This window comes from Panthera uncia, chromosome D2 (genome assembly GCF_023721935.1).
Source record: "Panthera uncia isolate 11264 chromosome D2, Puncia_PCG_1.0, whole genome shotgun sequence".
NCBI lineage: Eukaryota > Metazoa > Chordata > Mammalia > Carnivora > Felidae > Panthera > Panthera uncia.
In genome coordinates, this window is record NC_064818.1 from 85,123,302 (window position 1) to 85,194,035 (window position 70,734).

At 45.5% G+C, this 70,734-nt stretch overlaps 2 protein-coding genes across 8 annotated transcripts; one reads left to right on the plus strand and one right to left on the minus strand.

Annotated features, from left to right (window-relative positions):
- Positions 1–21,839: 21,839 nt before the first annotated feature.
- LOC125933091 (zinc finger protein 883-like) lies at positions 21,840–47,910 on the plus strand. 5 transcript variants are annotated; one of them, XM_049645972.1, is made up of 5 exons: positions 21,840–22,491; positions 36,663–36,819; positions 43,267–43,393; positions 43,628–43,720; positions 45,582–47,910. In XM_049645972.1, exons 2-5 carry the CDS (start codon positions 36,727–36,729, stop codon positions 47,378–47,380), a joined length of 2,112 nt encoding a protein of 703 aa, XP_049501929.1. In that variant the 5' UTR covers positions 21,840–22,491; positions 36,663–36,726; the 3' UTR covers positions 47,381–47,910. The 5 variants fall into 5 exon arrangements, with proteins under 5 accessions (XP_049501929.1, XP_049501928.1, XP_049501930.1 ...); XM_049645971.1 differs by lacking the exon at positions 21,840–22,491 and adding an exon at positions 35,382–35,472; XM_049645973.1 differs by lacking the exon at positions 21,840–22,491 and adding an exon at positions 35,767–35,896.
- A 2,848-nt stretch (positions 47,911–50,758) lies between these two features.
- Positions 50,759–59,589, minus strand: SYCE1 (synaptonemal complex central element protein 1). 3 transcript variants are annotated; one of them, XM_049645974.1, is made up of 13 exons: positions 59,439–59,588; positions 55,853–55,915; positions 55,164–55,223; positions 54,742–54,816; positions 54,062–54,109; positions 53,750–53,804; positions 52,982–53,071; positions 52,652–52,715; positions 51,777–51,864; positions 51,581–51,704; positions 51,395–51,505; positions 51,152–51,239; positions 50,759–50,908 (listed from the first exon to the last, which is right to left on the minus strand). In XM_049645974.1, exons 1-13 carry the CDS (start codon positions 59,506–59,508, stop codon positions 50,828–50,830), a joined length of 1,017 nt encoding a protein of 338 aa, XP_049501931.1. In that variant the 5' UTR covers positions 59,509–59,588; the 3' UTR covers positions 50,759–50,827. The 3 variants fall into 3 exon arrangements, with proteins under 3 accessions (XP_049501931.1, XP_049501932.1, XP_049501933.1); XM_049645975.1 differs by having other exon boundaries at positions 51,777–51,843; positions 59,439–59,585; XM_049645976.1 differs by lacking the exon at positions 55,853–55,915 and having other exon boundaries at positions 59,439–59,589.
- Between the last annotated feature and the right edge of the window lie 11,145 nt (positions 59,590–70,734).

The following is a 70,734-nucleotide window of genomic DNA, read 5'->3' on the forward strand; positions in this document are numbered from 1 at the left end:
AACAGGAGGTAATCCCACCTTGATAATTAGTCTGAGCTTGAGAAACTCTCCAGTGATATGAACCACATTTGGCAAAAATGGAAAGAGCGAGGGTGGAGTGCCTGAGGGAGGGGAGGAATGTCTTCGTCTGTCCTGTGTGCTGTAACAAAGTACCATAGACTGGGGTCTATTCCATATCCTTTTTAAAAAAAGTTTATTTATTTATTTATTTATTTATTATTTATTTATTTATTTTCAGAGAGACAGAGACAGTGCAAGTAGGGGAGGGGCAGAGAGAGGGAGAGAAAAAGAGAGAATCCCAAGCAGGCTCTGTGCTGCCAGCACAGAGCCCGATGTGGGGCCTGAACCCACAAACTGTGAGATCATGACCTGAGCTGAAATCAAATGTTGGACGCTTAATTGACTGAACCAGCTAGGTGCTCCAAGTATTCTATGTCATTTATTTCTGCTCTCATCTTTATTTTTTCCCTTCTTCTGCTGGCTTTGGGCTTTATTTGCAACTCCTTTTCTAACCCCTTTTGGTGTAAGGTTAGACTGTGTATTTGGGACCTTTCTTTCTTCTTGAGATAGGCTTGAATGGCAATGTATTTTCCTGCTAGGACTGCCTTTGCTGCATCCCAACGGGTTTGGACTGTCGTGTTTTCATTTTCATTTGCTCCATGTACTTTTCAAACCTCTTCTTTAATTTCCTGATTAACCCATTCATTCTTTACTAGGATGTTCTTTAACCTCCATGTATGTGAGGGGTTTGCAAAGTTTTTCTTGTGGTTGATTTCAAGTTTCATTGTGTTGTGTTTTGAAAATATGCATGGCACGATCTCAGTCCTTTTGTACCTGTTGAAGGCTGATTTGTGCCCCAATATGTGATCTGTTATGGAGAATGTTCCATTTGCACCCGAGAGGAATGTGTATTCTGCTGCTTTGGGATGAAATGTTCCGAATTTACCTGTAAGTCCATCTGGTCCAATGCATCATTCAGAGTCTTTGTTTCCTTGTTGATTTTCTACCTAGTTGATGTATCTATTTCTGTCAGTGGAGTAGTAAAGTCTCCTACAACTATGGTATTGTCATCAGCGAGTTTGCTTATGTTTGTGATTAATTGATGTATATATTTGGGTGCCCCAATTTTGAGGCACAGATATTTACATTGTTAGCTCTTCTTGATGGATAGACCCCTTGATTATGATATAATGCCTTCTTCATCTCTTGTTACAGTCTTTGGTTTACAATCTAGTTTGCGTGATATAAGTATGGCTACTCCAGCTTTGTTTTGATGTGCATTAGCATGATAGATGGTTCTCCATCCCCTCACTTTCAATCTGCAGGTGTCTTCAGGTCAAAAACGAGTCTCTCATAGGAGTATATAGATAGATCTTGGGTTTTTAAAATCCATTCTGATGCTCTATGCCTTTGATTGGACATTTAGTCTGCTTACATTCCGTGATTATTGAAAGATATGAATTTAGTGTCATTGTGTTATCTGTAGATTTTGTGTTCTGGTGATGTTCTCTGGTCCTTTGGTCTTTGCTCCTTTCTGCTCACAGGGGACCCTTAGAATCACTTGTGGGGCTGGTTTAGTGCTCTTGAACTTCTTTAGTTTTTGTTTGTCTGGGAAAGTCTGTATCTCTCCTTATTTTCCACGTGACAGCCTTGCTGGATGAAGGATTCTTGGCTGCATATTTTTTTAATCCAGAACATTGAATATTTCCTGCCAATCCCTTCCGGTCTGTCAAGTTTCAGTGGACAGGTCTGCTAAACTTATGTGTCTCCCCTTGTAGGATGAAGACCTTTTGTCCCTAGCTGCTTTCAAAAATTCTCTATCTTTGTATTTTGCAAGTGTCACTATGATATGTCATGGTGTTGACCTGTTTGTGTTGACTTTGAAGGGAGTTCTCTGTGCCTCTTGGATTTGCATGCCTGTTTCCTTCCCTGAATTAGGGCAGTTCTCAACTATAATTTGCTCAAATAAACCCTCTGCCTCTTTTTCTTGCTCTTCTTGTCCTGAGACTCCTATGATATGGATATTGTTTTGTTTCATGGCATCATCTAGTTCTCTAATTCTCCCCTCTTGATCTAGTAACTTCCTTTTCCCCTTCTCTCAGCTTCACTCTTTTCCATAATTTTATCTTCTGTGTCACCTATTCTCTCCTCTGCTTCTTCAATCCTCACTGTCATTGCATCTGGCTTATTTTTGCACCTCAGATATAGCATTTTAAAATTCATCTTGACTCGTTTGTAGGTCGTTGATCTCTACAGCAAGGGTTTCTCTGGTGTTTCTATGCTTTTTCCAAGCCCAGCTATTAGTCTTATAACTGTTGTTCTAAATCATTGTTCAGATATATTGCTTATATCTGTTTTGGGCAAGTCTCTGGCTGTTATTTCTCCTTGACCTTTCTCTGCCTTGTCATTTTTGGCTAAATTTCTGTCTTTTGCATGTTTTAAAAGCTTGTTATGTGTCCTGCACCTGAGAGTATTACTCTATTAAAAAGGGGTCATACACTGTCCAGGACCTGGCCCTCCAGGAAGTGTTTTTTTTGTGTATTCTGCATGCACTCTGTGGTTGTGTTTTGGCTGCTCCTTACCACTGGTTATTCTTCTGCAGAGCTCCTCCTTGCTTGCTGTGGTGTTTTTGGACCTTTACGTGGTGTACTTTGGTATGTTTGTTGAAGTAACCCTGAAGAAAAGGTAGGAGAAGCTTGATCTCATAAAAAGAGAAAAAGGGAAGGGAAGAAAAGAAAAGAAAAGAAAACCAAACTGAGACTCAAGAAACTAGGAGGCTAATTCCAGAGAAAGAGAAAGGAAAATAAAGAAGAAGAAAGAGAAAAGATGGAAAAAGCATGGAATAAAGTGTGTATATATATATATATAGAGAGAGAGAGAGAGAGAGACCAAAAAGAAATCAGAAACTATGAGCCTGATTTCAAAAAAGGAAAAGAGGGTGGAAGAAAAGAAACCAAGAAATAGTTGCCGTCTGTTGGTGCCTGGGACCAGAGGCTGTGCTGGTCTGGAGCAGAGGCTGGCTACATTGGGTCAGTCAGTCTTGCTGCAGTAAATAAACAGTTGCCAGACACGGAGGGGTGGGGTTTGGTATAAGCATGTCCTGATTCCCCTGGGGGCCACTGTCAATCTCTCCTTCCTGGACTGGGGCTCTCAACCCACGCTATTCAGCAGCTCTTCACAGAGTTGTGAGGATGGTCAGCTTGCCCTGTGCCACAATTTTCCTGCATCTTCTACTTGGCTCTTGGCTGGGATTCAAAACCTAATGTCTTCAAGAATTGGTACCATGTGGATCCAAGAGTAGAGCTCTCCACCCTGCTGATGAAAGGCCTTTGGCTGACATCTGCAGGGTCTTTTGTCCTTGGGAAGCAATAACCCCTCTTCCCAAAGCACTTTAGGAAGTTCTCTCCCAGTGTGCTCCAGAGATCACTATCCCTTGCTATGCACTCTGGGGCCGGCTCCCTCCATCCCAGAAGCACGGGCCACAGCTCTGCTCTGGAGAAAGTTAAGCACTTTCAAAGCCTCTGAATTTCAGCTCCAAAGGCTGATTACAAAAAGAACCCACACTCTCTGTATTTCTTGCTCCCCATTCCGTAGTCCAGAGAGGTTTTCCTCTTGTGCTAACTGGAAGCTGCCCTTTCACAGCCCCTCTCTCTGCTGGTCCCTTTTGTCTCTGCACAGAAGGGGTTCCCTCCACTCCGTGGCTGTGCCAGCTTATCTCCCCAAATCACATACACGTGCCTCAATCCTGCCAGGCTGTCTCCTTCCAACTGTGGAGATCATTCTGTCGATCCACCGATCGATTTCCTGGGTGTTGTAAGTAATCTGACCTCAACACAGCTGTGTTTGAGAGAAGGAACATCCCAGTCCCCCTACTTCTCCACTATCTTAACTCCTCCTGGATGTAATTCTTAGCTGTGTTCTGCTGTAGGTAGGATGGTTTTTGCCCCTGACCTTCTTTCAGGATTTTGTCTTATTTTTTGATTGTCTGCAGTTTGAATATGATATGCCTAGGTGTAGTGTTTTGGGCATTTATTGAATACTTGGTGTTTTCTGAGATATCTGTTTGGTGTCTGACATTAATTTGGGGAGATCCTCAGTTGTTATTGTTCCCATGTTTCTTCTGGTCCCCTCTCCTTCTGGTCTTCCCATTACATGTATGTTACATGTTTTGTAGTCATCCTACAGAAATGGGTATTCTGATACTTTTTTTTTCAGCCTTTGTTCTCTTTGCTTTTTGTTTTTGATGATTCTGTTGATATATTATCTAGCTTATAGATTCTTTCTTCAGCTGTGTCCAGTCTACCAATGAGTCCATCAAAGACATTTTTCATTTCTGTTATAGTGATGTGTGTATATAGCATTTCTTTTCTGGTTCTTTCTTAGGATTTCTACCTCTTTGCTTACATTGCCCACCTACCCCTGCATGCTGTCTACTTCATCCCTTAGGACCCTTAGCATATTAATTATAGTTGTTGTAAATTCCTGTTCTGACAATTCCAATATCCTTCCCTGTCTGGTTCTGATGTTGCTCTGCATCTTTAGATTGTGTTTTTTGCCTTTTGGTATGCCTTGTAACTTTTCTTGATTGCTGAAAATGATGCATCAGGTAAAAGGAACTGCAGTAAATAGGCCTTTGGGGATGTGGCAGTGAGGTGAGGGGGAGGGGACGTATTCCACAGCCTACTGTCAGGTCTTAGTCATCAGTGGGCCTGTACCTCAGGACTGTGACTGTCACAAGGTTTTCTAAGCTCTCCCCTTTCCCCCAGTTGGGACGGGGTGTCTAAAGGGGGCTGGAGTTGGTTATTTCTCTTCCTGGGTCAGTGAAACTCTGGGTAATGAGGTATCGCTTAGGGCAGGTCCTTTTAAGAAAACAGTGCTCTGGTGTGTTTCACATGATTTTTCCCCCTCCCCTTTTTCCTTTTTTTCTCTGATATTTACTGTGGGAATCTGGCCAAGGCCCTGGAGTCCGACCTCACGACACTTCAGGGACACACCTGTGAGTAGGTGTGTTGCCTGTACTGCCCAGTTCAGGTTTCCTGCCCCTTCAGCTCGTGGGTCTGCTCCTGCAAGCCGGGCTCTGTGTCCGCCTGTCTGCCTCTCGGCCTTGAGGGCACAACTTTCCCTCTGCCCTTCGCTCTCTCAAGGATCAAGAACGGTGCAGAGGCCTTCTGGTTTGAGTTCTGCACGTAAGGGCCTAGGAGGGAACCACTTCCACCCAAAAGCAAGACAAAGCTGCACAGAGTGAAAAAGCAAACGGTTTGTCAATTGTGTTGATCTTTCAAAGACCCAACTTGGTTTTATGGATTTTCCCTATTGTTTTTCTATTCTTTATGCAGTTTATCTTTAATCCATATTATTTCTGTCTTTCTGCTAGCATTGATTTTAGTGTGTTCTTGTTTGTCTAGGTCCTTAAGGTATAAATATAGGTTGCTGATTTGAAGTCCTTTTTTTTATGGAAGTGTTTACAGCTATATATTTCCCTCTGTAAGTAGTGTCCCATAAGTTATGGTATGTGGTTTACTTTATCTATCTATCTATCTAATTATTTATTTACTTATTTTGGTGTCAAGATATTTTCTAATCTCTCAGTGGCTTCTTTGACCCATTGGTGGTTTAATTTCCACATACTTATGGATTTTCTGATTTTCCTTCTGGTATTGATTTCTAGTTTCATCACACATAATCAGAAAAGACACCCTGTATGATTTCAAACTACTTAAGTTGTATGATTTCACTATTTTAAAAATTATTCAGACTTGTTTTGTGATGTAACATGCAGTCTCTCTTCTTGAGAAAAATGGGTATTCTGCTATTGTTGGGCGTGTTCTTGTGTCTGTTCTATCCAACTGGCCCACAGTGTTGTTGAAGGTCCTCTGCTTCCTTATTGATGGACTGTCTGGTTGTTCTTCCCTTTACTGAAAGTGAGGTGTTGGCGATGACTATGACTATTGCTAGATCGGTGCGTTTCTCCCTTGAACTCTGCCAGTGTTTGCTTCATATGTGTAGGAACTCTGATGATAGTGCATATGGCTATGCATAATGTTATATCTTCTTGGCCAGTTGACCCTTGTATCATTCTAGAATGTTCTTCTCTGTCTCTTATAACAATATTTGACATAGTGCCTATGTTGTCACTTATTAGTATAGCCGCACTTGCTCTCCCTGGGGCACTATTTGCCCCAGGTGTCTTTTCGCCATGCTTTCACTGTCAGTCTGTATGTCCTTAGATCTGATGTGAGTTTCTTGCGGACAACGTGGAGCTGGATCCTTTAGATTGTGAAGTTTCACCCATTTACACTGAAGTGATCCCTGATAGGGAGGACTTACCACAGCTGCTTTGTTCATTGTGTTTCTGTATGTCTTCTCGCTTTTCTGGCCTTTCCTTCCTGTCTTACTGCTCTCCTTTGTATTTACTTGACATTTTTTGTAGTGACATGCTTTGATGCCCTTTTGTTTCCTTTTGTGTTGATCCTACACACAATTATTGTGTGTGTGCTTACCACGGGTATTACATAAAATATCTTAAAGTTATAACAACCAAAACAATATCAGCTCCAGTTGGCCATCCATGGGGAAAAATGCTCTGGCACCTGCTTTAATTCTCAGACCTGCAGTTTCCTCATCATTTTTGTGGGTGACTCCCATGCCTTGGGTTATGGAAGTTTCAAGGAAGTATACATGTATACATCAGTCAATGGTATTATCCTCCTGCATATCAAAAGGTTTTGAAAGTGGTATCCTCGAGACATGGAAGGAAAACGAGCTCCTGGAGTATAGTGAGGAAAAGTGAATGCCTGAGGGTGGTACTGAGGAAGGACTATTCACAGAGAAGAGCACCACCCACGGGGAGCACTGGCCCTGGGGCATGGTCTGCTCAGGCAGCTAGAATTAGACAAGGCATGCATGGGGCAGGGCATCAACATGGCTTGGGAGCTGCTGCAAATTAGCACAGGTACTAGAGAGTTACTTTACAAGAAGCATACAAGTTGCTCTCAGGACAGATTTAGTAACACCTAAAATATATCGTTAATTGGAGAGGAGGGCTGTGAGGTTGTGCAAGGGTGAACTAAGAGGAAGCAGATGATCTGTGTCCTCACTGGCCCAGAGCAGAGCCGACCCACTTCAAGGTGCTACAGCCCCACTGGGGAAGGAGTCCCGTTATCCCCAAGAAACTGGGGGAAAGTGACTGGACAGGCCCGATTCAGAAATCACAAGTGTTCCCACTGGGAGTGAGGCCATCCGCTGGGGGGATTTCCTGCCTCACAGATGATCATGTACGAAAACGAAGGGTTTTGATTAGACGTAGCTTGCGCCATCAAAGGACCAGGGAAGAGTGAGAGTGAGAAAGACTCTGTGTGTGTTGTAAGTGCACAAGCATTTGCGTGTGTGTGTGTGTGTGTGTGTGGGATGAACCAGGCATGTACGTGTGTAGGACATGAAGCACACACTGTGTGGCATGCAGGCGTCTGTACAGATGTTGTGATGGGAAGCAGGGGTGTGTGCAGGTGGGAGTGTGGGGCCAGGCTGATGGGCCAGGTGCTGTCTAAAGCCTCCTGACAATTGGACCCAGGTGGAGTCTTGAGCCTTTGGCTCTTACTTGCATGGCCTTGGAGACCCGAGCTGCAGTGTGGTAGAAGTCGATTGGTGACCCCGGAGAGCCCTGATGGGAGTGGGTCACAGAAGACCGCCACATGGGAGGTGGACCCACCAGGCCATTGTGGCCCAAGGACCCATTGGGGCCACCTGACCCTGGGCCCTCATGCAATCCCCGGCTTACCTGCCAACCTACGCATGTGAATTTTCTGCTGACACTTTCCCAAGGGAAGGGCCTATGGACTTTCCACACCTAGTAGTGATTTCTCTCAGGGACTGTGGTCTGAAATGAGGCTAACTGGCTGGCATTGTGCTGTCCACGCTGGGCACACCAGGCATTCTTGGCACACATGCTTCGCTTTGACTGGGGTCAGTTATGACCCGATGTGATTTCTCAGGAGTCCAGACATCCTGGCTCAGGACTCCCATTGAAGGAAGCTTTCCGCAGCTGAAGCAGAACCGCCGGGTGCTCCAGCCGCTGGGTGAGCCAAGACAAGAATCCTGCTACTTAGGTGGTGGGGACTTGAGTGTTTGGGGCCGGAGCAGTGGGGGAGCCTGGTTTGGGAGGGAACTCCCTCCGGGTTTTGGGACAGAGAAACAGACTCCCTCCATAGCTCCTTGGGCGCTGGAAGATAAAGGCCAGGACTGGGCTGGGTGAGGACGTTTCCTGTGGCCCGAGCCTGGGGGCAAGAGCGCCTGAGCCCGGGGGCAAGCCAGAGCGCCTGGGGCTTTAGGTTGGTGCCTGGCCCTTAGACGCCAAGGAACTGGGGATTGCCGCTGGGGCATCGGCCTGGGGTTGTGACAGTTCCCTGTTTGAGCAGCGGAAGGTCTGGGACGGGGCTCTGGGGACCGGGACCGCGCAGACGGAGCGGGCTTCATCTCCTCCTCCGACCCAGGGACGTGCCCACGACGGAGCGCTCTCAGCCAGCTTGCCGGGTCCTCCAACCCGGTCGTCGTGCAGAGCGGGGCGGGGCGCTCGAGGTCAGCCTGCCACCGCCTGTGGGCGGTCCCCGGGCGCCCTCCCGGTCCGGGCGGGGCCTCCTGCGCCCCCGTCGAGAGTCGCGGTTCATCCATGTCGTGTGGGAGAGAAAAGGAGACGCGCTCAAAGTCGTCCGCAGCAGGCTGTGGAGACAGATGCTAAGTGTCCCGCCGCTTAAATTCCCGGGCTCCGGACCACTTACTAGCACAGCAACGTGTTGGTGCAAGTGAGAGCGGGTTAGGAAACCACCGACCGCGCCGCTTTAGTCAACAGAGGTACACGCACCCCTCCGAATTCCCTCGCACCCTCGACACTGGACGCCGAGCACCCCGGGCCCCCGTGGACCCCTGTCCCATTCTGCCGGCACCTCCCGCGGCAGGAGCCGCGCTGCGCACCTGCACCTGCCAGGCTCGCCTCAGCTTCCAGCACACGCCAGCGGATGGTGCCGTCAGCCGCGGTTTTGCAAACCCTCTCAGAGTCCTTGACAGTTCTTTCTGCCAAGCGCAAATATTGATCTATAGTCCACTTGTATTTGCAGAGTGCGCACGGGTCAGGGCAGAGCACGCCCCCACCGCGGCCTTGAGAGAGCAGCCGTGTCCACGTGCCCAGGTCCCAGGCGCAGAAACACGGAACTGTCTCTAAGTTTCCGTGTGAGGTCCCTAAATCATGCCAACGCTTTTTTTTTCTTTTTTTTTTTTTTTAAAGCGGGGCAGAAGATGAAAAGCAGCGAATTTCTGTTGTGGAAAGAAAAGTAAACTTGTTCCAAAACAGATGTACTGGAGTTATTTTACAGGGCAATGGATATGGCGACATCACCCAAAGTCAAGTGGGGGAAAAGAGGAACCGAGGGTGGAGGCTGGACCACACTGTGACCTCCACACAGCACCGAGGCCCCGCTGGGCGGGACACTTCTCTCGTGACCGTGACCGGAATCGCCAACAAGTCCCACCTGAGGGCAGCAGGGAGGTCATTACACAGTTTCCTCTGTGTGATCCCAGTGCGGTTCACCTGCCTGGGGAGGGAAGGAGGGAAGTAACACCACTCCCTCCTCTCCCTGAACTTCTGACCAGTTTCCACATAAGCGGTGGTCAGGGGGCCTCAAAATCTGTCCCTGGCAGGCACCTGAGGACAGTGATGCCCCCCTGCCCCCCCTGCTGCTGCCAAGTGCCTTTGGGGAGAAGTTTGCCATCAAGGGCAGCCTCCTGCATCTGCACTGACCCAGGAAAGAGAGCAGGGCCCAGGTTTCCTGGAAAACATACTTAGTTCTGCTTCTTGGGATGAAGGGATAGGCCTGAGGCCAATGGTCCAGTTTACCTAGTGCAGGGGCAGCCTTCCAGAGGAGCACGTCCATTAGCTGTGCAGCTGCCTCGCTTCAAATCCATGCTTCCAAATTCACTAATGGTGTAGCCCTGAGCAAGCTACTGGATCACTCTCTGCCTCTGTTGGACATCTGTGAAAGGACAATAGCAGCTGCCTGCCAGAATTATTGTGCGATCAATGAGAGGATTGAGAAAAACTCTGAACACGGTCCACAAAGACAACATGGAGGCTCCTGGGAGCCACACTCTGTTTTGTGCCCTGAAGATTTCCCTTTTGGTTAGAATGGTATTTGGCACAGAGTAGGGACCTGATACATACCTGTTGAATAAATGATCAGTATTCCCCTTTTCCTCTGGTTTAAGCAGGCACCTGCTTCAGCTGGAGTCAGAGCACCTACAGAAAGCCCAACTTGGAGAAACTCTAATTGCTGGTGCCACACGGCAAGGAACTGCCCTAAGATTTCCCATCATACAGAGTTGGTTTTGATGAACGAGTACAAGGTTGGAGAGCACCTTTCAAGGACAGAGCCCTGGACTCTTACTCTGTACCAGGGCCCCATGAGTGTGTTCTCACACTGCGGGCTCCAAGGTTCCATGTGCACGAGTACCATTCACATAGAGACACCCTATTATTTTGAAAGCATTTCAGATACCATCCTCACTTGGACTCCAGAGGTGGACAACACTTCAGTAAAAAGAGGGGGGCTTCAGGACAACCCCTGATATTATCCCATAATGCATGCTGTCTGACGGGAGCCAGTTCCTGCCAACCCAGACTCAGCATCATTCGTTGTCTGTGTGTGTCGGTGGTCAACAGCGGGGGCTGTTAAAGTTGAGAATTTCCTTTATATTATCATGTATCACATCTTGGAATATTATGCAGCATTTAAAAGGTATGACCAGAATTGGGGTGCCTAGGTGGCTCAGTTGGTTCAGCGTCTGACTCTTGATTTGGGCTCAGGTCATGATCCCAGAGTCATGGGATCAAGCCCCACGTCTGGCCCCACACTGAGCACGGAGCCTGCTTAGGATTCTTTCTCTCTCTCCCTGTGCCCCTTTCCCCGCTCATGCATTCTCTCTCTCTGTCTGTCTTTCTCTCTCTCTTAAAAAGAAAGGAATGGGGCACCTGGGTGGCTCAGTCGGTTAAGCGTCCGACTTCGGCTCAGGTCATGATCTCCTGGTCCGTGAGTTCGAGCCCTGCGTCGGGCTCTGTGCTGACAGCTCAGAGCCTGGAGCCTGCTTCGAATTCTGTGTCTCCCTCTCTCTCTGACCCTCCCCCATTCATGCTCTGTCTCTCTCTGTCTCAAAAATAAATAAAACATTAAAAAAAAAAAAAGAAAGGAATGACCAGAATCTACGTCTACTGATTTCTAAGAGGATGCCCAAGAAATATTGGTGAGGGAATAAAAATCAAGTAGGCTAGTGGTATAGCAGGGCCCTGTTTTGTATAGTCCAGTGGCACTGGATCCCCCCCACCCCCCGCCCACATCTGTGTTTCTGTATGTGCAGCCAACAGGCGCAATGTGTGTCTGGCTGCTGACCCCGGGGAGTTTGCAAGGGTGAGTTCGGAGGAGAGGTAGTAACTTTCCTCACATACCTTTGCATCGTTCCCACACTTAAAATGAGGATTTAGCTTAAAAAAACAAACTTTAATTTATAATGCCATAAGTGAGTAAATGGCAATTATTTTTCATGTAAAACGTTGTCTTAACTATCCTGACATCAAATCTGACAAACTGATATATGCTTGGGGGATATTCCCAGTAAGTAAACGTGTTTATTGTTTGGGTAGATGAAGATGTTGTTGCTGTTTTGAAAACTGACTACATCGTGAAGATCTTGAAAAGTCAGTAAGGTAAATACCCCATTAGAAAAATGGGCAAATGACAGTTCAAACATTACAAATGGACCATTAACCTAAAAATACTAATCTCGTGCAATCTTGTTGATAACCAAATAGATGCCAGTTAAAATGAGGAAGCAGCCTGCCATGGGATGGAAGCAGGAAGAGGTTAGGGAAGGGTGAGAGGTCCTGAGACAGAGGATGCAGGGGGTTGTAAAGTGTGCTGCGTCTGTCCAGCGGGAGGCAGGAAGAAGCTGGACCCCATCCTGGGGCCAAAGTGAAGTGAACACCAGCCCATTGTCCTGAACTCCACGGTCTCTGTCCAAACACAGTGACCTGTCAAAGTTAATGTACAATCTCCACTTGCGACATGACAGAAGGAAAGGTCAGTGTGGTGAGAGTGCAGGAGAGGCTGGGAGCTGATGGTGCAGGTGAGTGTACAGAAGAGGTGGGAAGGGCATTGCAAGCAGGGGGAAGGGCAGGGGGAGATGCCCTTGAGGCTACATCACACGTGCTGTCCTTGTAGCTGAGAGCTGGGAGGCCCCGTAGGGCAGGCTAGGAGGGTCTTGGAAGTCTTTCTAAGGGTTTTGGATTTTACCCTCTGCCCTCTTCCAATCTCTGAGGGGGCTCTTTCCTGCCTGCTCCTGTGTCTTCAGATCTCCAACAGGGTTTTTCAGCAGGGGAATGACCTGGCCTGATCTGTGCCTTTAAAAGAGATTCTGAAAAAAATTAAAAAAAAAAAAAAAAAGAGATTCTGACTGCTGTGTCTTAAATGGATTGAACAGGCTGGTGCAGGGGCCCAGTGGGAAGGGAGAAGAAGGTGCTGCAGGTGGAGGAACCACCGATGCCCAAGATGGAGGAGATAGAGTGGGATGTGGTTGGGAAGAAGAGGGAGTCAGGGGATCCGGTTAAAGACCCTCTTCCACCTGCCAGCGCTGTGTGAGCTAGAGCAGGACTCAGTCTGTGGCCACCAAGAGACACCCAGATTTTCCCTTGTGGATTAGGTGTGTGTGGGGGGGGGGGGACAAAAAAGGGACAAAGATGAACCCTGTTGGGGACGGTGTAGAGTCTGAGTAAAGTGGCTTTAAGGATGCCAAACCCATTACATTTCTAAACGTGGTGAGGGAGCATGTGGGTCTCCTGTACGCTTGATCTGCAATCACAACCAACCGTCTTCAACAGCAGATGCCAACAGTGGCTGACGTTCTGAGTGCCAGCTCCACAGCCCACACAGGGGAGTGACATGGCTCTGTTGGGTCTGCCCACCCTCCTGGTGGCTTGTGCGGCTTTCCTGATGTTCGACTCTGTGTGGAGAAGACGAGGCACTCACAGGCTTTTGCTCCCACCTGGCCCTCATCCCCTTCCCATCATTGGGAATATCCTGCAGGTGAAACTGTGGGACATGCCACCTCTCTATCCAGGGTAAGACCCCTGAGGTATGGCCAGCTGTACTCTGGGTTGCTACAGGTACTGGGCTGAGATTTCTCAGCTAGTGTTGGGGACGTTTTTGTCTCTTTCAGTTGTGCTAGAGTATCCTACTTTTTGTTTATTTGATCCTCTTGAAAAGACCACGAAGGGTGGCCCCTCCAAACTGGCTCCACTCTTAACTAGTGGTGGTGTCTTAAGTCATTCACCTGGCTCTCTAAGCCCTCTTTAATGGTCTCTCACATGAGAGGGCCCTGACAGCTTTGATTCTGACTGACATGTGACCTTAAAATATGGGGCAGCTGTGGAGTGAGGAGTATGTCCATGGCACGGTGTGGTCATTGCTAAAAGTGCACCACATTGTCATGACCCAAAGTGCCCACCACCTATCCAGCTTTCTGGCTGCACCTGTGAGATCTCAAGGTCAGCTCCGCTGAGACCTGCTATATCCCTGTCCTTTGTCAGTCCAGTGCCTGTAGACTCAGACACAAAGATCAAGGGCATCTACTCAGGAAGGGTGATCAGGGTCCTCAGACAGGGGTGGATTTTGACCTGAGTGAGGGAGGGGGAGGTGGGTGGATGTGTCCTAGACTGCCTTGTGGTCTAGAAGCTTATGCAGGGCCCTCATGGAGTCCCCTGGCTCTGGTCATGAAGAGACTGACTGTGGGCATTCAGTGGTGCCCAGCGGAGTGTCTCCACTCTCTGCCACCCACCTGGGCACCTTCTTGTCCCAGCGTGGCCGGGATTCCAGTCATGTGCTTCTTTCCCTGGCATCAGGTCTGCTCCCCTCTCTCCCTGCCCAGAGTCTGTGCCTCTGCAGGGCCATGCTTTGAGGACACAGGTGGCCCTACTCCCTGGTCCCTGACCTCTTGGGCCCCTTCGTGCCATCTGCAGCCCCAGGATGTCCCCTCCTGCCCTTCTCCCACTCTCCTAGAGGACTCTTTCCTGCCTGCTCCTATTTTTTCAAATCTCCAACAATATCCCCTCCAACTCCCATGACGTGCTCACTCCTATTTCTCTGAGAAACACGGCCATCAGAGAGAATGTTCTGCAGCTCCCAGGCCAGCAGCCCAGGACTCCACAGCACTTGCAAGCTCATGGGCACTTTGCACTCATGTGCGCAAAGCTGTGCCTCTGCTCCCACCACCTCTCCCAGCTTCCCTGTGTCAAGAAGGGCTAGATGTGTTCCCATAGCTGCTCCAACCAGAGGCCAAGAATCATCCCAACCACCCTCTCCCACCATGTCCCAGCCACCAGCAAACCCCTCACTCTACCTTGAGAAGACACTGGGAATCCAGCCTTCTCTCGGTATCTTGATGAATCCACCAGCTTCCTGCCCACAGATGCCCCTCCTTCCACTCTGTCCATGCTCCACACAGGGAGACCCTGGGAGATCCACTCCCTCAGCAGCCAGCTCCCCTGTCTGACATACAGAGGAGACCTCACGGGACCTGCCCTCTCACCCTCCACCCCGCTTCTCATGCCCTCCTGCCCTTGGCTGCCCATGGTGGCCACTGGCCTCCTCACCCCTTCCCAACCTGGGCACTCTCAGTTCTCAGGGCTTTGAGGGTCCCTCTGCAGGGACTGCTCCCACAGATATCCCCCTTGCCTGCATCCCCTCCTTTCTTGGTGTTCAAATGCTGCCTTCCCAAGGAGACCTTCCCCAGCGACCTGCTCTCAAGGACCAGATCACCTCCCAGCTTGCTGCCCCTCCTCACTGGTGTGTCCTGTCCCCCACCCCAGGCGGGTGTGGCCCCCAATCTGTAGCCCCGAGTCTTGGCTGGGACACATTGAAGGGGAGGGAGCTGGCCAGGCGTTGGGGCTGCTGAGAGGGACTGTCTTCACCTCTACTGTTCCTGTGCCTCTGGAACCCAGGACAGGGGCTCAGGTGCCCCGTGCCACTCTCCCCACCTGGTTGAGCAATATGGCCCCATGTACTCGCTGCATCCCATTGTTGTGCTACATGGACACCAGGCCCTGAAGGATGCCCTGTGCAGTCAGGCGGTCAGCTTCGGAGGCAGAGGGAGGTTCCCCATCCTGGATGCTGCCCTCAGAGGCTGTGGTATGTCTCCCTCCAGAGCACTGGCCAGCCTGCTTCCCTTCGGGCCTCACATGTGCCCATTTCTGTGGTTCACAGGCCTTCCTGGGGCTGGAGAGCTGGGGGTGTGGCAGGGACCTCACTTACTCCATCACGGCCTTGCCCCCACCCCCCTACGGCACCCAAACCTGCCTTCTTTTTCTCTCCCTCTGTTCTCCTCCATGTCTTGGTCCAGAATAGGTGGCTTTTTGAGGAGAAGGGGGTTGTAGGGTGGAAGAGTGTCACATGGGTGATTTGTGCAAGTTACTCAGACTCTCCGAGCGACAGGTCTTCATTTTTAGAAGGGCTAAAATGTCTACTTTCTTGCAGAGTTGCTGTGCTGATGGACGGTAGGTACTGCTGGGTTTTCTTGGGCCAAAGTGTTCATTTCTCGAGAAGCCCTGCAGTGCACAAGAGGAGGGGGGAGCGCACTCCTTTTGTGTTTCATGGGAGCACCACCTTGGAGTGAGCAAGGGGGAGTGTGGGTATTTTCTGAGTCCCCATACCCCGAGGAGTGTCCTCCCTTTGCCCTCATAGCTATCGGGTGGCTTGTGAGTAGAAGACTTGAACTGGACATCCAGCTGCTGCATTTTGTGTCCTAGGTCGGGGGCCTTGGTGTCCATTCTGTCCCACTGCTGTCTCTGTTTCTATAATAGGAGAGATTTCCTTGACCTCTCTCAGGTCACCGGCTCAGTCTTAAGCCCCGTCTCGATTGCTCAGGGAACCCTTGAACCACTTTGCACAACAGTTGATATGACCTTTTGTGGCGTTAGTATGAAGTCACAAATGTACAGTTCAGGGGGGGACTACACAGCAAACGCACATGTGCAACCACCACTCGGATCAAGGAACAAGAACCTCAGCACTGCGTAAGCCCTCTCTTGCCCTCTCTGCGATCATTTCTCTCTGCCTTTCCCCAGAGGTACCACATGTTCTGATATCTAATGGCAGCGTGTTATTTTCCTGGTTTTGAACTATGGAGACGTGGCATCATACAGCAGGTTCTCTGTAGGACATGGTCTCTGCCCTTCAAAAGTGTGCTTCTGGCTGCATCCACGTTGTGCTTGACGCACTCGTCCATTTCTGTTCCTGTGTAGCACTCCACTGTTTGGGTATCATTTACCTTTTCTGCTGATGGTGGACATCTGGGCTGTTTTCAGTTTGGGGTCATGACGGATGATGCTACCAGGGACACACCTGAGCGCATCTCCTGTGTTGATTAAGCACTATCTACTAAGGCAGAAAATACACAAGTTGTGATAAGTCATATTATCCCTATGTCTGTATCCAATGAAGATTAGGGGCCCTGTGACTATTGGAATCATATTACCTCTGCCCAAAATATGTCCTTTAATATTTATTTAATGCAGTCTTCTCTTGACAAATTCTTTCAGATTACAGTGGCCTCAACATGCCTTAAATTCTTCTTCATTTTTTAAAAATGTTTATTTATTTTTTCGACAGAGAGAGAGACAGAACAAGAGCGGGGGAGGGACAGAGAGAGAGGGAGACACAGAATCCAAAGCAGGCTCCAGGCTCTGAGCTGTCAGCACAGAGCCTGACGCGGGGCTCAAACCCACCAACTGCGAGATCATGACCTGAACTGAAGTCAGACACCTAACCGACTGCACCCTCCAGGCGCCCCACATTCTTCTTCATTTTTGAAAATTGTTTCAAATGATACAGAAATCTCGGTCAGTGGTGATTGTCCTTTAAAGATGTCATTCTTCGTGTCATTCTTCGTGTCTATCTGTTGCAAAATTACAGTTCATAGTGTCATCCTTTTGAGGGTGATGTGTATTTCGCCCCCACCCCCACCCCTGGCTGCTTGTAGGGTTATTTCTTTTTATCATCATCAATTTTATTCAGAGGTGACTAAATTTGGTTTTGTGTGTATTTATCCTGTTTCTGCATTTTAAAGAGTAAGTGTTGGTTTGAGAAAGTTGTGCCATCATTCAGCCAAGCATTTCCTCCATGATATTCTTTCCCTGCTACCCTCAGATCATACATGTTATCCGAATACTTCCTTAAATTCTTTCGGGATTTCGAATCCTTCAACTTCTGCTGTTCGGCCTAGACTTCTTCTAGGCTGTCAGCTCACAAGTCCTGTCTTTGGTTGTGTGTAAACACTGAGTGTTTCACTTCAGTTATTCTGTTTTTCAATTTGAAAAGCTTGATGTGGTTCTTTGATTAGTTTTCAGATCTCTGACAAACTCTTCATGTTTTTAAGTCTGACCTGTTCAGCAGTTGTAATGTCCCTGATGTTGCCACTGGATGGAGCCCCAGGCAGCTGATTTCTGTGACCTGTGCTCTCTAGGTTGTTACTAATGTTGTATTAGGTTCCAGACACTTTATGCAAAAACTTGTGGCGGTAGTTTCAGGTTTTAACAACAGAGCCTTCCCACCGAGAGGATTTCCTGCTTCCTTGGGGGCAGGTGAGGAAGAGCACCACCAGTGTTCTAGGGCCTCACTGGCAGCTGGTCAGAAGCTGGGCTGCCAACCCCGCTGGGCTGGTCCGTCTCCAGCAGACCCTCAGTGCCGGATGCAGCCCCAGTCCTTTATTGCAGATGCCCTCCTTGGCAGGCTTGACTCTTGCTTCTGGGACCTTCCCAGTGTTTAGTAGCTCTGCTGGGGTTTTGTGACTCACCTGTGCTTCTGTGGGAAAGCAAGCCCAAGTTCCTTGTTCCCTTCTTGGCTCTGGTTCTCATGAACCATATGTACATTTATGCAGCATCTCAGCAGAACAGATTGATCAGAATCACCTAGCCCGTCACTGTGAGAAGACGCGACATCAATTTTTAACTCTTACCAACTCTTCTGTCCCGATTGCTTCTTTTATCTCTGCTTATTATTTTGCTTGTGGTGCCAAGATCCTGTCGAATCAGTCTGGAGACATTAATCTGAACACTTCAAGTTATCGGAAATATCTTTGTTTCCCCGTTAATGGATATGGGTAGCTGGCGTGAGCTCACCTGCTCTTATGCAGGTGTTTTTTGGCAAGCCTGTGGTGAAGTTGGTGGGACTCACGTCTGATCTGTGCGGCCGGAAGTGAGATGTCTCCTGGTGGGGCTTTTGTGTAGGACACAGGGAGAGAAGCAGCCCATCAGGTTGGGGCAGGAGCCAAACTGGGCTGTGTCTGAAGGTGAAGTCCTTCAGATGAGCTCCCTCCAGGGAAGAACTGATAGTCAATGGACTTTTGAAAATCGACTTTCTAACATTAGCCCCAGGTAGATGCTGCTGCTTGTCTGTAGAAGGGGAAAAGTTCCTGACGTTCTGATCCTCTGAAAGCAGTTCTCAAGGAAGTCCCCGTACTATCATGTGCCCATCACGTGCCAGGGCCCCTCTGCCTGCCCTCTGGTGACCAGACTCCTGTCCTTGGCTTCTCCCTCAGGACTTGCGTCCAGCCATGGCAAAGCGGTGGAAGCAAATGTGTCGTTTTCCTCTCATGACCCTGTGGAACTTTGGGACGGGGAGGAGGAGCATCGAGGGCCGTGTCCGGGAGGAAGCCCAGCACCTGGTGCGGGTCCTCACACAGACAGAGGGTGGGTTTGCATCTGGTGGGAAGTTAGGGTTACCTCCCTATGCTTCCTTGAGCCCCAGCACCACCCTGCTGGAACCATCTTCCCTCATTTTTATTTGGAAAGTGGAGACCACTCATGAAAGTTTTCCTTGAGTTTTGTAATCGTCCTTCCTACCAGCTGAGCCCATGGACCCTGCCTGCATCCTGGCTGGCTCTCCCTGCAACACGTTCTGCTTCATCCTCTTTAAGGAGCACGTCAGCTATCAAGACGAGGAGTTCCTGAATCGGATTGGGTTGTTGAATGAAAACGTTTCCATATTAAGCTCTTTCTGGGCCCAGGTAAAGCCAGTTGTCTCTGCTTGTTGGATTACCTGCCACTGGTGCCAGGGGTGAGCCCGCATGCAGAGTCCTACCGTGGGCAACAGGGAAGCAGCGGCCCAGGGTGCACCTGAGATGGTGGAGGGCAGCTGTGGAAAAGTGATAGGGCCACTTACGTAACACGGCTGACAGCCCGTTGGAGAGGCAGTCAGGCTGCCCTCTGCCAACACGTCTCTTCTGACGTGCCGACAGAGGCTGCAGCCCACTCGGGGTCCTGCAGCCAGAAATGGGAAGGGGCTGCAGAGGGTAGGGTCCCCCTTAACAGAGATGCTTCAACGCCTCACAACCTGTCTTCGCTTTTGAGTCCTGGAGGCGGAAGGAAGGGTGTGGCTTTTCCCTACAATTTGTGGCCATTGCTCAGTCACTATCTTCCTGGGAGACACCAGACTATTTTTAAAACACTCAGAATATAAGAAATTTCATTTTGGAGAGAGTAGTACAGCATCAAGGGACTCTGGAGTCTGAGCGGCCCTGGGACTACATCGACTGCTTCCTCAACATTTTGGAGGAGGTGCGTGTGGCAGACCCCCCCGTGCTCCATGGGCGGCTGCGTGGCCCTCAGAGCATAGATGTTGCCTGGGCTCCATGCACACAGGTCCAGGTCTGACGCCCCCTGTCTGGAAGACCCCAGGCCTCCATGGTGTGTTTCCCCACCACTGGGCTGACATGTGGAGTGCGTACCTTTCCCTCATTAACTGCCTGATGGTTCAGTGTTTACTCAGCACTTGCTAGGCAAAGTGACCTGACTGAGACCATCCCTCCTGCCCCCCAGGAGCCCATGGACCATCACAGAACTGCAGGTAAAGTGGCTGGTATTCAGGGTGACGGTTGGAACCATTGCTACTTTGGGAGCACAGGTCACCTGTCTCTAATCCCTGGACAGAGCCCACCAGGGGACAATGAATAAGGGCCTGGTGGGACATTAAGCCCATGTATGCTAACACGTGTGTGTGTGTGTGTGTGTGTGTGTGTGTTTATGCACAAGTGGGCCCTGTTTTTACCTTTTCTTCAAGACCACGTCCAAAGCACAACATCTTAAAGTATATTTTCCACTATGCAAGATGTTACAACTATTAACCTCTTTGCTGATTACAAATTAGGGATCAAGTGAAAGTCACTTAGGCAAAAAATAAGGCATAAAATAACCATTCATATACGCCATAAACATTCCACCTCCTAAGGACTTATTATCCTTTCTAACCCATATCTGTGTGTGTCTAATAGAGGACTTATGATGAAATCATGTAACTGATTACTCCACTATCTACAGGGAAACCAACCCATATTCTGAATTTAATGTTGAGAACCTAGCAGCTGTTGGCTCTAACCTGTTCAGTGCTGGCCCGGAGACGGTCAGCAGCACACTGTGGCTGGCCTTGCCAATCCGGCGGAAGCACCCAGAGGTGGAAGGTGAGTGAGGCGCTCCTGGGTGGGGGCGGACACAGCCCTCCTGGTGCTTCAGCACAGCTAGTTCTTCTCATGTTCTGGCTTTCCCTGATTTCCAAGGTAACTAACACAGGCCTATCCTATGAAAATTGGAAAGTATAGAAAATGATGAAGACAAATTTTAAAAATTCACTAGTAGTCCTATCATTCAGATAAAAGTTTACACTTCCATTTGCATGGTCTCCTGCCTCCCCTCTTTCTGTGTGTGTATGCACATGTTGCACACAATTGGAATTTCACAGCACTGAACTTTATTTTTCCACCTAGTAGTAAATTATGGACTCGTTTACACATTATTAGGTGTTCTTACAAAATATTATTTCAAATTAGCATGCAATTTTTTATACTGAGGGATACCATAATTTATTTATTATTTTGAGAGTTTTAATTGTTTTACATTTTTTGCTATCACACATAATTTGAAAAAGATCATTGTACCAAAAATTTATAAGTGCACTTGATTGTGGATTTAGGTTAAATTTTAAGAAACTGACTTGCTATGTTAACAGCAAAGAATAACTTAAATAAGTTTTGATCATTGTTCCCAAACTTTGACGTGTCTTTGGAGACCCCTGCACATACTGTCCTACACAAGCAGGCAACAAATAAACTGGGATGTTTCATGACAACGGAGATGAAATATCACAAGTAAGTTTTTGAACAGTGAAAGAGGAAGGGATTGGTTTCTGAATCTCACACACGAGGGAGGCTTGTGACAGAGCCGGCATACATGTGTTGCACACTGGCTGTGTGGCTCAGGACAAGCAGGTGTGCTCTCAGTTCAGTTCCCTTCCCCCTTGGTACAAAGCAACACCAAGCAAAAGCTGAGGGCCTATCTGCAGCACTTCTGTGGTTCTGTGGAGCTAGTTCATGAAACTGACATAGTTATCACTTGAAAGACTTAGGTAATCAACACTTTATTGACTTAGGAAGTTTTGTTCCAAAAAGCAGTGTGTGGTTATAGTAAAACAGTCTTGGTTGCAATCCTGGCTCCACAATCAGATAGCTTCCATCCGGATACTCGATGTCTCTGAATTGTAGTTGTTTCCTCTAAAAAACAGGAACATTAAGCCCTGCCTTAGACACCTGTATGGCTCAGTCGGCTGGGCCTCCAACTTTGGCTCAGGTCATGATCTCGTGGTTTGTGGATGTGAGCCCCACATTGGACTCTGTGCTGACAGCTCGGAGCCTGGAGCCTGCTTTGGATTCTGTGTCTCCCTCTCTCTTTGCCTCTCTCTCAAAAACAAATGGACCTTTAAAAAATTAACAACAACAACAACAACAACAACAACAACAAAACCTGCCCTAGACATGGGTAAGGAAGGTTTCTAGCTGGCTGTCTGGTACAAAGAGGCACTTTGCAAGCATTTCCCTCCGTTTCTTGTAAGTGTTCAGAAAAATGGTTGCTGGAGACATCTTAGATGGTCTCTGGAGTCAGACTTCTCTGCATTATCATCGTGCAAAGATCTGTGTGGGACTGAAGGGTTGTAACTTTGCCCTCTTAGTTCTTGTGAACAACACGGAAAGATCCAGACGCTAACGGAACCGCTGTGTGGAGAACTTACAGCACATGTGCACTACAGGCCATTTCGGTCAAACCACAGCTGCAGACACAGCACAACATACTGAAGGGATGCTTTCCTTTGCGAGTTTGTAGGATCCAGTTTCTGTCCCCAACAGCCCAGTTTGGGTTGACATTTCTGGATGGCTCACAAGTGCCACTGTTTCTCATGCAGGTAGAGTCCACAAGGATATCGACAGAGTGGTTTCCCCTGCATGAGCGACAGTGCCCGGATGCTCTACACAGACGCCGTGGTGCGTGAGGTCCAGAGATACATTAATCTCATCCCGTCTAATCTGCCTCATGCCGTGACTCAGGACACCCAGTTCAGACAGTGTTTCACTCGTAAGGTCAGTCATCTTTTTCCTTTAAAAAGTTTAAATTATGACAGTTAAGTGTAGCAGCGTTCTCGCACAAAGAGACAGGTCACCGAGACTTTCCTTTCCAGGAAGCACCTTTATTCATCGTGCCGGCAGGGGTTCAGTGAGTTCATACCCCAAAAACTGAGCCCCGAGTGCAGCGGGGTGTGGCCTTTTGTACAATTTTTGCTCCTTTGCCTCCCATATATGGTAAGGTACACTCTGAATGGGCGGTCTTGTTACAGAGTCATGAGGGATGTCACGTGCGGGCATATAGCCAGGTTGCCTTCCCTTGTCTTGAGGTTTTTCACCACATTCCTTAGGGAGGGGCTCTGCCACATAAGTGCCTGAGTGTTTAATTTTAAGGGAAGTATATGTCTATTAACCCCATTGGCTAACTCTGGGTAAGTAAAATTTTTACCAAAAAGTCATTTGTTTTCTTTTTTTTTATATTAAAGTTTATTTATTTATTTTGAGAAAGGGAGAGAGAAAGCAGTGCATGCATATGAGCAGGGGAAAGGCAGAGAGAGAGGGAGAGAGAGAATTCCAAGCAGGCTCCACACCATCAGCACATGAAGCTGATGCAGGGCTCTATCCCACGAACCGTGAGATCATGACTTGAGCTGAAATCAAGAGTCGGATACTTAATGGACAGAGCTACCCAAGCACCCCTGTTTGTTCCCTTAAGAGGCATTTTAGGGGGCTCCTGGGTGGCTCAGTTGGTTAAGCCTCTGACTTCGGTTCAGGTTTTGATCTCACAGTTCATGAGTTCAAGCCCTGCGTTGGGCTCTGTGCTGACAGCTCAGAGCCTGGAGCCTGTTTCAGAGTCTGTGTCTCCCTCTCTCTCTCTGCCCCTCTCCCACTCATGCTCGCTCGCTCTCTCTCTCTCTCTCACTCTCAAAAATAATGAAAAAACCTAAATTTTTTTAAATAAAAAAAAGGCATTTTAGTAATCATGGTAAAAAAATAAACCTTTATACCTTAAGAAAGGTAGGAGAAAAAATATTTAGGACAGTTTTTATTCCAGAGATTCATAATTTCCATTATAATTTGCACTTTAAGCAGTCGTTAAATAAAACCCTACTAGAAATACTTGTGAGATAGACCTAAGGAAAATAAAAGGAATCTTGGAAAAGAGGAAGGAAAGACTGAAGTCTAACAAGTGATTAAATTAGAAGGTAGAGAAAGAGTAAGAGTGCAAATTCTAAAAGGGCATAAAGAGGTCATAATACCAAAAGCAGAAACTAATGATAGAAAAAAATAAGATCTAGGTTTTGGGGAAAACTATCAAAATAGCAAACCTCTAGAGAGACTGATTAAGAAAAAAGAGTTTGAGGGAATAAATTAAATAATCAACTAAAAAACGAGAAATTTAAACAAATTTTTTAATGCTTATTTATTTTTGAGAGAAAGAGAGACAGACAGACAGACAGACAGAATCCAAAGCAGGCTCCAGGCTCTGAGCTATTAGCACAGAGCCTGACACAGGGCTCGAATTCACAAACAGTGAGATTGTGACCTGAGCCAAAGTTGGACGCCCAACCGGCTGAACCACCCAGGTGCCTCCCCAAAACAGAAATTCTTATAGAAATTGGAACATATTTGCATTTAAACAACACTAAGATATAAAAGGAAAATCGCATGGGCAGCAAGAAGAGAATTAGAAAGAAAATGTATGCTGTGGAATTCCTTATCTTTTTATGATTAGGAACAGATGTAATGTTTTAGTGAGAAAATTTATGGTTCTAAAGGCATATGACAGAAAAGATGGGCTAGGTACATCAGCAATGGTCAAACACAAAATGCACTTTAAAGAAGGCCCATTTAAAATGGACTCAAAAATTATAAGAAATACATCCCTAGGAATTAATCTAACAAAAGCTATGCAAGACAATTTTGGAGAAAATTAACAAGGTATTGAAGGGCACAAAGAAGACCTAAGTAAATGGAGACATTCTGAACATGTTAGTAGAGAAAAACCAACACCAGGATGACATTTTCCCCATATTAATCTATAAATTCATTTCAATTCAAATAAGATTTTGAACTGTGTTTCCATGGGGCACAACCAGAAGGTCTTAGATTCATAAAGAATGGAAACATGCCCCCAAAAGGGTGAGAACATGAACCCTAATTTCTGTAAACGTGAGTGTGTTTACCTGCACAGGGAATCTGAGAACCAAGTGCAGGCTTTCCTGGATGCCACCGGCGTCACTGTAGCCTGTCTGTCCCAGCGCTGTGACACCGGGCCCTTACATATGGCCAGAACCAGAATCAGAGTTGAAAGGTCAGGGCAGGATTTTGAGTTCAGGGTCAGGGGTTAAATTAGGGTCATAGGTGAGGGTCAGAGTATAGGGTTGAGGATAAGATTAAGGTCCAGTTTTAAGGATCTAGAGTGCACATTAAGAGCTAGGGTTTCTTCCCACACTTGCTCTCAAGAGGTGCTCTTTGAAGCCATGTTTCTCCAGGACCCAGACTCCCTGCTGTGTAGCCAAGTTAGGAAACCCTCGTTCACAGCAGACTCACAGTGTGAGCTGACTGAGCACTGACTCACATAAGGTGGTTTACAAGGACAAACTGAGAAATGCCCTTATATGGGCCTGATGAGTGTATGACTTCAACCTTGTCACGCCTCCCTTCCATCCGTTACTCCTGTTAAATGTGCAAAAATATTCACCTACTGCTTTGGCATCATCTCATGGCATGTTCTCCCGGGGGCCAGCACAAGGAAGGAAACAGGCATATTTTCTGCTTAATAAAAGTGTCTCAGAGAGTGAAAACAGATAGCCCAGTTACACAGTTTTCCAGTTGCCAAGCTTATTGAAGAACAAGAGTGTTCTTACCCCTCCATGCTGCCCAGAGCTCTTCTCCTGTCCCATCTCACATGCCGACTGAGTCTGCCCCACGTCCGGTCTCAACACATTATCGCCACGCTCACTTGAATCCAGCTAGCGGATGAGAAAGCAGCATTGAGAACCACAGGGGTTGGCAGCCATGCCTTCTATTCATTTTCCCTTCTCTGTAAGTGGACACACCAAACCCCAAGGAAGTCCTCTGGGAAACATCCGACTGAAATCCAAGGAACAAGAGCGAACATAATTGGTGGACAACTGGCTAGTCTCTGTCCCGAGCTCGGAGCTGGGAGACCTCACAGAGCCTCACACGTGCTGAAGAAGGCTGCCCTGCCCTGTCTCCCTGTGAAAATGCCCTCAGTGCGAGCTGCTTCCCCAGTGCTCTGGGGACACAGGGATACCTGGTGCGGGTCACCAGCTCTGCACAGCACACCAGATGCCAGCCCCGTGCTCTGCTGTTGAAGCAGGAAGTTGACCCACTCCGCTGTGTGTCCACCTTGGTCACGAGGCCCAGGTGCCAGGCAGCAATGCTCATGTTCTGACTCTCAGCTTCTGCCCTAACTCCTCTCTCCTCTAGGGCCAAAAATACTCGTCAGGGCAGGACTTGGCATGGACATGACCCATGCCTTCTGCTGTCCTGCCTTCCCTGTTCCTCTTCGGCGTCCCTCACTGACTCAGGAACACCTCTCTTCCCACCCAAGATCTCACTGGTAATGAGATGTTTCCTCCAGGGGCGAGCAGATGAAGGAGCACAACAATGGTGATGGAGAGTTGGGGCAGACTGGGAGAGCCAGGGAAGGAGCATTCCCACGGACAGTGTCAGATGCAGCAGGCTCATCAAGGCAGGAGAGAGCTGACAAGAGGCTGCTTCCAGCACATGGTGGCAGTGACACGTCTTTGCCAGAGCAGACTCAGAGGAACGAAGGGGTGAGTCAGGCCACAGTAGCCAAGGACCATGCGGAGTGCCCAAGTCAAAGCGGTCTGTACCGCTCTTCCGCTGAGTGTTGGTAGTAATGGGGAATGCGTCCAACTGAGTCCAGTATGGTACGCGAGACGTTAACATCAATGTAGTTGATAAAGCAGCAGCAGGACTTGAGAGGACTGACTCCCATTTTAAAAGAAGTTCTGTGGGTAAAATGCTGTCAAAAAGCATCACATGCCACAGAGAAGTCATTCAGGAAAGGAAGAGTTAATCAGTGCAGCATTAACTGATTTTTAAGAAATTGCCATGGCCACCTCAACCTTCAGCAGCCACCACCCTGATGAGCCAAAAACACTGAGGCATGACCCTCCACCCGTGAAAAGATTACAACCTGATTAACATTCAGATGATGCTTAGCATTTTTTAGCAGTAAAATATTTTACAATTAAGTATGTACATTGCTTTTCTGAGATAATGCTATTGCACGCTTAATATTGTGTAGTGTAAACATAACTTCTACATGCACTGGGAGACAAAAAATTCATCTGACTCACTTTATTGTGATACTCACTTTATTGAGTGGTTGGGAACAGAACCCACAATATATCTAAGGTGGGCCTGTATGTGGATCATCTTCCATATGCCAGGAGTGATATGTACACAGCTTCTGTCTTCACAATTTTGTACAGTATACATTCTTTATATATATATATATATACATACATATATATATATATTTAAATATTTATTTATAAAAAATTTTTAATGTTTTTTTATTCTTGAGAAAGAGAGAGACAGAGTGTGAGCAGGGGAGGGGCAGAGAGAGAGGGAGACACAGACTGTGAAGCAGGGTCCAGGCTCTGAGCTGTCAGCACAAAGCCCGCTGCAAGGCTCAAACCCACAAGCTCTGAGGTCGTGACCTGAGCCGAAGTCAGATGCTGAACTGCCTGAGCCACCCAGGCACCCTTGTATAGTGTATGTTCTCCTTTCCAACTTAGAAAAATCCAGAACATGAGGTTCCAAGAGCTAAGTGTGCTTCTCAGCATTACACAATTGATGATGAGTTACTCACACAGGGATCCTTCTCAGAGGAAATGGTCATACTGTGAATCTCAACACATTCCATAGGAGAGTAAGGCCTTGCTCCGTGACTCCTGCATCCAGTGCCGTGGGAGGTCAATGTAGAAGAGGCACTGCCAGGACATTAAATAGTTCATTCATCTAACTGTTTTTGAAGTTGCAGCAGAATCAATTCTGAGGAGCCTGATGAACTTATTTTTTAAAACTGGGGTAGAATAGAAAAGAAAACATTAGAACATACCACAATTAGTAAAGGGTAAGATTCACTTTGTGAACTTTTTGTTTCAGTTGTGTGAGGGTATATAGGGATTTACTGGGTTGGAAGTAAAATGTATGTCCTATTATGGGCTGAATTCTCAAAAAGTCTGAAAACCACAAGTTACTCTTATTCACTCATCTCGCCTTGGAAGGTGTTCTGCAAGTTGCCTCCTGTATGTTGTAGTTACACATCTGCCTGCTAGAGAGAAGGTGCTGCCTTGATGAATCCCGTTAAGTGCATGTGTGTGTGTGTGTGTGTGTGTGTGTGCATGTTGTATTACTGCTGCCCACTTCTCCGTGACAGAGCCTGGAGCCTCAGGTGCCTGGAGTGCAGGGGCCACCAGAGCCGATTAAGATGCCCAACTGAAAGTGCAGGCTCCACCCTTAACAGTACCTTCCTATTCTTTTCTTTCCAGAACTCTTTCTTCCATCACGTCACCTCAACTCTCTCAATGCTTCTCTCCATGATACCTAAACCCTTCTCTCCTCCCTGTCTCATCCTCGTGCATGTGGTTGAAAGGGAGTATTGGGATTCCAAAAATTCCAGGCTATGATCAGAAACCTCCCAAAGTCTTCATTGCTGTCTTGCTCCATGACTGTCTCTTCCTCCTCTCTTTTGGCTCTTGTACTCTCTCTTCCCTGCTTCACTGACAGATCAGCTTCTCCTGAAGCCTGCTCTTTCCATGACTCAGGAGGTCCTTGGAGAAAGAGCTCAGAGCAAAGGGGCTACCAACGGGATGCAGAGGAAATTATGATAAAGTAGGAGTAGGAGCTGACCCTTTTACTTTAACAAGTCTGGAGCAGGCACTTTCCCGGCAGATTGTGTATTTGTGTCTCAGATATGTGTTTTTGCTGCCGCTTTGGAAACACAAAATATTTATACATTTTCTTCTGTAAGTCTTCCTTTGCCACCTGTGTTAGAGGATGGAAAAGGGACCCCTTTGCTTGCTTTGGGAATATAGACCTCTCCTTCTCCAGGCTGAGTCCATGCTAAGTGTGCTGAAACAGAGCTGCTAAACATCCCGTGCCCACACATCCTACCCAGAGCACTACTTTAGGTCAATGCATTCCTTCCACGTCCTGCGTGGGAGAGCCGGTGCCCACCTGGAACGGGCTCCAGGTGGGATGCGGTGGCGGCACCACCCCCCCGTCTGAGTCACCTGCAGCATCTCACATGCCACACTGCATCGATCAGCACAGGAAGGACAGTGAGCGAGAAATAAGTTCTGTTCCATCCAGTCACGGAGATAAATGAGACACAACACCATCAGACCAGGTGGGCCTAATGACTGCCTTAGCTTTCCAGACCACAGTGAGGGCACATGGAGACCCGTGGCGGTGAAATGGCAGAAGCGTGATCCAAGAGAGGAGGCTTCGGACATGTGGGGCAGAGTCCTGCAGAGGATGGGGGCAGGTGGGGGACTCTGATGTCCTGCAGGTGTCACAGGAGAAACCAGACTTCCTTGCAGCTTATATCCCGTATGTGACTCAGGCTCTATCAAGCAGAGATGTACTCAAACATAAGTGGTAGTTTTCAGTGGGGCAATTGGGTCTTCTGAGAAACACATGGGAAGTGCTACCCTCCTGGTGATGTTATTGATTCTGGTGGGTGATTGCGTTAGGATTGTTGGCTTGGGGACCACTCTTTGCTGAGAAGAGGTCAGTGTTCTGGCTAGGGTTCCCGTATTTGTTTTGACTTGACTTGAGTAGCAGTTGTTGTCTTGCTTGGGTTTCTTGCTGTCTTTGTTTTGTATTCCCCTCTATCCCCAGAAGAGCTGAGATACTAGCTTGTGTACACCGTTTATTTGGGAAATGATTGCAAAAAGCAACAATGAGGAAGTGCAGAAAATAAGAGAGGAGTGGAGGGAAAGACAGTTAAGGGTATCCTGCTGAGCTGCTGACCGCTGTGAACAAGCTGACATTCATCCTGTTGGGTACTCTGTAAAAAGCTAGGTCATATGTGTCTCAGCTGACCCACTGAGTCATGAGAAGCTATGGCTTGAAAGTTGGCCATGAACTCCTTGAACTCCCCACGAATGGAGTGACTGATCTCCCTTAGCTTTGGGAAAATTCCCAAGGCTGAATCATGGAGAGACAAGGTGGAGACGGGCTAGGGCTCTATCTGTGTGAGAGGGACTATCCTCCACCTCCATAGCTGGGCTGAAGGATGTAGCCAAGGACACCAATGGATCTCCTATACTTCATGGAGTCCCCTCTTGCTTAAATTTTCAAGGCAGCGGCTGGCAGCAAAATCTAAAATACAACATCATAGTGTAAAAAGCCACAGTTCCTTCTGGTTCAAGTAGCTCCAGGCTCTAACTGACTTTTATTATGTCCTCTACAGACCTTGTAAATTTTAAATTAATGTCTCTAAAAGCTCACATTTTGGACTATATGACATTCAAGGGAAATATAGTCCCAGAAGGCATGTATTTACCAATACTGTAGCAAAAAGTTTATGTAATATTTCTTTTTATTTTCTCTGTATTATCTACTAAATTGTGTAATGTATCATGGTGGGTTTTTTTCAATTGCTTGATGAATTCTGTAATATAAACAGACCTTCTAAGTTATTGTCAGGTGTATTTTTCAGCATTTGCTATAATTTTACCCACTTCGTGAACATGTGTATTGCTATTATACAATTAAAAAATTTTTTTTAAGTATAATACCCCGGTCATGATAGTATCTGCAAAACTTCCAAAGCACATAAATAATAATGACTCATTCACATAATACTGACAATTGTTTGAGCTTAGTTTTGTTTGTTAAACTATGTGTCATTACTCTGTGACAACTGCAAAGTTCACAAGTGACTGAACATCCAGGTTTGAAAATTATGTGATTCTTAGAGGGACTTCCAGCACTATAGGGGGACCATTGATCTGCTCCCCAGCCAAACTGAAAATTATAAAACAAAACAAAAGAAAACAATAACCATTTGAAATCTGAGGAATCAGTTCCAAGGATATATGGCAAATGAAGAAATGTTAACTGGCTAGGAACTCAGTGAACTACAATTAAGATAAACACAAAGAAATCCAGTAAAAATGCTGAACATGAATGGCAGGGAAGAAATCTTAAGAGGAGGAGGATAGACAAATGAAGACCTTTTTACTTAAAAAGGAAACTTTTTATCACGTGAAGAAAACCCAGTAAGATTAACAATGTACTTCTCAGCAGAAACAAGAGAAGTCCGAAGGAATGGAAATAACGTATTCAAATTGCCCAAAGGAAAACACTGTCAACCAAAAAGCCTATATCCATCAAAACTATTTTTAAAAAATGAAGATGAAAAAAAGACATGCCTAGATAAACAAAACTGAGGAAATTTGTAGCTATCCGACTTGCCTGACAAGAAATATTAAGAGAAGCTATTCAAGATGAAAGTAAATGACCCCAGAGAGTAATTTGAATATATGCCCTCCAAAAGTAGGGGGAGGTACCAAGAAAGGTAATTAGATAACTATAAAAGAGAGTATAAATGAAAATTTTTTTACTTTCTTCTTTTATCTGATTTGAAAGAACTGTATAAAAAAGTAGGTATATAATGTCTTATTGGGCCTGTAATATATGAAAATATCTTTGCTTATAATAGTACAATGGAGGTGAGTGGGGGAGGATATGTATTATGATAACAAATAACTCCAGATGGTAACTTGAGACTATAAGAATAAATGAAGAGAACCATGAGTGATAAATAAGTTTAATACCTAAAAGTGTATTAAGTGTATCCTTGCTCTTCTTTTCTCAACTTCTTTAAAAAAACATCAAATTATGTAATAGAAGAATTATAATAAATTTTGTTTAGTTTGTAGAATTTTTAGATGTAACATGTATTAAATAATACTTTAAGAAAGGGTGAGGTGCATATAGAGATATATAGAAATCATGCTTTTATATGTAACTACAACTAAGTATGAATCTAGATCTGATCCTGATAATTTGAGAAGTATATAGTAAGCCAAAGAGCAATCACTAAGGAAATAACAAATATATAAGGAAAAAAAAATCATAAATGAAACTTAAATGTTACATAGAAAATATTAACTTTTGCAAAAGAAAGCAGTAAGGAGGGATAGAGAAATGAAAAGATGTGAAACATAGAAAAAAACTAAAATTGCAAAAAAAAGTCCAAGTATATCAATAATACATTAAATGTGAATGGATTAAATAATCAATCATAAAATAGAGCGTATCAGACTGGATAAAGAACAAAATCTCATATCTGTGTTGTATACAAGAGCCAGACTTGAGATTCAAAGATAAAAACGGATTAAAAATAGAAGGATGGGAAAATAAATGAAATTCAAACAAAAATATACAAGAATGCTATACTAAAGTGGTTATGCCGCTGCTAGACAAAATTGACTTTAAAACAAAAACTAGTTATTAGAGCTAAAGAGGGACATTTTTTAATGGAAAACTGTCAATTCATCAAGAAGATAGAGCAGTTATAAACATATATGCACCTAATGACAGAATACCAAAATACATGTAAGAAAACCTGACAGTAATAAAGGGAGAAATAGACAATAAAATGACAATAGTTAAAGACTTCAATACCTCATGTTAATAATGGATAGAACAACTAAGCAAAAGAAAAACTAAAAACTAGAAGATTCAAATAACAGTATAAACCAATTAGACTTAACCATCATATCTGGAACAATCCATTCATCAACAGCCAAATATGCATGCTTCTCAACTTCCCATAAACATTCTTCAAGAAAACCCATATACTAATCCATAAAACAAACTAGAATACATGTAAAATGATGGAAATAATACAAAACATAATCACAAATACAATCACAATCACAAATAATACAAAACAAAATCACGATCGAGTGGTTTTCATAATTAAAAACAGAACGTAGTTAGGGAAACTCACAAATATGTTGAAAATGAACAACCCCCCAAAATTACATTTGTCAAAGAAGAAATCAAAAGGGAAATTAGAAAGTACACTGAAATAATTGACAATTAACACACAACTTACCAAAACTCATGGGAGGCAAGTAAAGCAGTGCTTGGGGGTCAATTTATTCCACAAATGTCTCTATGACAAAAGAAAAGAGATTCTGAATCAATAATGGAAACTTCCACCTTAAGACTCTTGAAAAAGAAGAAAAAAACAGGGGTAGGAGAGGGGAAAAAAAAAGAGAGAGAAAGTGACCTAAAGCAAGTAAGGGAAGGAAATAAAGATTGGAACAGAAAGAAATGAAACAGAGAATAGAAAAACAAAAGAGAAAAATCAGTGAAATCAAAATCAGGTTCTTTGAAAAGGTCAACAAAACTTACGAACATTAAGTAAATTGACCAAGAAATAGATGAGTCAAATTGCTAAAATCTGAAATGAAAGATTGGACATTACTACAGACCTTACAGAAATTAAACAGTTTTAAAAGGAATTATATGAACGACTGTACATACATTAGATAATTTAGATGACATGGATAAATTCCTAAAATACCAAAACTGACTCAAGAAAAAAATGTGAACAAGTGAAGAGATTGAATTATTAACTTAAAAGTTCACATCAAGAAAAGCCCAGGCCCAGAACTTCACTGATGAAGGAACAAACATTTGAATGTTTGGCAGGGATTTAAAGGATCTCCAACTATCACACGCATAGGTGTTAAATAGAGGAATATGGGATCCAGGGGACTAAGGAAGGGAGGTGAGGGATCCCAGAATCTGAGAAAAGAAGAGAATAGGAAATAAAGACTGAGGTTCCTGGGTCTACACAGTACAGCCGATGAGGGGCAATTGCAGGATGAGAAAAAGATACATAAATTTGAAAAGATGAGGTCATATTTTAGGAAAAGGGAAAACCACAGATAGGTCAGATAGGTCATGGGCCAGACAGTCAACCCCCACCCCTACCTCTAAAGTACACATCAACCCAATTACAAAAGCCAGTTTTATCCCTGTTTCTACAGATGCTGCATCGACAGCAGAAAGCCGAGTGTTGAATTTGTTTATAGCGTGACAGAAACCAGGGAAGGGAAGCCCATGTTGAAGCCCAACCCTCAGGAAAATAAATAAGATTTTGATGAGTAGATTCATGAATGGAAAAATCGTTGGAGTCTCTGAGCAAGTAATTACCAGACACTGGAAGTGTAAATCTGCACTGTTTTGGAGGGGATCCACTCTATGACCCAATGATTTCATTCCTGTATATACACTAGAGCAGGTTTCCCAATAGTGCAATATCATCCTTTGATGGCTTAGAAGTTATTTTAATGGGTGAGAATAGCATCTATTGATGAAACTGGTACATGCCTTCTGCGCTAAGAGGGCATTTGAACTAGGGGCGCCTGGGTGGCTCAGTCGGTTGAATGTCTGACTCTTGATTTCGGCTCAGGTCATGATCTTACAGTTTCATGAGTTTGAGCCCCATGTTGGCCTCCGTGCTGACAGTGTGGAGCCTGCTTGGGATTCTCTGTCTCCCCCTCTCTCTGTCTATCCCCCACTTGTGCTGACTTTGTCTCTCTCAAAATAAATAAACACACTTAAAATTTAAAAAGAAGGCATTTGAACTAGCATCTATTTAATACGTTCATTGAGAGTTGCAGGTACATGTTTACATAACTACCCCGTGATATTTCTGCCTCTGCATCCATTTTGTGTGCCCGAGGGGCATGCTGGAACCTCAGACTGACAGTAGCCCTTCCCTGGATAACAGTCTGCAGAGTCAGGAACAAATGCAAATTCCTCATATAATCTTCCCCAGTACCCCTTGTGAGCAACAGTTCCCCTCCCTCCCACGACCTTCACCTACATCCCTTAGGTAAGACCCCCATGGACCATAGCAAAACTGTACTCTTTCTGGTTTGAATTGACCCATTTGGCCTTATCCTTGGAACCCCAAAGCACATCAAAGGGGGACCATAATGAAGATGCGGTCCAGGTTCCGCTGCACTCACTCTGCCTGCACCCTGTCTTGACCTCTCGCCTTGTGGCCCCTTGAAGCATGAGGTATAGTTCCTCCCGAACCTGTGCGCAATAAACTTCTCCATTTCCCTTTCCCCCGTGGTCTTTCGTTGAAGACTGACTCAATCCCAAACTCCAGGATCTACTTTACAAATATTAATTTAACACTTGCCATATCTGTTTGTTAAGTACTTTAATAAAATGCAGATATTGTAGTAGTTCACTATTCATGCTTTAGTATGCTTGTGGGAAAAAAAACCCAGTGGCTTCTATAACCATTACCATAACATAGCTAGCAATTAAAGCTAACATTTCATGTGATGTAATGTTTCCTCCACATTAGACTTTTCCTATTTAGAGACGACATCTCTATCATTTGGTAAAATCAGGATGTGGGGCACCTGGGTGGCTCAGTTGGTTAAGAGTCTGACTTCAGCTCAGGTCAAGATCTCATGGTGTGTCTGTGTGCTGACAGCTTGCAGCCTGGAACCTGTTTCGAATTCTGTGTCTCTTCTCTCTCTGCTCCTCTCCCGCTCACCCTCTCTCTCTCTCTCTCTCTCTCTCTGAAAAACAAGTAAACATTAAAAAAAAAAACCTTTTTTTAAATGTCTTTCAAAGGAGTTAAAAAAAAGTCAGGAATTAATAAGGGACGAGAATCCCACGTTTGGCCACGTGGGTGGACCCCAACTCTCATCCATCACCTCACCTCCCAAAGCTCCTAATGGACAGAGCGCAGAGGTTTGTGGGAAATGTAGTCTCTCCGTTGCACAGACGTCTTCCCGCAGGGGACTCTGGGAGTCTTCCGGGCTCCCTCTGCGCACGTGCGGCCCCCGCCCCCTTCCGCCAGGAACTTCCGCTCCTGGCTCCTCTTTCGCCGCCTCCCCGAGGGCCCTAGGCTGGGGTCTGTGTCGGTCCCTGAAGGTTGGTGCGAGGGTGAAAGGGGAGCCCTGCGCCACTCGGGGACTGGGCGGGCGAGGGGAAGGGGTCGTCCCCTTGGTGGGAGCGGGAAGGTGGGTTGGTGACCGACGGCGAGGCGGGATCCGGCTCGGGCTGTGCTTTCAGTGGTTGCTTGGTCAGGAGAAGGCGCGCTGTAGAAGGCGCGGCGTGTGCCTCCGGGAGCTTGGCGAACTGGGTGGTCGAGTCCAAGAGGCAGCGAGGGCGGGGGTGGGTCTGCAGACGGTCAGCGAGCGTCGGGGGCTGCGGTCGGCGTCCTCGTTCCAGCGGTGTCTCCAACCGTGGTGGCGTTCGGTTTGCTCACCTGTCACGTGAGCGTATTGATGAGCAGTGAGATGTCCGCGATTCCCGGAGAGATCATCGTGAAAGGTGTGCGCATCCGGGTCTAAGGGTGAGGCAGTTGTTGTATTTGCGGGGTTTCTTGGCGTCTCCACAGCAGGCGGTGGCAGGGGTCAGTTCCCCCCCCCCCCGCCCCCGCCCTGCACTGTGTAGCCTGACCTTTTTGGTGATTTGTGTTGGTTGCCGGCTAAGCCGTGCGTCCCTAGCAGGCTAGCCCCAGGTGTCTTCACAAGATGATAGTGTTCCCGGAAGGTAACCGCTAGTGGAAAAGTCCTCTTCATCCTGTGTCTGGGTCACAGGTGCTGAGCTGAGCTCCCTTTGACCAAAGCAAGTCGAATGGCAAAGCCCACGCCGGTGTTGAGGAAGTGGTTACAGGGAAGCAGGTCATTGAGAACCATTACGGGAACAGTGTGCCACACAAGAAATGTACCTTAGGTTCTTTTCCTATAAAATCACAGGCCAAAAATGTTGAGTTGCAAGATGTATACTTTCCGTGAAGATAAGGTGTTTAAGCTACAGGTGTCCCCGTGGAAACGCAAATATGAAGCCCTGTGTGTATGTCTCTATTAATAGGAGCGTAGTTAAACCACCGTGGTTTAAATAAGCATCTTCAGAATTTTAAGTTAATTCTTACTAGTAACTGTTGATAAAATCAGTAGGACATGGGTGTTTTCAGTAACCAAGGATAAACTGCATGTGCAGTTAATGGGCTTGGGGGTTCCCCTGCAATAGGGTGTTTCCTGCTGTTTCTCAAGGTGTGAGGTTCTGTTGTCTCACAGCAGGTGACCCCCCCCCCCCTTGTTAATTGTCTTTTCTAGCTGTGTGTAGAGAGCCTCACACAAGAGAATCCAGGACCTAGGAGCAAGTCACAGTAGTCCTGTCATGACTCTGGTCCATTGGCCCTCTCTCCCAGCTGTCCTCCCACAGTCCTCGGTGCGTTTCCAAGAGCAGCAGAACATGCAGAATTCATCTCTGGTGAGTGGTTTGTTTGCTTGCTCCTCAGCTTGTGTTACATCGTGCTTCGTGAGCTTTACGAAGGGCAGTTCATAAATTAAAATAGAAAAGTAGAAATAAGTGAAACTCAGCTTCTGGGAAAAATACCTAAACGTGGAAATGGTGGCCTGTAGGTATGGACGGGTTCTATGACCTGAGAGTCCTCCAAGGTGAGTGCAGATTCGTCCCTGATTTCTCTTTCTGATGTCGTGGAGAAAAGATAGGCACATTTGTTATCTTTTCAGAATGGCCCCTTAGAGGAAAGTGTGCCGCATTCTCATGGGACACGAAAGCTTGCAGGCACGGAAGTCCGAAACGGTGCCTTTGTCGGTCACGGAGATGGTGTCGTGGACAGCGTTTCACTGGCAACCTGGAAATCAACACGTCCAGCATTCTGCAGCGGTGTCGGTCACCTGGGGCTGGAACACGGCTTGCTCACTAAGGGTTTTCTGGCGTTGCGAAAGTAGCGTCCCAGACAGCTTTTGGAAGGCCCTACTTGATCCTCGGCTAAAACTTGGGATGTCTGGGGGACTGAATTGACTGCGGGTCCTTCAAATAAGTCTCCCCACGTTTCTGTCAGCTAGTCTGTCTGTGTAGGTTGTGGGGCCGACTGTTCACAGTTGTATTTTTCTGACAAATATTTCCACTGCTGGTCTGCATCTTAACCTACTCAGTGTGGTCCCAGTTCACGTCTTCTAAGTGAGGAAATAACCTACAACCTGCATTATCCACCTAGATTATAGTTAGACTCAGTGTACTGTGGGCGTCGCCTCACGTGAACCTTCTGCCGTGGTGACACTGCCCTCCAGGATCTTCTCCTGGACATTCTTGTCCGTTAGCTCCTGTGGCGGCCTGCCTGATGATTTCTTCTGCTTCCCTGAATTCTTCTCCTGTGTGTTTCTTCTCCTGAACATCGCTCTCCAAGTGTTCAAATCTGGCCCCCATATTCACACGATGCGGTTTTCCTCGACTTGTCTGGCCCTCTGTGGTTTGATAGTCTTGAGCATTTCCCTCCAGCTTGGACCTCTTCCCCATCCTTTAGACCATAGGTCCAACTCCCCCGTGAATGCGTTTTTTGTGGCTGTCCAGAAGGCACCTCACACGGAGCGAGTCCCACCTGAAATCCGTGTCGTCTTTTCTTCCCTTACGTGTGATATACCGTCCATTCACCAGTGACTCTAATGCGATTTCTCCTGGATGCCTCCTCCTCTCTCAGGTATAATCTCCTCTTACATGAAGACCCATGTGTTTGTTTTGTTAGTTTATCCAAAATCTGCATTGGTGCTCACAGACAAATGTAGTAACTGTCTGTTTTACATTGGAATTGTCCTTCTTGGAAAAATCTGAAGGATGTATATGCCTGGTGATTGGGTTGGGTCCCTCTTGAGCTGTGCTACTAGCCAACATGTGTGGTGACAGCTTCAGGAGTCCGGTTGGAGAACGTATTCAGGAATCAGTGATATACGTTCAAACAAGTGTTAAGATGAAGATAGGCAAAGTATGAAACAAGGAGCTCAGATTTTTACAATTTTTACCTTTTATTTTTATAAATTTGTCAGTGATTCTATCTGTATTTTTTATTATCGTATAATTGAAATTGCTAGTTCAAAAATGAACTGTCATGTTTTCAACCCTGTTAAAGGATATTTAATTTTTCTGTTCCAGCTAATCATTTAAAAGAAATGAGTAAGGAAAAATGGATGTTTGCATCAACCATAAATAGAATTTTGGACTACAATTTGGTGAAAAGTTGGTTAACTTTTTTTATTTTGATAACATATACATAACCTGGAGCACCTGAGTGGCTCAGTCGGTTAGGCATCTGACTCTTGATTTTGGCTCAGGTCATGATCTCACAGGTCATGATCTCACAGTTCATGGGTTCGAGCCCCATGTCAGGCTCTGCACTGACAGCATGGAGCCTGTTTAGGATTCTCTCCTTCCCTCCCTCTGTGCCCCTCCCCTGCTTGTGCTCACTCCCTCTCTCAAAATAAATAAATAAACAGTAAAAAAAAAAAAAAAAAAATATATATATATATATATATATATATATATCACCTCGAATTGGCCGTATTGGCCATTTTAATTAAAAATGTCAGTTCAGTGGCATTAGTTTTAATCATCTTGTGCAACTGTCTCCAGAATTTTTTCATGTTTCCCAAATGAAGCTCTGCTCATTAAATACCAAGTACCTGTCCCCTCTAATTCAGCCCTTGGCAACCATGATTTTATTTTCTATGTCCATGAAGTTGACTATTCTAGGGAGCTTCTATAGGTGAAGTCAGACAATATTCATCTTTTCATGACTGACTCATTTTACTTAGTGTATTGTCTTCAGGGTTCAGTTGTGTCACAGGATGCCATGGTTATAACATGTTTGTTACTCCCTTGAGGTTGAGTTTAATTAGTCTTGACTCTCCAAGCATTTCTTACATTTTTTTCTGTAAAAATTGGAAGAGGCAACTTCTTCAGCCTTAAACAGTAACAGATAAAATGAGAAATCCTTTGAAAGTTTTTCAGTCCTACAGGTTCCCAAATTTATAGTATCTCCCAATTTTCTTTCATTCCTGTTTGCACACTGAAGTCTTTTTTTCCACCTGAGCTTATCACTTTTCCTATAGTATTTAACTAAAGGCAGCGACTAGTGCCTGATACTTACTACTAATACTCTGTTTTCCCACCTCTTTTTCTAAAGCTTTAAATCCATATGGTAATCATCCCTCATGTTACTTCAGTAACATTAGGTACATAAGTACCGGTGATCATAAGTAACACTGATCTGCTATTTAGCCCCTGGTATCATGGATCACCTTCGTCCCAGTTTCTCTGCACTGCTTGTTTCTGTTTGGTGGTTATGCCGATTCATTACCAGTTAGGTCCACAACAAAGGTTTCATTCTTTCTTATGCTACCTGTCCATCACGGATCAGTTTTGCTTTTTATCCTTTTTGTCTCATTCAGTATCCCAGACAGAGCAGCACTTTTTTTTACTGTTACATTGTTGGTCCTGTGACAGAGGGAGGACATGGTGATCTATGCATGGCTCTTCCAGCTTCTGCTTGGAAGTGACGTGTCACTTCCATTCACTTGTTCTTGTTCAGTGCCAGGTAAATGGAAGAATATAGATCTGTTTATGTGAGTTCCACCTCCAAGGGATATTAATCCTTTTGCAGAGAAGGGCACCACAGGGAGTACTGTGGACTGTATTGTATTCTCCCAGAATTTGTATATTCAAGGCCAGCCCTAACTGCCAATGTGACTGCATTTGGAGATCAAGCCTTTAGAAAGTAATTATTGTTAAATGAGGTCCTAATGTTGGGGCCCTAATCTGATAGGATTGGTGGCCTTACGAAAAGAGGAAGAGGAGAGATTTTTATTCCTCCACCATGAGAAAACACAGCAGGAGAGTGACCATCTGCAAGCCAGGAAGATGGTCTATACCAGGCACAGAACTGGCTGACGCCTGATCTTGGATGTCTCAGCCTCCAGAAATCTGAGAAAAATTTGCTTACAAAAAATTTTTTTTTAATGTTTATTTATTTTTGAAAGAGACAGAGTGTGAGCGGGGCGGGGGGCTAAGAGAGAGAGAGAGGGAGTCACAGAATCCGAAGCAGACTCCAGGCTCGGAGCTGTCAGCACAGGGACCAACGTGGGGCCCGAACGCACGAGCCATGAGATCGTGACCTGAGCCGAAGTTGGAAGCTTAACCAACTGAGCCACCCAGTTGCCCCAAGAAATTTGCTTTTGAATCCATCTAGTCTAGGGTATTTGTTATGTCAGCCAGAGCTGACTGATAAGGGAGAGACACTAAATTTTGGTGAACAGAAGTATAACCTACCACGGTCTCTGTCTATTCTTACTTAATCTTCTCTATGAACTTTTAAATTAGCTTGTCTGTATCTAAGGATGTGTTGTTTATTAGGATAATATTACATGAATTTCCTGATTATTAACTTACTGAGAATTGATATCTTTTTGATGTAGATCTTCCTACTTGTGAATATGGTGTCTTTCATTTATTAGTTCTTGTAGCCTTCATATTTTTTTCTCGCATAGCTTTGTATGTTTTCTGTTAATGTATTGATATGTATTCTGCTTTTTGTTGTTGTTATAGTATGAATGTTTTTGTAGGTATGAAGACATTATTTTTATAACCTACAGTTTATAGAATTTTCTTATAGAAAATTCTTGTCTTTGTGACGCCTGGTGGTGATTAAGTGTCCAGTTCTTGATTTTGGCTCAGGTCATGATCTCACAGTTGGTGGGATAGAGTCGGGCCTGCTGGTGTGCTCTCCTTGTCTCTCTGTCTGTCTTTCTGTCTCTCTGTGTGTCTGTCTCTCTCTCTGTCTCTCTCTGCCCCCTCCTGATTGTGTGTGCACTTTCACTCTCTCTTTCTCTGTCTCAAACTTAAAACAGAAAATTATTTTCTTTCTATAGAATAGTTCTCATAGGATTCTTTTGAGTTTTCTACGTATAAATTATATTTAAATTATGACCGTTTTTACAACTATTTATCTCTTTTCAATTGCATTGACTGTTACCACTTGTAAATTGTTGAATAATTGTGGTGGGAGAGCACCTTTATACTCCAGTATTTCCTCATGAAGTGTGATGCTGCCTCTGGGGTAAGACATACACATTTAATCATTTTAAGGAAGAATCCTCTAAATCCCCTTTGGTTAATGGTTATTATTACAAATGGGAGAATATTTTGTAGATACCTGCTTAGTGTCTATTTGAATCATCATAGGACTTTTCAGAAACGTGAATATGATGACGTGTATTAATAGAGTCCTTAGTATGGAGGTTATTTCTATTCCTGGAATAATCTCTAGAAATTTTCTCTGTGTCGTGGTGTCTCTCTCTTTCTCTGACAGTCAGCATTGGTGTGTCCTAAGACACGGCACCTGTTCCTTTCTCCTTTCAAAGTCTCAGGTTCTCTGTGAGCCGTTCCATTCACTCTGATGGCTTCAGCCAGTACTAAAATTCTGCTGCTTCCCCAATGTTTATTTTCAGCTTGGATCTCTCCTGAGCTCTAGATCATGTATCCAGTTGCCAGTATGACATCCCTGCGTACGCACAGACTTCAGACAAGCTGTGTCCAAAATCTATGTCTCTTGTGCACACTCTGTGCCCTATTTTATTTCATCTTATAGCACCAGTATGTATCTAGCTGGTCATGCAGACAGCCGGGTTCTGTCTTCACCCTTCTCAGAACAAATTAGAACCAACTTGTGTTCCTGCTTTCTTTTCGTTTTTGCTTTGTAGGATTAGTACCCTATTCTGTAATTTTATTGCTCTGTATCCTGTAACCCCAAGTTTGTCCTCTGTCACTCTCTTCTAAGCTCTTTCCCATCCTGCTTCTAGGGGAGGACTGTTAAAAAGAAAATCTGGCCGTGTAACTTATCTCTTCTTACTGGCCCCTCATTATTGACACCCTGTGGTTTAGGAAGTAGGAGGTACTCACACTGGGGAGGACAGAAGCAACCCTTTGGGATAAGGAGGAAATATTCAAATATTCAAATATTTGAATATTGAAATATTCAAAACAACGGTGAGTGCATCAAATTTGTTGTGTTGGAATTAGGTCAGATATTTAAATGCAGAACTATAGGGGTGCCTGGGTGGCTTGCCGGTTAAGTGTCTGACTTCAGCTCAGGTCATGATCTCGCAGTCTGTGAGTTCGAGCCCTGCGTCAGGCTCTGTGCTGACAGCTCAGAGCCTGGAGCCTGCTTTGGATTCTGTGTCTCCCTCTCTCCCAGCCCCTCCCCCACTTGCACTCTGTCTCCCTCTCTCTCTCAAAAACAATTTTTTTTTTAAATGCAAACTATAATCTGTTCCTTAAATACCTTTACTGCCTTTATGTCTCGTCACAGCCTAGGAGCAACCATTTGGACATGGTGCTGTTTGTACTTCCATTAATGTAGCATGTGTACCTGTTGCCCTCGTGACTTCTACTGTAGTCTCATAATTATGAGAATATGTTGTTGACATTAAACAGCTAATGTGTTTGGCTCTTCAGGGAAGTGTGATTGGATGGCACAAGGGCAGCTGTTTTCTTCTTTCTTACTCTTGTCTACATTAAACACGTCTAACCTAGTTTATCTAGTGCATTACTGCAGGTGTATGTTTACACTAAGGCCTCCATACCAGGTCACACACACCTTTGAGGAGCACAGTTATCTTTTCGTCTCTAGTAGCAAGGACGGTTCCAGATTGACAAGGGAAACTTTATGATTGTACTTTTAGGGATTAAAGAGTTAACATGGGTAGGATAGTTCTACTGTGGATTCGTTTTAGCCCACGGTATAGAGTACAAAGCATGGTGTATCCTGTGTAAGACAAAACACACAAAAAAGAATGAACTCCCAGACTTGTTCTTCTGATCCCAGCTGATCCCTTGAATTGAGACACATGTCATTCATTACAGGGGTTGGTGTCGTTTGAGGATGTGGCTGTGAACTTCACCTGGGAGGAGTGGCAGGACCTGGATGATGCCCAGCGGACCCTGTACAGGGTCGTGATGCTGGAGACCTACAGTAGCCTGGTGTCACTGGGTGAGTGAAAGTGTCTTAGTGTCCTAGCACTGCTTTCTTCATTGGTAAACGTGCAAACTGTTTATGAGGTTAAATGCTACTTAGGTTTAAGATTCGAGGCCCAGAAGACCGTGGGTGTTCACCTCTCTAATCAGAGGTTCAGATCGGCCCTTCATTGCACGACTCTTGACGCTGTGCTCCTGTCATTCTTTCAAACGGTTTGGTAAAAGCCCCCCCTTTATTTCTGATCAACAGGGCACTGCATTCCCAAACCTGAGGTGATCGTCAAGTTGGAGCAAGGAGCAGAGCCATGGACAGTAGAGGAACCCCTAGAGCAGAGCCTCCCAGGTCTGTCAGTGCATACTGGGCAGGGGTCTGGGAAGGGGAGAGCATAGCAGATGTTGGGCGTGCTGGGTTGTTTTTTACCCGTGCTTTTCCTAGGCTCAGACGTGCTCTATTTAGTCTCCAAAGATGCTTCTTATGTATAAACCACCCCCGTCTTTTTTTCTATTTTCTTAGTCTTACCCAAAATCCAGTCTTTACCTGCCTCCTCTTAGAATGTTTTCCTTTGTTAGCCACTGTCTGTAGGTTGTAAGATGCCCTCCTTTCCTCCATCCTCACGCACTAGTTTTTTTCAGACATTTATTTATATACTCGTTATTCTTTCAAAGGTGTTAAGTAAGCACTAGTCATTTTGTAATTATGGGGATAACGACAGTAATCAGACAAATGCACTCCTTTCTAGGTGGTTACCAGTTATTGAGTCAGCATGAAACACATATACGACACACGAAGTACCTGTGAAGTAGTGGGATAACCAGCACAGATGTCACCATGACAGAACATGGGGTGTGCCATTTTAGTAAGGAAGCCCAGGGAAAGTGGTTTTGGGGTGATTAATTATTAAGACTGTACTTTGGGATAGCTTAAGTTTAAGGTGGCGATTTACCAAATTTGACAGTATAACATATAGGTGGATATAATATCTGGAGTAGAAATTGGACATCACTATTACAAGGTACAAGTTAGAAATATTGTTAAAGGCACAGGATTAGAGGAGGTTGCCCAGGGAGTTGTTAAGAAAAGAAGGGGAGCCCAGGACCAAGCGTTGTCAGCCACGGCATCACAGGTGGCAGGAAGGTGTGGAGAACCACGCACAGTGTGGAAAGGGGCAGTCCATGGCATGGGAGGAGAATCTGGAGAACGTGTGTCCTCGAGGCCAGTGGAGCCCGGGGTTTCAGGGTGCAGTTGCTTACGCTAAATCATTCTGAAACAATGACCCATACACGGACTGCATTTTCGCTGAAACTAGGACACATGCAAAACTCCAGAGTGCAAAACACAAGCCTTTAGAAACTGCACATTGTCAAGTAGGGCTGCATATACCAGGAAGTGGGGTGGGGATGCCAGGGTTTTTGATCTAAGAAGGAGCCAGAAAGAGGTTTTCCAATGATGGTGGGCACAGCCTGGGTTGCAGAGCTTAAACCCTTTAGACCAGCAGGGAGAGGTAGCCCAGTGTGGAGGGTTGGAGCTCTCTGTACCGGTTAGGGTTGTGAGAAGCGAAGTATGCAGGGTTTAATTAGGAATTAGCCAAAAGCGGTCTCTGGCTGGCATGGAGAAGGAGAGATGATGCCTTTGAAAAACCCCACGGATGCCCAGGGAAAGGTGAAAAAGTAAAGAAATGTGGGAACAAATCCTTGTTCCTAAGCAACATCCCTGCTGAGATGACAGAAGAATGGCTCTGTACTGCATCCTAAAGTGGTGGATCCAGGAAGACCTTGTCATCTTCAAAGCTGAGTGATGAGAAAAGGCCCAGCACAAGTGACCTACAGTTATTGTGAGAGAAAGCGGGAAATGGAACAGGAACACAAATGGCAGATGAAGAGAAGTCAGCTGAACACTAAGACTAGGGAATAGGTGAATATTGTGACCAATGGTTTCCTCATGGATTCAAAAAGGAAAAAAAAAAGATAAAGCAAAACCAACAAATAAATAAAACCATGATCTGACATTAGAGAATCTGTTGGTGTAACTTGTTACATTATTTCATTAGAAAGAAAAATCATATACTTATCATAATCATACCCATTTTAACTCTGTAAAATTCTTATCCTACACGATGGAAAGAAACTTCTCCATTTTTACATGAACATTCCGTAAGAAATGTTTAGGTGTGGTTCATACATATGGTTACTTTGTCTCATTTTAGATGTCCAGACTGCAGGTGACCTGATGGAGACTGGCCAGGAGTATCAGAGCAGACTTTTGTGGCAAGTTGGATTGGCCAACTATGAAACGTCAACGAAGGAGAGAACCAGTTTGGGAAAAACACTTAATTTGAGTGCAGCCAACGTTTCTAAACTGATTATAAATAACGGAAGCTACTCAGGAGTGAAGCCAGAGTTGTTTAATGTGTGTCAGAACACGTTTCTCCCTGGTGAGCCTGGTGGGATGCGTGTTGGAGAGAATGCCGAGGAATGTCATACAACGGGGAGCCCCCTCAGGTGTGCCGACTGTCCTGGTTGTCATCCGAGGAATCAGACTTTGCGGCAGCCTCTCGAATTTAGTGGGCAAGGGAAAGACTTCAACAAGGGGGCAACACTCTGTACCTATAGGAGAGCTCACATGGGAGAGACTGCCTGTAGGTATAATGAACATCGGGAAGCCTGTGGTAAGTCAGCTGTCACTGCCCAAGAGAGAACTCACATAGGGGAGAATCACTGTGGATGTAACAAATGGAGGAACACTTTTTGTGAGAAACCAACACAGTTGCATCTTGGTCTAGCCGATTTCGAGGAGCAACACCATAAACATGATCAAAGTGGGGGTAATTTCAGCAAGAAATCACACCTCGCTCAGCTTTCGAGAACTCCGTTAGAAGAGAAAACTTTTGAATGTGATGTATGTGCTAAAACTTTCTACAAGAGGTCTAATCTCAGTAAACATCGGAAAATACACACAGGAGAGAAACCCTATAAATGTAGCGAGTGTGAGAAGACCTTCATTAGTAAAACAGTTCTTAAAGTACATCGGAGAACTCATACAGGGGAGAAGCCCTATGCATGTGTCGAATGTGAGAAATCTTTCTGCCATAAGTCACACCTGACTGTTCATCAGAGAATCCACACAGGGGAAAAACCGTATGAATGTTATGAATGTGGGAAATCCTTCCCTGTGAAAACAAAACTCACCGTACATCTGAGAACACACACAGGGGAGAAGCCCTATGAATGTAATGAATGTAGGAAATCCTTTTACCAGAAGTCAGCCCTCACCATACATCAGAAGATTCACAATAGGGAGACACATCATGAATGCAACGACTGTGGTAAGACATTCCATAAGAAGTCAGTTCTCACTGCACATCAGAGAACTCATACAGGAGAGAGACCTTATGAATGTAAACAATGTGGGAAATGCTTTGGCCATCGCCCAGCTCTCACTGTACATCAGAGAACTCACACAAGAGACAAACCCTATAAATGTAACGAATGTGGGAAATCCTTTTGTGTGAAGCCAAAACTCACTGTGCATCTGAGACTTCACACAGGTGAGAAGCCCTTTGAATGTCAGGAGTGTGGGAAAACTTTCTACCAGAAGTCAAAACTCACTGTACACCAGAGAACTCACACTGGTGAGAAACCTTATGAATGTAATGAATGTCGGAAAACCTTTTGTGAGAAGTCAACCCTCAATAGGCATCAGAGAACTCACAGGGGAGAGAAACCTTATGGATGTAAAGAATGTAGGAAAACTTTCTACCAGAAATCAGCCCTCACTGTTCATCAGAGAACTCACACAGGAGAGAAACCCTATGAATGTAATGATTGTGGGAAAACCTTCTGTCAGAAATCACACCTCAGCAAACATTTGAGAACTCACACAGGGGAGAAGTCATGTGTGGCAGAGACTGGCTGTATGTATACCAAAACTCACTTTCTCTTTGTGTTGGGCACACAGTTAGCCTACATTTCTCAGCCTCCCTTTGTTGTGGGTGGGACCATGTAACTGAGTTCTGGCCAAGAGAATATGAACACACATGATGAACATTACTTCTAAGCCTGGCCACAAAAAAACCAAAAACCAAAAAAACAACATGCATTTGCTGAGTTTTTTTATTCCCTGTGCTCCTGAAGTGCAGATGACACACAGGTTTGTCTTCAAAGCCATAGAGTGAAGATTGCAACCATGACCTCAGGCAGAAAGAATTGATTGTGGAGGGCAGAAATCTTTCCATCTCTACCTCAGAAATCCTCACTTGTACTTTACCTGAGTGAGAACCCTTCTATGTGTGACCTGACTACAGCACTACCAGTCCATTGTAGCCAGTTCACTTTATGAATTTGTGAATTTGTGGCAGGCTTCTGTTGAAGTTACCAGTCCTTGTGTAGGAAACTCACAGAGGAAAGAACCCGTGTTTTCATCTTTCAACCCTAAGTCAGAAATCATAGGAAGAAATAATGCAGTAAATATAGGAATACCTTTATTGGTCAGAGATAGCTCATTGAACAGTGAGAATAAAGTAAAACTTATAAATACCTATTGTGTCCAAATTTTCAACTGAATGTCTGACTTTGTGTCTATCAGAGAATTTCTCATTAAGGGAAAACTATCAGGTTAGGTAATGTGGATGAAAATTTCAGATAGAAATGGTACTGTATTGAAAAAAATTTTTGAACTAGACGACCATTGGTTCTCTGCTGCGGGTGATTTTGCGTACAAGGGGATATTTGGCAACACTAATGGTACTAGCATGGTGTCAATTCTGCCTTTTTCTATACAAGGTAGTTACAGGGCCCATGAAAATTCTAAGGGGTAGAGAAATAGGCTCCACCTTCGATGTAAGAGCACCTTAAATAGTATGTGGGATGGGACATAGTAGTGTGGCCATCTTTAGAAAATGCAATAGGACACTGTCCACTTTATGACCACCGAGTTCACATTGCTCACACATGTAATCTGTACTATAAAATTAAAGGACCTCAATTTATAGAGCTGTTTAGCTCAAAATGTAGGACCTCATCATCTGTATCTGGTCTACATGCACATAGTCTTTTTGGACACAGTCCCTTGTCTGTGACTTAGTCTGAAAACCTAGGACCTGATGTGACTAGTTATGTGCCCTGCACACACTCAACACACAATGGTAGCACAGAGATGAGGGATTCACCGATGGTCCATTCGAGGGAGAGGAACTGGGAGGCACTTAGCCTCCCATACACAGAAACTGAAATCTGGCAGGGCACACCATCAGTTCCTTAATTAGGATGCAGCGGTTCTGGGAATGACGTTAGGGCTCTGGATTCTGCACTCCGTCACCTCTCTTCTGCATGACCTAGGCCTGATTTATTCATTTTGCTGTCTAGTTTCTTCAGTTCTGGTTCCTGCCCAGAGGGCTCTTCTCATTTGAACTGTTTCTAAAACTTGTGATTCAAATTGATTTCATGCCTTTAAGAAAGTTTTTGGATTTCTGATAAATTATAATGTCCACTAGGTGAAAGCCACCCCTATATTTCTGGAACAGGATCCACTCCACCTCGAACTGAGAGATGTGGGGACAGTGCTACTATTTATCATCTCTCGTAAGGGTTTACAAGGCACACTCTTTAGAGTCTCAAGAAAAGGGTCTTAGAGCAACACCCTTGGTCTGAGTTTCGCTCTGAGGCTCCATTTTGCCGGTAGCATCCTGATTGTGACCTGTAGCCTGCATTCATTTCATACTTCAGGGATCTTTGTTCCTGACTGGAGACGCTGGGAAGGAGGAACAGTTTTATTTTCACACCTAGGTAGTCCTGGCTCCTTGGTGTTTTGTCTAGATTGTTCTCTAAAACTGAACAATTTCTTTTAGCTCCTCTGTCTCTACCTATACCTATGGTAAGTGACTCTACCAGCTATGGATTTTTTTCTTTTTGTCTCAGCTAGAAACCCACCCTTGGTTGCTCTACTGTGTGATGCTGGGGCTACATTTCTCTTATTCCAGCTGACACAATCTCTGGGTTTCCAAAGAAAGGGCGTGGAGGGCGACTGCAAGACAGCAGGAAGGAGGATCTTTTTCCTTGGCAGCTATCCATGTGGTTGTGAGCAGGGGTGGGGAAGGTCCTGGTCCTGTTTCTCTGTCTAGAACTTTAGTACAGTGAATAGTATTTGAACATACCCTAAAGTGCTTTAAACATTTCACTGGTAAGTATTAAAGAAGGTACCTTCTATTCCTAGATTTTACATTTTTTTTTAATTTAAATAGGTGTTGGATTTTGTCAAAGGCCTTTTGTGCTTCTGTTGAAGTAAGCATGTGTCTTTTTATTTAATTTAAAAAAAAATTTTTAATCTTTATTTCTGAGAGAGTGAGAGAGACAAAAGGAGAGCAGGGGAGGAACAGAGAGAGAGGGAGACCCCAAATCCAAAGCAGGCTCCAGACTCTGAGCCGTCAGCACAGAGCCCGACGTAGGGCTCGAGCCCACGAACCATGAGATCATGACCTGAACCAAAGCTGGACACTTAACTGACAGCCATCCAGGCGCCTCTCATGTGTCTTTTTTTATTGTGAATCACCTGAAGCTGCAAAATTAGCTGAACTGCTGCTATTCAAGGTGATTATTTCCATTGCTACTCAGGGGAATGTACTAATTTCCAGGCAATGCAGGAGTTGTTCTGATAAGGTGTAACCAATTCATTTATGACACAGGTCTGTTTAACTCCATGTCAGAAAACTGGGAGATTTATGCCTGGTGTCTCTAACTGACGGAGTAATTTCCCACCATGTCACATTCCCCCGTTCTTCCACAGAAACAGTGCTCTCCAGGCAGCCTGTTTGGATCTCTGCAATCCCACCATGTTAGTGTCCTACCTGGATGTGGGAGTCTTTCAAGACCAGGAATCTCTTCCTACTTCAGTCACTGTATTTTGGCTCAGGAGCACTGCTGCCCTTTATTGGGTGAGTGCATTTTCATGGAGTCTTAGGTGATTGACTCCCAGCACACAGGATTTCTAAGACACTATGTTCTTGTGACAGGTGTCGGTTACATATTTTGTGCCCAGGAAGGCACAAACTACACTTGGCCTCCAATTATGTTTTTTTTTTTTTCTCAGCTAATCAGTGGAGACTGTGGGCAAGGGACTGACTGACTCCATCCCCGCTGTTGAGATTTCTGGGATTCGGTTTACTTCAGGCCTGAATGAGGAATTAAAGAAACAATCACACTGTGGCTTTGCAGACCTGCATCCTTCTGCCTGGGAACCCAGAACAGTGTGTTAAGTCCTAGAAAGGAGCAGACCAGAGACTATGAGGGTAGGGAGGCCTGCTGTGGCCCTCTGGCTGAGGCCAAGGCTTGACACAGTGTCAGGGGCCAGACAAGCCCTACCCCCTCTGCATAAACTCAGCTGAGGCAGTTGTACTGAAATAGTGCCTTTATTTCCCGAAGTTCATGGAATATGCTCCAAGGCAAAGAGAGTCCTTGCCTAGGAGGGCATACTACGGCCTTGCTTGGTGGGCAGCCCTGGGTCTTTCTCCTTGCTGACTCCTAGGAGCTTAGGATTGGCCTGTGGGAGGTCAGAGTCTGAGGAGGGAAATGTCCATGTATCCCTGTGCCCACACCCTCCCTGGGACCTGCCTCTTCCCACTCCACACTGCCAGCCCCTGCATTTTTGTCTTCTTTGTGCCCTGTGGGAGCACCCTTCCCCAAAGACCATCCTCTGAGGACTCTCGATCCCCTTCTTTGCCTTCCTGCACCCAGCTCCTTGCATGAGCTGTTTCTGCTCCCTGCCACCCAACCCAGGGCTCACAAGTTCTCCTGGGCCAGCCCCTTCATCTTGTGTGCTTTGGGCTTGAGCAGCGATCTGCACCCCAAGCGTTTCCAGCTCTTCCTTAAGCCTGGACAGACAGAGGTAGGGTAGGAGTGTGGGGAGGGGGAAGGGGAGGAGAAAGGACAAGAGGCTGTGAAGAGACCAGGAGACAGGCTGAAAAGGGAGCAGAGATGCCTCAGCCACCTTCCCCTAGAGGACTGGGGGGAGGGCCTCCACACGCACCTCTGCCTCTTTTGCTGTAGCTGCTGGCACTTCTGCTGCAGCTGTTCATGGCGCTGGGCAGCAGCCTCTAGGAGCTCCTGGGCCTTCCTGTTCTCCTCTTCAAACATATGTCTGAGGGGGGTGGGCATCAGCACTGGCATCTCCCTCCCTCCACCCCAGTCCCTGTCCCTGTCCTGCTCGTCTTACACTGCAGCTGCTGCCTCCTGGCTGCGGAGAAAGAGCCCCTCAGCAGTGGTTGAGCAACCGTCAGCCCCAAACTGGGAACACAGACGATGCTTCACGTCCTCCAGCTTTGCCTCCACGAGCTTCTCTGCAGCAGGAAGGGACAGATAAGCAGGGCAGTGCAAGGCAAATCAGGGCCTCCCCAATCTCCAGGCCTCACCTTCCCTGAGCAATTGTTCCTTGCTGCTGTCCAGGGCGCCAATCTCCTGGGCCATCTGCTCTGGTCTCTGAGTAGGTAGAAAGGAGGCCTGTGCATGTGTTTCAGCCTACCCCCATGCACCTCAGACAAGCCTACCTGGATCTGGTCTTTACTCAGCCTGCCTCCCTTCCTACTACTTGGGCCCTCTGGGCACACAGGGCACATTCCAGCCTCAGGGCCTTTGTACTGGCCATCCTCTCCACCTGGAACTGTCTCACCCCAGATACCTGTGATGCTGTGCTTGAGAGGCTCACCAGGTGGTTAACGTTCGGTAATCTTGGAAGCTTTGATGTGAGGCAAGCATTTATTACAGGGGATCCTAAAAGCATCACTAACCAGAAGTGTTCCCTGGAGAATCATTTACTAGCCCTGCATTGCCGTTTCTCTTCCCCTTACGTGGCCTCTTCAATGAACCTCTCTCTCTATCCCAACGTCTGTTCTCTCTGCCCCTTTCACTTGGTATCTAGGATCCCCAGGGGGCAAACACCAGTCTGCTTGGTTCCCCGCTGTCTGCCCTGTGGCAGTCATGGCTGCAAACACATCCATGGATCTTCTCTATGGATAACCTTTCCTGACTTCATCAGGGCTCCTCCTGGTCACTGCAGGGCCCTGGGGGAGCAGCAGAGAGGGCGGACAGGACCAGTGAAGAGGATGACACCGGGTGGCAGTGAGGGTGGGGATGAGGCACTGAGTTGAGGGCCATTTTGACGTTAGGCCACCAAGGCTGGCTCAAAAGCCGGCGAGAGGAAGGAGGCCTGAGGCGTGACCTTCAGTTTGGGGCCTGGGACTCTTAGGGAAGATGTGTAAGGTGGGAGGAATGGCTGTGAGTGACTCACGTGGAACTCCCAGAGGTCCTTGTGCTGGCCCATCAGATCCTCCAGCTGTTCCTCAAAATCCAACCTGGGGGCCGGCCACACAAGATGAGGGACCATTGGCTGAGACACCCCTCCCCAGCCAGGCCCAGGCCAGGGGTCTTCATGTACACACCATGGGAGGCTTGCCCATGTTCTTTGCTTGGCAGGGAGCACCTTCCCCACCTTGACCTTCCAAACCTCAGGTCAGCCAGCTCCTCTTCTAACCCCCATCCCTGATATTACCTGCACCTACAACCCATCCTCGCACACTGCCCCCTCACCCCCCACCTGGCCCGGAGCACTGGGATTCACCTCAGTTGCCTCTGTTTGTTCTTCTCGTCCTCGATCTGGGAGTTCAGGGCAGAAATTCGCTCCTTGCACTCCTGCAGCATGGTGTGCTTCCTGCGAAGAGGCAAAGCAGCCCTCAGTCATGTTCTCTGAATGTCTCCCCAGGATGGGGCTGGGTGGAGCTTCTGCCTCCTCTTGGGGTGTGTTGTAGCCTTCTAAATTGAGGTCCTTCTCTGGTAACTTCATGGGTTGGGGCATGAGCATGTGCCCCCTGGGAATAGTGTAGTCACCGGGGCACGGTCAACTGCGAACACACACACACACACACACACACACACACACCTCATCCCAATTTCCCCACACAGTTCCAGTCTTGGTATGCCAGGGCTCAGTGACTCTGGTCACAAAATAAGCTAAACCAATGTTCAGGAAGTGGAGAGATGGATTCACAAATACTGAGGTGGATGAAGGGTCCCGATGAATAGAAAGAGACGCAATGGCTTGATGCCTCAATGAAGGCACAGATGAGTGGACAGACAGCCAAGGGTCCATTTTGGGAAGAGTGACAGGCACAGAAGAAAAAACAGCCAAAGGAATTTGGTATTCTAGCAAACGAATGATTATCCCAGTGAGTGAGAGTGTTCTTAACACTACTGCCTACTGTTGGGTCCGACCTCTCCGTTTTAAAAACGGAGGAAATGAGAGCTCTGGGTCCATGACTGAGTTTCCCTCTTTCTCTCCTCCCCCACAATGAAGGGGAAAGAAGAGCAAGGCCCAGCTGGAAGGTCTTACCTCTGTGCCTCACTTTCCTTCTCTTGGCAGTGGAGTCTGAGGATCCTTAGGGTCTCTGCAGGGATAGGAACGAAGGGCCCCAGGAGAACCCATTAAAGCATCAGGCCTGGGCATAGTTAATATGGTCAGATCACGTGGAGTCTCGTGGGCACCGGATTGGGCTTTGTAATTTGCTTCAAGTCTGGTGGAAGCCACAGGAGGGATGCGAGCGGATTCAGGTTTCAAAAGGATTCAGCTGCTGTGGACAGACTGTCACACTGCCTCTGCAGGGTGACAAAGGCAAAAGCCTGGACACAGAATAACTACAATTACCTTGCTTTTTGTTCAAGGTCTCTTTCAGACGTACTTCCTCTCCACTCACTGGAAAACACAGTAACATGTTCAGGCATCAGGTACCACCCACTGCACCCTCAGAGAGCATACCTGCCCACAGTCACACAGGCGGTTTGGTACAACTGTACCCCAATCCCAACTGTGGACCCCTTGAGTTGAGCCCCCTCCCATCTTGTGCCCACACTCCCGGATGTGGCAGCAAAGGGCCCTGATGTTGATAAAGGGTTGAATGTGAGGGTCCTGCAGAATGCCAGTGCACTTTACATGGACGGGAGAGAAGGACACATCATATGAACTGGGATATGGGCTATGAAGAAACACATCAAGCAGTAAGGGGAATGTGATCAGGTGGGGACAAGGTGCTGTCTTTAGATGGGATGACCAGGGTAGGTTTCTCTAAGAAGGGGACATTCAAGCTAAGAGTTGATGGTGATGATGTATGGCAATAGAAACCAGTGGTATCTGGGGCAGAAGAGTCTAGCAAAGGCCCTGAGGTGGGAGTATGCTTGGACAGTACAGAGTGGGAGACTGGTAGGACCTGATGCCGCAGAGGGGGCAGGAGCCCTTGGCCGAAGCAAGAATGCTAAGGGTCCAGAATATTGAGTTCAGGAAGGCATGACACTGGGGACCTCTGGGTAATCGACCCCCTGCATGCTTACATGAGTCCATTTCCTTCTGCAGGGCCTCCCAAACAGTCCGGGCCTCTCCCAGCTCCTCACTGGCTTTCTTCTTTGCTGTGCCAAAAAAAACCAAAACAAAACAAGAAACCAGACAACGTGTAAGGGCAACATCCAACTACACCATTCCTTGCAAATAGTGACATTTCACATTTGTCTTCAAGCAAACTGGGCAGGGGGTGGGGAGGACACATTTTACAGGGCAAGAAATGAGGCTTCCAGAGCCCAGCCCTTCTTGTTGGTCTCAGTTGGCAGCAGGGCCAGGTTCATGGACATGTGACTACAGCAGTTGCCTTTAGAAAAACCCACCCTTGGTTTGACCTGCTGCTGTGGTCCTGAAATACATACTTAGTAATCCTGTAACCAGGGGCCCTGCAAATCATGTAGCTTGTCCCTGAGCTCACCTTGCTGAACTTCATTAATCCGATTAATCAGGACCTCAACCCTGGGCTCTAGGCTTCCCGCTGTAGGGAGGAAAGGAGGTTGAATGGAGATGACAGGGCAGGCAGAGGGAGTTGGGGGCCCTACAGGGACTCTCATTCTGGATAGAGGATACAAGGGAAAAAACAGAGATACTGAGTCAGGCTGTAGTCATCACAATCAAGAAAAATAGAGGGGCAAGGAATTAATTAAAGCACGAAGGAGTGGGGCATGCTCTTCAGATATGGGAAGACCTCTTGAAGGCCTTAAATCAAGGGGAGGGCAGTTCCTGGGTGGGGTGGTAGGTAGTCAGTGAAAAGGCCTTCCCTGAAGTGGGAACATGGCTAGAAGAAGCCATGTGAGCAAGCAGAGAGCAGCAGAGGTAAGGTGGAGGGAAAGGAGGTGAAGGTGAAAACCTGGATTTAACTGAGTGTGGTGGGGACCACATGGGTGGCTAGCAAGGGGGCTTGGGGGAAACGTTTTGCCTTCTATCCCCTTATACTGTAATTTCAAATCCTTGGGCTATATTTTTACTTCAAAGAAGTTTTAAAAAGTAGGAAAGAGCCAATGGGTTAATTTCCAAAGGTTGTGAATTGTGAGTCCTGGAACTTAATCCACTTCCGCCTTTTCCCAAAGCTCAGGCTGTGCCTCAGTTACAGAGAAGACATGTGACCTTTCTGCAACTTCTTCATCATTTCCATCAAGTCTTCAATTTTCTGTGAGGACTTGGCTTGCCCTGTGGAGACACAACCAAACGCTTCATAATCCCAAAGGAGAGGGCCCAAGGAAGGGTCCAATAACTTTGGTATGGGGCTGAGGGGGGCTCAGATCTCCAGCCAGAGTGGTGCTCTTGCCCCTTGTCTTGAGGTAGACACTGAATTCGAGAGGAGTCAGGCTATTTCACGGTCAACTTTTCCTAAAGTGTGAAATCATACCACAGAGTTTCCCTTAATAAAACTCAGGGCAAGGGGAGGGGTGAACTTTCCCTGCCTGTACTATTCAAGACTGGGTCAAACCTCATGATGTAATAATGAAAGGAAAAGAAAGGAGGGGCAAAAAACAAAACAAAACTGGAAACAAGGGGTCAAAAGTCACTGTAACTGGCAGATGGCTAATTAACTAGAAAGTTCTAGAGTCTTATTAAAAAAAAAAACCACAATGAATAGTAAGAAAATTTAATAAGACACCATGTCATTTGCACATAAATACGAGCTATTTTATATACATAATCAATTACTCTGAAGCTTGTCAGTAGAATATTTCATATTCACTTGTTTATAACCAATATAGGCACTTATTTTTAATTCCTTAATGAACTAGATGTTGGCGATTATTAATGGTACTAACGTCACAAGAGAGATAAATGGACATTATGAGCCACTTGATGTAAAAATACAATATAGGATTCTTGCCAAAAACGAAGTCAGAGTAATGCCTTTTAATTCTCTTAATCTAAATACTAATTTAGGGAAAATACAGGAACACAGGACACATGGGGATGCAATTAGCAACATCCAGACTGGGAACTTTACAGGAAAAAATCAGGATTTTTAACAAATTTTGGGGGGGGGGGGAGGAAAAAAGGAAGATCCTTACAGATGAAAGGGGATTAAAAAGACATATACTCAATACTCAAAAACGGACTGTATTTAGATCCTGATTCGACAAGTGCACTTTAAAAAATATTGGTGACATAATCAGAGAAATTTGAAAACTGGGTTTTTGGTGACACAGGAACTATTGTAGCTGTTATTCAGATAGGACAGTACTACTGTGGTTAGTTTTCTGGAAAGAGTACAGTACTATATTTTAGAGATGTTAGAGATACATATGGAAATATTTATGGATGATATGCTATGATGCCTGTGCTGCTTCAAAATGAAATAGTGGAGTGGGTGAGGATAAAAAGGAAACAAGGTTGGCCAAAAGCTTATAACTGTCAAAGTGGAAAAGATGGGCTCATGGGGGTAATTTTATACTTTGTTTTTGCCTTTTGTGTATGCTTAAATTTTTCCATAGTAAAAAGTTTTTAAAAAGCAACCAGTCAGGGGTGCCTGGCTGGCACATAGAGCATGTGACTCTTGCTCTCAGGGTTACAATTTTGAGCCCCATGTTGGGTGCAGAGAGTACTTAGAATAAAATCTTTTAAAAAAAACAATGAGTCAATATAAAGAAGGTAAACAATCACTGCTTTCAAAGAGTGGAAGAAAGGAGGGGACAGTTAAGCAAAAATTTTACAAATGGCCCATAAATATTTGACAAGATATACGATATCAGTCATGATTAATGAGATGAAAACAGCACATCGTACCTATCTGGTTGGTAAAGATGAGTAAGTCTGACAATGGCCAGTGAGATGATGTGGGGAAATTCACATACAGATAGGCTGGAAACTGATGTGACCTTTCAGAGGACAGTTTTAGTACATCAGCATTTTGAAGGCATAATTTCAGTTCTAAGAATTTATGTATGAGACATGCTCATCTAAGTATGCAAAAGGCATGTTAAAAGACACGGAAGCAGTATTTGTCATGTCAAAAGTGGGAAACGACTTGGATGCCCATCAGCCGAAAAGTACGATCCATCTGCACAACAAAATACTGTGCAGCCATTGAAAAGGAGGTAGATTCATTATGCATTAAACATGGAAGGAGACCCTAGACAGATGAAAAGTCAGTAAAAAATTGTGCATATAGACTCCCAATTGGCTACGAAAAGAGGCGAAATATATGCCAGTCTACAAACATATGCATACCACGTCCAGATAATTTGTGGCCAGAATCACCAAAGTATTTTCAGCAGTAGTTACCTCTGGAGGGTAGGACTAGGAAGGAGGATGTTTGTCTTTCACCATACACACTTCTGCATATGGCTGTATTTTTTAAAGCTAACTGGCCCAAGTGACCCCAAACTGATTTTTACAGTTTGTTTGGGCAACCAATTCCCCAGGTATTATTAATAGCCTAGGCAGTGAGCTGCACTGTTTTTACCCTCTATTGCCTATGTAGTGCCCGCCATAAGGCAAAGCACAGCCTGGCAAGAAATACCTGTTGAATTAACAAAAAATCCGATCCCCCATTTGCTAACATTTCTGAACCTTGAGACTGAGTTGCAGACACAAGACCTCAGACACAAGGACCAGAAGTCCCCGGTGTGAAGCGCAAAGGGCAAGGACACTCTCCTATGTAGTAAGCACCGTACAACGCATGTTGAAATACTCTGGTCTGATGTGATGGTGCCAGGAGATGGGGCTTTGGGGAGGTGATTGGGTCATGATGGCGGAGTCCTGACGAATGGGAGCAGTGCCTTTATAAAAGCGACCCCAGACAACTCCCCGGCCCTGCCCCCTCCCCCCGGGGGGATGCAGCCAGAGGATGGTCACGCAGGCACCGGGAGCTGGTCCTCACCAGACGCCCTATCTGCCGATGCCTTGGTCCCAGACTTCCAGCCTCCGGAGTCACGAGAAGCAAAGTTCAGTGGTCACGGGGCGATCCAGGTTAGGGTACTGCATTATAGCAGCGCAAACTCAGCCACTGGTGAAGTGACTAAACCACCCACGTGGACTAGCTTATGGGAGGCACCTGAAACAGCCACACCGGAAGGCTCCTTTGGCGCAGCCTCGGCCATCGGAGGCGTTTAATACAAGGGGTGCATATGCATCCGTCCCACTTTCCTCTTCATGCCTGGCTGCCACGCTCTGCTCCAGGCGAGCCTTGCGTGCGAAGGTTCGCTACTCACTCCTCTCCTCTGCGGGACAGACACCCCGGAGCCGCGCCGGGTCCCAAGGCTGCACCAGTGTAGGTGGGTCTGAAGGGAGCGAGGGCAGGCTCAGCCCCTCGAGGGAGGGGAGTGTTCCAGGAGCGCACCGCGCGGCCGGGTGGCGCCACCCCTGCCCCCAGAGCTGGGAGCTCACTCAGGTCGGCGTCAGGGAGAAAAAAAACGCGGACGCTGCGTGCCGCCGGCCTGGACCCAGCCTCGGAAAAGAATGCCCGGGTAAGAACCGTTCTGGGGCAGCAGGGACGCCCAGACGTGGCTGCGAGGACAGAGGAAGGGGGCTCACTCAGGAGCTGCGCGCAGAGAGCCGCTCGGCCCAACAGAAAGGGTGTCCCCGGGGCTACTTCACACAGCCGAGGCCGACCTGCCGGCGGTGACCCTGCGTTTCCTCGGCGGCGGGAGGAGCGGGGGCTGGGGGGCCGCCGCGTGTCCCCGCCCCACCTCCCACGGCCGCCCTTGCCAGGGGCGTCGGGGCCCAGCACTACCTCCTGCCTTCTCAGCCGGGTCCGTGGCTCCCACCCGCTCGGCGCTCGGAGGCCCCAGCCGCCCCGCCATTCCCTCCGCTCGCAGACTCTCTCCGTGTTGGCGCCTCGGTTGGGATTGGGCCAAACCTGCGCGGGGGGGCGGGGCGCCCGCGGCACGCCTGCGCACTGCGCTCCAGGCGCGGTGAGCCTCGAGCTGAGGCGGGGCTCAAAGGCTGAACACAGGTGCTAGTGCGCATGTTTAAAGTCTCTGGGGCCGCAAACTCAGAGTAGGGGAGGTGCGGGTGGGGGTACGCGGTCCTCCACGCTGGCGATTGGCAGTTGAGGAGTCGGTGACTGCGCATGTGCAGACACCTCCAGCGGGGCCTCCTCGACTTGACGGAGCTTGCGGAGGTTAGGTGGAGAGCACCTTTGCCGTGTGTTGGGCCCAGGTTTCGATTCTTGTCTCTGCTGGTATTCCTTGCTGCACACCTGGGGGTGTAACCGCAGGAGTGTAACCTCTAACTAGGCAGCATGGAATTTCTTGGAGTCTAGAGTAGGAAATTTACTCCTAGATCCTCGGGAGAGCGAGCTTGTCTCAACACTGCATTTGTCAATAAGTTTCTTGTTTTTCGTCTTATTCACTCTCTGTGCCTGTAAAAAGCTGTCCTTTGTTTAGTTCTGCGGAGCTGTCCTCTATTTGCTACACGGGGTGCTGCGTGATTTGTGAATCAGTTAGTAAAGCCAATTGGATACTTAAATTTACTTTTGTTAACACCTCCCCATAATAAGGGACAAGTGAAATGGAGGAGAAACAGAAGTTTAATAACACGGATTCCTCCTGTATACATGGAAGAAACCCAGGGAAACTGAGTAGTTCCCTGAAATGGCTTACCACCACCTTACCTGCTATTATGGGCTAAAGATACTCTGTTTTGAGGAGCAAACAAGGGAAATGAGGGTATGGTGGTAACGGTGTCTTTCCCATTGATAAAAGTTTCTACAAATTTAGAGTCCTCCTTCTCTTCCTAGCACAAATGGCGATTTTCCTTTTAAATGTAAATGTTCCTTACCTAAAGACAACTTCTACTCAGTCCTCAGAAGTCCTTTTGCGTCTGCTGTTCGTTAAAATTAATCACACCTGTCAACCTTAAAAATAAAGCTACCGTTTATTTTACCGGCAAAAGACAGGTTTATTTGGGAACAGTAGAGAATTGCCACTGTGACAAGCAAACTACCGCAAAAGCACCCGTGAGTCCTGAGAAGGAAGGAAGGAGAGGAGGTTCTTTTATAGAGGAGGCAGGGCGTCGGGAAGGGGGGCTGTTGTAAACTAAAAGTCTGTTGGCATAAACTGGGGGGCGGGGGGGGCGCTGGAAGAGTAGTGGCTTCTCATTGGCTGGGCAGTGAGTGTCTCATTGGCTGGGCTGTTGCTGGGGCAGGAAGAGGCCTTCTTTCCTCCTGCTGGGACAGTGAAGTGTATCTACCTGCAAGGTGTCTCTTTTCCTGTTGCTAGAGTCTTAAGAGTGCCCCCTTCCAAACCTTAGGACTTAATTTCAGTGAGGTTTCTTATTATTAATTTTCCCAGGCTCGAACAATGCTTATCCCAAAGAGCCGTGCTCACTCCTCCTCCTGTGGAGTTGGCTTTGCATCCTCATGGACAGGACCCTCCTGGAAGGTGGTGCTGAGTCCTCAGCTTCAGGATGAGGTGGAGCTGTGGGAGGGAAAAGTGAGTAAGATGCAGCAGAGGCTTCCTATGTGTAGTGAATGGTGAAGAGTGTGGTCTTCGGAGGAGCTGGTGGAGGAAAGGCTTGATGTGGAAACCTGAGTTTCTGTTTATTTTAGTGTGTGTGGCACAAGATTTTGTGTATGGTGTAACATACTGCCTTCTGTTTCTTGTGACTCATTTTCTCAGCAGTATTTGTTGAGGAGACTGTCCTCTCTGTGTAATTGACCATATTCTGCTGCAATGATCCTTGTACCTGGTTTCATCTCAACACTGTCAAGACTGTTTTGTTTACTATAGCTTTGTACAGCTTTGTTCTTTCTCAAGATGGGTTTGGCTATTCAGGGCCCTCCGTGGTTTCATACACATTTCAGGATTGTTTTTTTCTTGTTTGTTTGTTTTGAAAAATGCCTTTAGAATTTTGGTCATGATTACACTGAATCTAGATTGCTTTAGGTTGAATGAACAATTTAAAAAAAAAATTTACAATCTACGAAGGTGAAATAACTTTCCATTTACTGGTCTCTTCTTCAATTTCTTTATCAACATCATATCGTTTTGATGCTATAGGATTTTCACCTCTTTGTTAAATTTTTCCCTAGATATTTTATTATTTTGGAGGAAACTGTTAGTTTTCTTAATTTTTCTTGGTGAAGGTTTGCCATGAGTATGTAAGGATTAAGAATGTCCTGTCCCCTCAAGGTCCTTCTACTGGATTAGCAGTCAAATTGATATGACACAGATTAACGAGAGAAGATAAAATTTAATTTTGTGTATATGGGGAATCCAGAGAGACATGGGAATTCTGAAGTCACTTGGGCAGAATGAAGCATATATGTCATCCTGAGCTAAAGACAAGGAGGTATGGGTCAGGTACCTCAAAGGGAAGGAATGCAGTTCACAGGAAGATGAAAAAGAGTAAGTGTTTGGTAAAAAATGTTTTCCTGTCCTCTCAGACGGAATGAGACATAGAGGACTTTAACCAAACAGACCTTGCTAGGTTCTTCCCTGTCTACCATACCTGGTTCATATCATGGTGAATAACTCTGTTCCTGGAGCAGGTCCTCTATCTAAATTCTTTTAGGCAGCTGTGTGGGAGGTAAAGAGCTTTTTCTGATTCTGCTTGGTTTTGATTAATTTATTTTTGAGAGAGAGTGGGGGAGAGGAGGAGGAGGAGTCAGAGAGAGAGAGAGAGAGAGAGAGAGAGAGAGAGAGAATCTTAAGCAGGCTCCATACTAAGTAGCATGGAGACTGATGTGGGGCTCGATGTCACAACTGTGAGTTTTTGACCTGAGTTGACATCAAGAGTCAGATGCTTCTGAGCCACCCAGGTGCCCCTTGATTGCTTTTTAAGTGAAAATAGTCTTCATGCCAAAGTGACTCACCTTGGGATCTGCCTTTGGACCCTACAAGTATATATAATCACAAGTGATTTCAGTATCTTGATTTTGTGTCCTGCAATTTCCCTGAAGTCATGTAAAAAGTGTGTCATTGTTGCTGCTGCTGGGGTGATATGTAAAATTGGGAATTTAGAAAATGGTACTGTTTCTACTCAGGTCATCCTCAATAACCAAAACATAGGGGACACTAATGTAAGCCTCACTCTATGGCCTTTAGTAACACATATCCTCTTATAAGGGTCCTTAATTTCACTTTGGGTGAATGGCATGTTGGCAGGCCTTGTCCCCTATCATGAAGTTTCATGTTTTTTCCTTATTTTCTGGTGTGGTACTGATGTCATTGTTTTGAGACATAATTTAGTTTGCATTATTTTGAAATGTACTAGAAAACTGCTGTAGCAGTGGAAATACTCATAACTTGACACTCAACTTCACCAGCTGTCATTGTTTTACTGTCTCTGACAGTTCACACAAAAAGCTTGTATGTTTTACCCCCAAAGAGGAAAACTCTCCCTGAGAACTATGTCGTAATTTCCAAATGAGGAAATCATTATGGTTTCCTCATATCATTGAATCCACAGGCCACTTCAGCTGTCACCACCTGTTCAAAAAGTGTGAAAGAGTCTTCTTCCAATATGACCAGGTTTCTTTTTTTCTGTACTTTTCTTAAGACTTTCCCTCATTTTGATAACCTTAGTGGATTGAAAGATCACAGGGGACTGAAATCTGGGTGGCCTTTTCTGTATGGCCTCTTTAACTTGGTATGTTTTCAGTTTTCATTCATGTTGTAATATATTTCAGTTGACATTCATTGTGCTTCAAATACATAACATACTATCAGCCATTTAGTGGGAAGAGTAGGGCGACCCTAAGCTTGTCTCATCACTTGAATATAACTAGATAAATATAAAATCATTTGAAACACCCAAGAAATCCATCAGAAGTCTTAGAGAACAAAGCTACACATCTACAAACCAGAAAAGCAACCCATGGAAGCTTCTTGTAACAAGCAGGCCAAAACACACCTAAGATCTAAGTTCCTGTAGGTACTTTATTTTATTTTTTAAATTATTTTCTTTGATTTTTATATTTTAATTTTGTTTAATGTTGCTTGTTTTTCTTTCTCTCCAAAATGACAAAACAGAGGAATTCACCTTAAAGAAAGAACAGGAATAAATGATGGCCAGAGATTTAATCAATGCGGATATAAATAAGATGTCTGAACTAAATTGATGTATGTATGTATGTATGTATGTATGTATGTTTATTCTGAGAGACAGAGAGAGAGAGAGAATCCCAAGAAGGCTCTGCACTGACAGTGCATAGCCCAATGTGGGGCTCAAACTCATGAACTGTGAGATCATGAGCTGAGCTGGAGTCACTTAACCAACTGAGGTACCCAGGCACCCTGAACTAGAATTTGAAACCACAATTATAAGGATATTAGCTGGGCTTGAAAAAAGCATAGAAGACACTAGAGAATCCCTTACTGCATAGATAAAATAACTAAAATCTAGTGAGGCCAAAATTAAAAATGCTATAACTGAAATGCAATCCCAAATGGAGGCCATAAAAACAAGGATGGATGAAATCAGTAAATCAGTGTAGTAAATCAGTGATACAGAAGATAAAATTATGGAAAATGATGAAGCTGAAAAGAAGAGGGAAAGAAAGGTCATGGACCATGAAGGCTGACTTGGGGAACTCAGTGGCATATTAAAACAGAATAATATTCATATCATAGGAGTCCCAGAATGAAGAGAGAAAGAGGGCTAAAAGGTTTATGTGCACAAATTATATCTGAAAACGTCCCTAATATGCGGAAAGACATAGACATCCAAGTCCAAGAAGCAGAGAACTCCCATTAAATTCAACAAAAGCCAATCATTGCCACGGTATATCATAGTCAAATTCCCAAAATGTGCAGACAAGGAAAGAATCCTGAAAGCAGCAAAGGAATAAAGTCCTTAACCTACAAGGGATGACATCAGGTTTGCAGCAGATCTGTCCACAGAAACATGGCAGACCAGAGAAGAGTGGCAGGATATAGCCAACATGCTGAATGGGAAAAATAGGCACCAAGAATCCTTTATCCAGCATGAAAATAAGGAGAGATAAAGAGTTTCCCAGACAAAGAAAAACTAAAGGAGTTCGTGACCACTGAACTAGCCCTGCAAGAGATTTTCATGGGGACTCTTTGAGTGGAGGTAAAAAATGACCAAAGCAACAAAGACTGGAAAAGACCAGAGAATATCACTAGAAACACCAACTGTACAGGCAACAACATTGCATTAAATTCATATCTATTAATAATCAATCTAAATGTAAGTGGACTAAATGCTCCAAGCAAAAGGCATAGGGTATCAGAATGGATGAGAAAAGCAAGATCCATCTACGCTGCCTACAAGTGACTCATTGAGACCTAAAGACACCTGCAGATTGAAAGTGAGGGGATGGATGGGGCACCTGGGTGGCTCAGTTGGTCAAGCGTCCTACTCTTGGTTTCAGCTTGGCTCATGATCTCACAGTGCAGAGCCTGCTTGAGATTGTGTCTCTCTCTGAAAATAAATAAATAAACTTTAAAAAATAAAAAAAAGAAAATGTACCAATTGTAAATATTTATTCCCCAATATGAAAGCATCCAAATATATAAATTAATTACTAACAAGCATAAAGAAACTCATTGACGATAATACAATAATAGTAGGGGACTTTAGCATGCCACATACAGCAGTGGACAGATCATCTAAACAGAAACTCAACAAGGAAACAAGAGTTCTAAATGACACTGAATCAGATGGACTTAACAGATATATTGAGAACATATCATCCTAAAGCAGCAGAATACAATTCTTTTTGAGTGCCCGGGAAACGTTCTCCAGAATAGATCACATACCGGGTCACAAATCTGCTCTCAACAAGTACAAAAAGATTGTGATCATACCGTGTATATTTTCAGATCACAACGCTATGGCACTTGAGGTCAACCACAAGAAAAAATTTGGAAAACCCTCAAATACATGGAGCTTAAAGAATATCCTAGTAAAGAATGAATGGGTTAGCCAGAAAATTAAAGAAGAAATAAAAAGGTACATGGAAGCAAATGAAAATGAAAACATGACAGTCCAAAACCTTTGGGATGCAGTGAGGGCTGTCCTAGGAGGGAAATCTATTGCAATACAGCTCTACCTCAAGAAGCAAAACAGGCCCCAAGTACACAACTTAACCTTACACCTAAAGGAGCTAGAAAAGGAGCAAGAAATAAAGCGTAACAACAACAACAACAACAACAACAACAACAAAACAAACAAAGCCTAAAGTCCGCAGAAGAAGGGAGCTGGAACAAAGATTAGAGCTGGAATAAATGATATAGAAATAAACACACACACACACACACACACACACACACACACACACAGACAAAATGGATCTGTGAAACTAAGAGCTGTAAAATGGATCTGTGAAACTAAGAGCTGATTCTTTGAAATAATTAACAAAATTGTTAAGTTCCTATGCAGACTTATCGTAAAGAAGAGAGAGGGGACCCACATAGATTTGAAAAAAATGAATGAAAGAAAAGAGACCACAACCAAGGACCCAAATAGATAAAATCATGTATAAAAGAGGAGAGATCACAACCAAGACCACAGAAGTGCAAACAATTATAAGAGAATACTATGAAAATTATATGGTAACAAACTGTGCAATCTGGAAGAAATGGACCAATTCCTAGAAACACATACACTACCCAAAATGAAACAGGAAGAAATAGAAAATTTGAAAAGACCCATAATCAACAAAGAAATTGATCAGTAATCAAAAATCTCTCAACAAACGGATGAGTCCAGAGCCAGATGGATTCCCAGGGGGAATTCTACCAGACATTTAAAGAAGAGTTAGTATCTATTCTTCTCAAACTGTTCCAAAAAATAGAAATGGGAGGAAAACTTCCAAACTCATTCTATGAAGCTAGCATTACCTTGAGGAGAATTGCAGGCCAGTTTCCCTGATGAACATGGATGCAAAAATTCTCAACAAGATACTATCAGATTGAATTCAACAGTACGTTAAAACAATTATTCACCATAATCAAGTAGGATTTATTCCTGGGATGCAGGGCTGATTCAATAGTAGCAACTTAATCAACATTATCCACCACAATAAGAGAAAAGATGAGCACCATATGATCCTGTCAGTAGATGCAGAAAAAGCATTTGACAAAATACAGCATTGTTTCTTGATAAAAAAAAAAACCCTCAACAAAGTAGGGATAGGTGGAACATACCTGAACATCATAAAGGGCATATATGAAGGACCCACAGCTAATATCATTTCCAGTGGGGAAAAATGAGAGCCTTTCCATTATGGTCAGGAACAAGAAAAGGATGTGCCCTCTCACCATTACTATTTAGCACGGTACTGGGAGTTGGCCTCACTAATGAGACAACAACAACAACAAAAATAAAAGGCGTCCATGTTTGCAAGGAAGAGGTCAAACTTCCACTATTTGCAGAGGGCGTGATACTCTGTGTAAAACCTGAAAGACCACACAAAAAAAATTGCCAGAACTAATACATGAATTCAACAAAGTATTAGGATATAAAATGGACATGCAGAAATCCGTTGCATTTCTCTGCACCAATAGCGAAGCAGGAGAAAGAGAAGTCAAGGAATTGATTTCATTTACAATTGCACCAAAAACTGTAAGATAATAAGGAATAAACCTAACCAAGGAAGTAAAAGATGTGTACCTGAAAACGATAGAACATTTATGAAAGAAATTGAAGAGGACACAAAGAAATGGAAAAGCATCCCGTGCTCATGGATTGGATGAAAATATATTGTTAAAATGTCTATACTACCCAAAGCAAACTACACATTTAATACAATCCCTATCAAAATACCACCAGCATTTTTTGCAGAGCTGGAACAAAGCTTCCTAAAATTTGTATGGAGCTACGGAATACCCTGAATAGCCAAAGTAATCCTGAGAAAGAAAAACAGAACTGGAGGCATCGCAATTCCAGATTTCAAGCTATTTTGCAAAGCGGTAGACATTAAGACAGTAGGGTGCTGGAACAAAAAAACAGACACATGGATCAATGGAATAGAATAGAAAACTCAGAAATGGACGCACAACTCTATGGTCAACTAATCTTGGTCAGAGCAGGAAAGGATGTCCAATGGGCAGACGACAATCTCTTCAACAAGTGGTGTTAGGAAAACTGGACAGCAATGTGCAGAAGAATGAACCTGGATCGCTTTATTACACCATGCACAAAAATAAATTCAAAGTGGATGAAAGAACTAAACGTGAGACCGAAAACCATCAAAATCCCAGAGGAGAACACAGGACGCAACGTCTTTGACCTCAGCCTCAGCAACTTCTTACTAGACACGTTGCTAAAGGCAAGGGAAACAAAAGCAAACATGAACTACTGGGACTTCATCAAGATAAGAAGCTCCCGCACAGTGAGAGAAACAATCAACAAAACTAAAAAGCAGCCTAGGGAATGGGAAAATATATTTGCAAAAGACATATCTGGTATTAGCATCCAAAATCTATAGAGAACTTACCAAATGCAACACCAAAAAACAAATAATCCGGTGAAGAAATGGGCAAAAGACAGGAATAGTCACTTTTCCAAAGAAGACACCCAATGGCTAACAGACACATGAAAAGATGCTCAACATCACTCATCATCAAAGAAGTACAAATCACAACCACCATGAGATATCACCTCACACCTGTCAGAATGGCTGAAATTAACAACACAGGAAACGACAGGTGTTGGCAAGGATGTAGAGAAAGGGGATCCCTCTTTCCCCCAAAGAGGAACTGTTGGTGGGAATGCAAACTGGTGCAGCCACTCTGGGGAACAGTATGGATATTCCTCCAAAAGTTAAAAATAGAACTTCCTTATGTCCCAGCAATTGCTATACTAGGTATTTACCCAAAGGACACAAAAATTCAGATTTGAGGGATTACATACACCCCCATGTTTATAGCAGCATTATAACCAATAACCAAACAACATACAAAACCCAAATGTCATTGACTGATGAATAGATAAAGAAGATGTGTATATGTACAATGGAATATTACTCAGAGATCAAAAGGAATGAAACCTTTCCATTTGCATGATGTGGATGGAGATACACTGTATTGTGCTAAGCGAGACAGGTCAGTCAGAGAAAGACAAATACCATATAATTTCACTCATATATGTAGTTTAAGAAATAAAACAGATGAATATATGGGAGGGGGTAACGAGGATAGAGGGAAACAAACCACAGGAGACTCTTGGCTATGGAAAAGAAACTGAGGATTGACAGAAGGAGGTGGGTGTGAGAAGGACTGGACGAGTGATGGGTATTAAGCACCGCATTTGTGAGGATCACAGGATGTTGTAAGGAAGTGATGAATCATGGAATTCCACTCCTGAAACTAATATTGCACTGTTGGCCAAATAAAATTAAAATAAGTACAAAATAATAAATAAAAAGGAAAAATAATATTAATCACGTAAAAGAATTTAAGCACACAGTTGTGTAAGATTAAGGAAATTGAGAACACTGTAGAAATTTAAACACAATGCACCTGCAGAAGTTTTTAATTTTGAGAGTAAATCTGCATTTATTACATATTGAAAATTTATACTCCTTTCTCCTTATCTGGACAAGGTTAGGTTTTGGCAGGGGTTAGGCTTAGGGTTAGGGTTAGGGTTAGTGGTTAGAATTAGGAAAAGGGTTAGGGTTAGGGGCTAGGGTTAGGGGTTAGGGGTTAGAGTTAGGTTTAGTATTAGGGCTAAGGTAAAGGTTAGGGATAGCAGTTGGGTTAGGTTTGGGTTTAGGATTAGGGATAGGGTTAGGGTCAGGATTAGGCATAGAGTAGAGGAAACAAAGGAGGGTGCCAGCAAGAATTAGAGTTTGGTTTCCACGGGTTAGGGTTAGGGTCAGCGTTAGGGTTACAGTGCCACTGCAGTCGGGCTTTGGAAATGATATGTTGAAGTTCTACGTTCCAAGTTCCATGCTGAGTATTTATGCATCAATTCCTGAACCCGTGTTTGTGCTTTTGACAGAATTTGGAATTGGGTCATTATGGGAAGAACCTAAGCTAGGATTAGTGTTAGGTTTAAGGAAGTTGCCAGGGCTGAAGCGACTCCAGTCTCGTGATTTCCATCGAGCGCTGAAGTGAGGACCCATGCGATGGTGTGCGTTAAGTGTAGCTTTAGGTTTGATGCTGGCTTAGGTTTCAGGGAGGGTTCCGGTTAGGGGTAGGGTTAGGGTTAGGGTTAGGTCCCAGGCGGCTCCAGGCGCCGAACCCACAGTAGGGCAGTGGTCTCCCCGAAGGGCTGAGTTGAGGGCACAAGGGAGGGTGCCTGTCAGGATCAGTCTTTGGCTGCCAAGGCCACACAAGTCGATGGGCCCCTGGTCAAGGAGGCTTCAGGAATCCTCTCGGCAGCTGCAGCTGGGCCTGGCAAACGACATGGTGAGCTTCCATGTTCCATGCCGTGTGAGCCTGCACCGCTTCTGGACCCCAAGCGTGTGGGGTTGTGAGACTTTGGTCTTGGGTCCCCATTGGGAGAGAGCTTTAGCTAGGGTTAGGGTTCGGTCCAGCGATGTCGCCAGTGATGAAGTGACTGCACTCTCGTGATCTCCTTCGAGGGTTGAAGTGAGGGCCTATGCGACGGGGTGGCTCAATTGTAGGGTTAGGGTTAGAGGCTGGCGTAGGTTTCGGTGGAAAGTTCCGGTTTGGGGTAGGGTTAGGGTTACGGTTAGGTTTAGGACCCAGGAGGCTCCAGGCGCTGAACTCACAGCAGGGCAGTGGTCCTCCCGAAGGACTGAGTAGTGGGCACAAGGGAGGGTGCCGGTCAGGATCCATCTTTGGCTGCCAAGGCCACACAAGTCTATTGGCCAATGGTCGGGGAGGCCTCAGGAATCCTCTCAGGCAGCTGAGCCTGGCCTGGGAAATGACATGGTGAGCTTCCAGGTTCCATGCCGAGTGAGCCTGCACCGCTTCTGGACCCCAGCGCATGGGGTTGTCAGACGTTGGTATTGGCTCCCCATGGGGAGGGAGCCTTAGCTAGGGTTAGGGTTTGTTCAAGGGACGTCACCACTGCCAAATCGTCTCCAGTCTCGTGATCTCCCTCGAGGGCTGAAGTGAGGGCTAATGTGACGGGGCGGATCAAGTGTC

Bases quoted from the DNA above. Each gene is read 5' to 3' on its own strand.
- LOC125933091 (XM_049645968.1), top strand. From the start codon at position 37,904: ATGCGTTTTTTGTGGCTGTCCAGAAGGCACCTCACACGGAGCGAGTCC. The intron at 43,394-43,627 runs GTGAGTGAAAGT...TCTGATCAACAG, and splicing joins CAGTAGCCTGGTGTCACTGG to GGCACTGCATTCCCAAACCT. The intron at 43,721-45,581 runs GTCTGTCAGTGC...GTCTCATTTTAG, and splicing joins CCTAGAGCAGAGCCTCCCAG to ATGTCCAGACTGCAGGTGAC.
- SYCE1 (XM_049645974.1), bottom strand. From the start codon at position 59,508: ATGGCGGGGCGGCTGGGGCCTCCGAGCGCCGAGCGGGTGGGAGCCACG. The intron at 53,072-53,749 runs GTAAGACCTTCC...GCCTCTTCGCAG, and splicing joins AAGGAAAGTGAGGCACAGAG to GAAGCACACCATGCTGCAGG. The intron at 51,506-51,580 runs GTAAGACGAGCA...CACCCCCCTCAG, and splicing joins CAGGAGGCAGCAGCTGCAGT to ACATATGTTTGAAGAGGAGA.